The sequence below is a fragment of the Vigna unguiculata genome, chromosome 8, assembly GCF_037176805.1.
Source record: "Vigna unguiculata cultivar grain cowpea cultivar isolate G323 ecotype 2 chromosome 8, ASM3717680v1, whole genome shotgun sequence".
NCBI lineage: Eukaryota > Viridiplantae > Streptophyta > Magnoliopsida > Fabales > Fabaceae > Vigna > Vigna unguiculata.
Window position 1 is genome coordinate 23857364 of NC_140799.1, and position 72089 is coordinate 23929452.

Genomic DNA, 72089 nt, shown 5'->3' on the forward strand with positions numbered 1-72089 from the left:
TACGTTATCAATATTTTATGTAGTTAAAAAATAACAAGCAGGAGGATTAATAAGAATTAACTAATCAATCGAAATCCAAAGGTGTAAAAAATTAATTCTAAATTAGTTAATATAGAAGTGAAAATTAATTTAGAATGCATAACTTAAATTATACATTGGAATATCATAATTCAAAATGTACTGTAAAATAATTTAGAATGCACAATTTAAATTATACTTTAGAATTTCATAATTCAAAATGTACTGTAAATTGTGCAATTAAGACAATCCGAATGAAAAAAATAACAATAGAAAAAGTAATTCTAAATTGTATAATACAAAATACAATACCCAAATTTCAACTGTTATGTAATCTAAAAATTTCTAGATCATTAAATCGGTAGTCTTCTCTATGAAACTGCATGAAAGGATATTTTTAATATGTTTCATACTCCGTAGAGGTGCAAAAGGAAATCATGGAATTCAGTGGAGTGCAGTAAGCAATTGCACCTCATGGGTGATTTCTTTATTTTTCCTATCTGTCTTTTGTATCTTTCAACCATCGAAGCCATTAGTGGTTAGTGCAATAATAGCAAAAGAAAGGCAAGTTTATATAACATCTGACATCTCAGAAAATGTTTCGTATACAAATCTACATAAGATTGATAGGGTGCATTTGTACTTGCACTTCATGACTTTGAAATTTAAAACCGTTGTCCTTAGTTTTTCCATCATTGATAACTTTTTGTATTTTATTGACTGAATTCTTTTACATTTGGTTCTGCGATTTACTAATACTTTTTATGCTTTATTCAATTAGACATTTCATTATATCTCACATTCTATTTTCGCATGGTAATACTCTTTTAAGATATATCGTCTCCCACCACTGTTGTTGATGTGCTATTCTCAATCATCATATCTAAATGAAAATATCAGTAAATAAATACAAGAAAGAGCATTCGTTTGGGAGTACAAAGTTTTAGCATGCATACAGGATAAGAAAATGTATAAACACAAGCTCGAGTTCTTCCCAACACGGGGAAGGTTGCAGCATGTAATAATGCAAAAAATAACAACGGAGTGAGATGTTATAGTTTGTGCATGACTCTGGATTGGAATACGTGGTCTCCAAAGCTCCGTGTCCGTGAGAACAAGGCACAACATTTATACTTTCCGTCTTGTTCTTCTAACCTGAAAATAAGCAACAAAAATCTAAAAAGCCAAATAAACATTTGTTAAATAAGGCAGCAAAATATATTTGGGCAAGACTTTACAGCATTTGCATTTGTACTGACAACTTCTGAAGCTGATGTTTCCATGCATTTTCCCCTTGCATTTACGTTTGCTGCACCAAAATTCACATTATCGAGAGAAATTTCTTTAGGGCATGAAAATTCCCAAATATGCATTCAAGTGAATCTTGAGAACCATTACTGACATGTAGCAGAAAACTAAACATCATTAAGTTATCCTAGTGGCAGTGATTGTTGCCCGTACAACATTTCTTTAAAATGTTTTTATGAAGCCTCGATTTTCTAATTGTATTTCCACCCACGGACCATGGAAAACATCATATTCACATGTTATTTTTCTGTGTTTATCTGTACCACGGAATTTTACATGCTTACCAATGTTCAAATATTATGACTGTTTTTAATAGGTAATGCCTGCAATGTATAAAATATCAGCCATAAGATCCATTGCTGGTTGTTGAAACTACTTACTATTTTCCTTATTCAGTGGTGTTTCCTCTCTGACAGCTTGGCGTCTTGTAACTGCAGCCTTTATACCAACAACACCACGAGAAGAATATTCACCAGGTTCACTGCAACAAGAAACAGGAAACCTTGTAATTTATTTAAAAGACAAAAAAACGGCATGTAAAACGTAAGTTATATAGAAAACAAGATGAATAGATGAATATGCAGAAACAATGGCCGCTGTTCTCGTCATAGAGCATTCCTAGGAAGCTGTCAATAAATATGTGTTTGGTTGGAGAGTGACTCTACATTACTTTGTAAGACTTTTTTCTGATGTCACAATTACGCCTTGGCTATAAAAAGATGGAGAAAGTATTTGCAGTTTTTTCGAATATGTGATAAGTAACCACAAAGAAATGGAGAAATGAAAAGAAAATATTGAATGTATTATTGAATTCAAAAAAAACTGTTTGAGGATGACCCTCTTTCTATGGCCCTGCCTTCTCAGTATCTGGTTCTCCCTGCCAAAATCCAACCAGCCCTCCCCCTCTAAACCCTCCCTCTCTCTGCCTCCCAAAACCAAAGATCTCCCTCCTCCTTCTAGAAGCCATATAGGCAATTCTGTTAGTATCAGAATCAACATGCGTGGGCTTGTGGTCACCATGCAATTGGTTTCCACTTCTTTCTTTCATAAACCTTTTGTGTCTTCCTAATATGCCACCCATATCAAAGCCACCTTCTTTAAAATTCATCTTGTCCTCAAGGTGAAGATCAGGAAATGCTTCAATCATCTTGCTCAAAGATTCCCATGAATTCTCACAATTTAGCATGTTCTTCCACTTTACTAATACCTCTAATGACTGTTTGCTATCTCCTCTCATAGCTAAAACATCTTCTAGCTGTAACTCAATTTCCTTGGTCACATATGGTGGTAACGGTTGAACCACAACTTCAACTGTCATAGTGGGTTTCAACAAAGACACATAAAAAACTGGATGCACCTTGCTATCCTCGGGTAATTTCAATCTATACACCACTTTTCCAATCTTCTCAACAATTTCATACGAACCATAATATGTTGGGCTAAGTTTTTGATTAATTCTCTTAGCCAACTTCTTCAATTTGTATGGTTGTATCTTCAAATACACCATCTCCCCAACCTTATACTCCACTCCCCTTCTACTTTTGTCGGCCTGCTGTTTCATTCGATTTTGGTCCTGCACCAGGTGGTCCTTCAATATATCTAACATTTTATTTCTGTCTTGTATCATCCCAGCTACTTCATCTACTGAGATTGTTGCAACATCTCCCCTAATCACCGGAGGAGGATCTCTTCCATACATTGCCTTAAAAGGTGTCATCCTAGTGACTTCATGATAGTTTGTATTAAACCAATATTCAGCCCAACTAACCCACCTATGTGACTGTCTTGGTTTGGCACCAGTCATGCATCTTAAATAAGTTTCCAAACATCTGTTTACCACTTCCGTTTGCCCATCAGTTTGCGGATGATATGCAAAACTGAATTTCAATTTGGTTCCAACCAACTTAAATAATTTTGTCCAGAAGGAGCTCATAAAAACCCGGTCTCTATAGGAAACAATGGTTTCTGAAAAGTCATGAAGTTTTACCATTTCCTTTAAAAACAACTTTGCAACCTCTTTGGCATTATAAGGATGTGCCAAAGCAATAAAGTGGGCATATTTGGTGAGTTGATCCACCACCACTAATATTGTATCCATTCCCCCTGCTTTGGGCAAACCTCCAATGATGTTTAGGAATAGGTAAGGTTTGTAACAAACCTGCTGGACTTAGAGTTTGATACTTGTTTCTTTGACACACATCACATTTCTGCACATACTCTTTAATGTTCTTCCTCATTCCTTCCCAGAAGAACAAGTTTGAAATCCTCTTGTAGGTCTAAAAGTATCCCGAGTGTTCTCCCACAACTGTATCATGAAATTCTTTCAAAATGCTGATGATTTTCTGTGAGTCCTTAGGAATCACCAGTCGGTTATGATAATACAACCTCCCATTGTTCATCTTATACCCTGAGTGTTCTCCCTCCTTGACCAACAGATCTTGTAGAATTTTATTCAGTTCCACATCCTTCTCAATTTCAGCTGCTAATTCTTCCCACTCAAAGAAACGTATCAAACTCAAGGCTGAGTATTGCAATTTTCTGGAAAGGACAAAATCGCCACCCCATCACCTTGAAGGATCGATTAGAAGTCAACCCTTCCTTGCTTTTCAATGATATCTGCAGGACCTTAATAGTGAGAGTATCCACCGTTTCCTGCTCTCCCTCACTATCCTCCGTCTCTTCCTCTTGAGAGTCTTCCAATAATACAAATTGAAAGTGTTTCAATTTGCAAATATGGTTCTTTCCCCATGTTTCACCACATTTAAAGCATAACCCTTCATACTCCTTTCTCTCAATTTAGCTTGAGAGAGTCTTCCTCCACCCACTGTCTTCTTCTCAACCGGCTCACTCTTATTCACTTTATTGCTCATCCCCTCAGTAATCCACCCTTCGCCCATCTAGTGAACCCTTTCGCCTGTTTCATAGGTGGTTTGTCACCCACCTTCTTTGAGCCCATCAACCCAACCTTGCGTAAGGCATTATTCTTTTCTTCTAACAATAAAGCTCGGTCCATCAACTCGTCGAATGTGCCCGTGGCATAGAGTTTCAATTCAGCTTGGATCTCTTCTTTCAACCCATTGATGAAAATTCCCTTCAACATAATCCTTTCCTCCTTCTTCAATGGAGCCGATTCACGTTCAAATTTTTCTCTGTATTTCATTACGGAACTACTTTGCTTAATACTCAACAACAGACCAAACGGGTTTTGGACCAACCCTGGTTGGAAGCGTCGAATCAACGCTCCTTTAAATTCCTCCCAGTTGAGCTCCTTACTTTGTTCTTCCCACCACTGATACCAACTCCGGGCCTTATCCTCCAATGCGATTACCACTGCATCGAGCTTTTCTTCTTCGTGCACCCAGTTCAATTTGAAGTATCGTTCAGCTCGAACGATCCATCCATAAGCGTCATCACCATGGAAGATGGGTATCTTGAGTTTCCGTCCTCCGAAATCCCTCGACGACTCGCCACTACTACTCCGTATCGTCGAACGTGAGTTGTCGTCACGCTCCACATCACCATTATCCTCATCATGCACCTTCCGTCGTCTGTGCGAACGTTGTGTGTGAGGTCGGCCACTGCGAGACCTGTTACAAGCAATGATCAAGTTTCTTAACTCCGCGAGTTGTTGTTCAAGGCCATCAATGCGCTTCTCCATCGCGTTTCGTGTAATGACCCTGCACTCCCAGAAACAACTAGCTTTGATACCAATTGATAAGTAACCACAAAGAAATGGAGAAATAAAAAGAAAATACTGATTGTATTACTGAATTCAAAAACAAATGTTTGAGGATGACCCTCTTTCCATGGCCTTGCCTTCTCACTATCTGGTTCTCCCTGCCCAAAATCCAACAAGCCCTCCCCCTCTTCCTCCCACGGAAAAACCCCCCTCAAACCCTCCCTCTCTCTGCCTCCCAAAACCAAAGATCTCCCTCCTCCTTCTAGAAGCCACGTAGGCAATTCTGTTAGTATCAGAATCAACATGTGTGGGCTTGTGGTCCCCATGCAATTGGTTTCCACTTCTTTCTTTCGTAAACCTTTTGTGTCTTCCTAATATGCCCCCCTAATTCTTTGCTTGTATCAATATGAATTTCAAATATTCACATATTTTTAAGGAAGAGAATAATTGTGCAGATAAATTGGCTTCTTTGGAGGATATAGGAAATAAAATATTCTAAACCAGTGGAACGGGGATGAGAGGGTCAGGCTGCCATTGAGAATGAAGGATGGTAAAGCAGATTGGAGGGTGGACAATATCTTCTTGAACTTGGGGCTTTTTGAGGTTTAAATTACATTTATATCCTTAAAAAAGATAAATAAATAAATAAAATGAAGTGTAAAGTGATTCCAGATGGCAGGTTTTAAAACCCCTTCTAAAGGGGAGAGAAGCATTGGCCAGAACACAATTAGAAGGTGTTAAGAGATTTGAACACCCATGAATCCAAATCGATCCAAATTTTGACTAAATAAAACTCATTGTTCACTTGAGTATTGACTCTTGGTATTGAACCCTTGAAATCAATCTAACCCATCCATTCATATATTATACATTTTCACTTGAATGTATTGTTGTTATACTTTATAAACATAAAGTTTGAGAAAAATCACATGCTAACACCAATTTTCTTATTATAGTCTCGTTCATCCTCTTATTTATGCCTTAATCTCAATAATTTAAATGTTACTTTAGTTTGATTAAATGCACTATTTAATCAAAATACATATATAATATAAATATTTCAAAGGTATATTGAAAAGCATCGATAAAGAAAAAAGATATTTTTTACTTTATAGATAATTTTTATTTTTTTTGGTACTGATCGACTCAACCAAATTCTTAAAAAGTAAATTTTAAACCTAATTCAATTTTACAAAACCAACTTATATGGTAAAGTTTGCACTCGCTTATGAGAAGTAAGTTCACTTTATTTTTAGTTGAATCTCTAACACAATTTCATAGAAAAATTAATAATACCATCCAAACTATTTTAACCTAGCTGAATAACTATTAGATGAAACCCAACCCAACCCCACACATCCCTAAAAATAAGAAATAAATGCATGTAATTTAAACATATCTGAATTGATCCAATTCAAATTTGTAGCTCGAAAAAGGAACTAATGAATTTAGACATATTCTTCTACCAAACTTGAAAATGTTTAAAGAAAACTGAACTTTTCCAATAAAAATGCAGTAAACACTAGAAAGCAAAAAGTTATCATAAAACTCACCGGGGGATGAAATTAATTTTATTTGAAACATCTTCTAGTACATCCTGTTTCTACAAAAAAAAAAAAAAGTGGTCAGGTGATATTCCTAAGAATTGTTTCCACAAGAAACACTTAAGCAGCGTAAAAATGGGACAAAAGACGAGTAAAGACGAAATGAAGCTCAAAACAAGGGATTTATTAAACCTATTTCTCAGATGGCATTAACAAGAAAAGCATAGCGCTATCTTCTTAACTAGTACAAAAGGAAAAGAAAATAAAAAATAGAGGTAAAATGAGTCAAACATATCCCATATGTTAAAACTTAAAATCATCTCATGCTTATCAACTATTCATAAACTTTCTCATATAACTTCTCTATAAGTACTTAAGCATTTACAAACTTAACAAAGGTTTGCACTTGCCAAAGAATATCAACGCTTGAATTTTAGAACTGAAAAGTCCCCATGAGCTAAAAGCTAATCCAAACTACGTCTAACTTTAAAAACCAAGGCTTCTGAAGACAAAATCCTATAGATGAAGTTAAGTCTTGTTTGCTTTCCAATCGCACATTGACCTTATAATGATTAAATTACTTACTGATTCAACATAATTAAAGCTTTAGGATATTCATAAAGCATATGCTACTGATAATAGACTAATACAAAGTTTATACTTTTTTATATAACCTCAGAAGTAGGCTCAAAGCCTGTTAAAAAGAAATGTATGGATAAAATCTCTAGTAAACACTTGCAGTCATAAAATAAAATGAATCAAATAGATCAAATAAATCAAATTTCTTTTATAAATGAAAATCAATTTGAGAACTTTAACTTTTTGATAAGCTCCCTTATCCAACTTCTCCATAAATTGAGGTGCATAGTGTCGGGGTAAGACATCAACTTAAGATCAAATTATAAGACATAGATGGGTACCTAAGCCAATTTTGTGAACTTGCGCTAAGCTAAAAGTCCAATTTATAAGATAGTACCAAAACTTATCCTAGCTAGGTTTGATAGGTCTATCAAGCCACTTGAAGTTGGACCACTCATAAATATCTATTTTCACATTTGAAATGTAGATCCTTGGCATGAGGGGGCATGTTGGAAATTTCACATTTAACAAGAAATATTCCCAAAGTATAGTTAATAAATTAATACAGACCTCACTTTATAGCTAAATTTTGTTTGGTTGAGTTATATTCAAAGTCTACTTTTTAAGATAAAAGTTGACTTAGACTTATGAGAGATGTTTAATTCTTTTTATTATATTGTTCAAGTGTCTATTGGAAATTTATCACTTCAAAAGAGAATTAAGATTAATTATTTTCTGTTCATTACAGCACTAGGTATATAGTTGATGTAGACACAAAAGAGAAATGCTAACCAATATATTTTAGGCTAGAAAACTGTAAACAATAACAGCAATGGGGAAATTGGAAAACACTAATGACAATTTGAAATTATAATGAACAAGGAAATATTTTACATAACATAAAACACTACAACGTTATCCAAAGTCCAAAGTGCTTCAAAGACAATGCCCCTCAAGCCTTATGACGGAAGGTTTTAGAGAGACAAGGTTGCAATGATCAAATTCTTGACCAAATTGTCAAACAAACTTTCACATGTCAAGCAGCCAACTCATCCTAAACGCAAATTGAGAATGCAATAGGGAAATTGGAAAACACTAATGACAATTTGAAATTAAATGACAATTTGAAATTATAATTAAAAAGGAAATATTTTACATAACATAAAACACTGCAGCATTATCCAAAGTCCAAACTGCTTCAAAGCACAATGCCCCTCAATGGTTCATATCTAACAATAACGATCCTCAAGGGTTGAGTAAGCAAGAACATACAGAAAGCTAATATTTTACAGTTTTTGCCACACTATATATTATTTTCATGAGTTTAGCTTTCACGTTTCAAGCACAGTTAACCTAAAATTTTTGACACTGTCAACCAATCAGAAATCATCCTAAGCATGACTTCCAAATATTTACTATAACAGTTACACTTAAAGATGTCAACCTGTAATGAAATGTGCTGGAAGATACCCTGGAATCACCTAGATTCTATAGAAACTTCTAAATTTTGTATAATTATGATTTTAATATTTTTTGGATTTAATGCTATATATTTTAGGTAGGAATCTGTTTTTTATTACTGTCTTCCTTGGGGAGACTATTTCATTTCTTGTTATTAGGGAGATTTATTTCCCTTTTCATTCCATATATTCGGCTCTAAAATGTTGATGTACAGAGAATTATAAGCAATGGGCAATAATTCTTCATATTTGCTTTCTTTAAAATGAGCTTAAAAAACTTTACATTGTTGTTGCATTCTAATTAAATCCATTTTTTCATCCAATTCATGAAATATACTTAAATGAACATGCAAGTACAACAAACAATACTAAACTTATGATATTTCAAAGAAATTCCCACCAACCTTTGAGGCACTTGTATCTTTCCATTTGGTTCTAGGACATTTGAAAGGTTCAACAATATGTTTGCTATTTGGATTTAATGCTATATATTTTAAGGTAGGAATCTGTTTTTTATTACTGTCTTCCCTGGGGAGACTATTTCATTTCTTGTTGTCTTTATTAGGAAGATTTATTTCCCTTTTCATTCCGTATACTCAGCTCTAAAATGTTGATGTACAGAGAATTATAAGCAATGGGCAATAATTCTTCATATTTCCTTCTCCTTTAGAATGAGCTTAAAAAACTTTACATTGTTGTTGCATTCTAATTAAATCCATTTTTTTCATCCAATTCATTAAATATACTTAAATGAACATGCAAGTACAATAAACAATACTAAACTTATGATATTTCAAAGAAATTCCCACCAACCTTTGAGCCACTTGTATCTTTCCGTTTGGTTCTAGGACATTTGAAAGGTTCGACAATATGTTTGCTATTTGTCACAGCATTCTCCAATGAACAAGCAGCAGCTCTTTTTGAATTACGGGTTTGCACATGTGATTCATACAGAGAACCCTTAGAGCAAGCAGAATCACTTGATGAAAGCAGGTTGCTCTCTTTTGTCTTTCCAAAATGTTTTGATGGTATCTTTTGTTGCTTCTCGATCGTAGAGCATTCATGCAAACCAACAGATACAGGCACACATTTTCTCCTTTTCACCGAAGGGATGTCTAGCTTCACAGTTTTAGCATTTGTTATTTCTCTCCTTGACAAATCATTTGGTTTGCAAGATGCCAAGTCCAATACACCACCAATATTAATATTAGACTTTTTAACATCATGTTGACCCTTTTGATGCTCAGGAAATTTTTTTGCAGTCTGTTAGTATCCCCCCCCCCCCCCCCAGAAAAAATCATTGCCATCATCATTAAAAACAAATGAGACACAATTATAGCATTGTATTTGCAAAAAGGTACCTTTTGAGCTTGTGGATGAGCCAACGTAAATTCCTTAAGTGCTTGGAAAATTCTACTTAGAAAATTTTCATCAAAACATGACGTCGGACATTTTGAACTAGTCTGCAATGAAATGTTTCATCCAAAGAAAAAAAAAATGCATAAGAAAAGAACTGTATAAGCTAAAAATAAATAAATTACAAACTAATTAAATGTTCTGTCTACAGCATCCTCAAGAAAGCTTACATCAATCTTAACAGGACTCACTCTATATAATGATGAAGGCAATAAAATTTGTCCAGGTGTTTGCAATTTGGATATTCCTCCGTGGCTTAATTCATTTAATATAAATATCCCAATTTCAGCCAGCATATGCAGCTTCTGCATTCCACAAAAACTCAAATAAAACTTACATACAACAAACACGAGAAATTAATGAAGAACAGGGTAAAAAAATTTACAGTTGTCATCTGTGCATCAACACCATCCTCAACCTTTCTGATTGCTCGAAAAATACTAACTATATGCAGGATAGCATCATCAACAATGTCCAAGTCACCATCAACAATATTGATATCAACTAATGCCTGCAGGATAAAGAAAAGTGGACTACAAAGAAGCAACCAAGATGTGTCACTATCTAAGGGTGTATATTCGTATGCATAATTATTAAAACTAAAATATGAAAAATAATAATTGAAATATATTACCTGCAAATATCAGCATAAATTTTTTCGTCTGGACAGACTTCAAATGGAAATTCATTATTCCGAGAAAGCACATGAATCAAGAAGACCAAAACATATGCTGGGCAATCAATGATGACTCCTTGAACAGAAGAAGTTTCTCGTTTACGGGCTGATATAGTGTAATCCCTTATAAACTCTGCCATATACTTGTAGGTCTAAAAGAAACAGCATCAGTAACCATTAATCAGAATTAGCATAACCCATAATAGGACAGGTTCTAGCATATAATATATGTAATATCAAGAACAAAACAATAATGATAATATTGCAGGCTTTCTTCTAGGGCTGTAATGGGAAATAAAACACTACATTATCTCAAGTATCAAAGTCATTCAAATCTCATCCTAACAAGGTGTTGGGCGTCAAGTCACCTACTATCAGGTTCTCCCTAATCCCATGTTTGATATGTCTACTCCTCGACGTGAGGGGGTCTGTTGAAGAGTCCACATCAACACCTCACCTTACAACTACTACACTGAGTTTGTTTCCATGATTATACTATGCATGAAGAATTGAGGCTAGGGATTGAAATTGATCGCTTTGTTTCTATTTATTAGTGTTGATTTTCATAGATGAAAAGGAGGGGAGGGTGGTTTTATTACCCTCCCACTCATGAGCAAAAAAGATGAAAAAGTGACGTCAATCACTAATTTTCCCTACAATTGGTTGCATTAATCACGCATGTGACAAGAGACTTACCATTTCTAACAAACCAAATTATTAAATTTTGATGTTATAATTCTTAAATTGGTGTACTAAACCAATTGATTTGCAATTTGAATGTTTAAATTGAAACTTGAATTTGAAGAATTTGATTTGATTATTGTGACTAAAAATTAATTGTATTTCATATTGCATGCAAATTAATAGCATTTAATAATTACATATGTTAACACTATAGAAGTAGGTGCATAATATATTATGCCTTCAATTTTTCGAAAACAAAAGATTTCTGATGTAAAGCCTTCGAACATGTTTCATGTGATATAGATGAAATTAAAAGGTAAAATATTTGAGTTTTACAAATGTATTTTAAGAAATAAATTATTTAAATTAAAAATAATAAACAATGTTTTTGCATATTACTCTATATTTACTTTAAATTTAAACAAAAAATTATTCTAAAATTGATATGGAAATTAAATATAATAAAAAGTGTGATATATAAAAACATTTTAGTGCAAAATTTTAATGATTTATATATATATATATATATATATATATATATAATCTTTTTATTCCTGATGATTTAAATTGACCTTTAACTTTTTAATCACTTTAATTTTTTTCTTTTTTATTTGAATTGAAACAAAGTTAAATTTAATTGAAGATTAATTTGATATTAGTGATTTTGATTTTGTTTCCTTGTAAAATAAATATTAAAAAAATATATTAAAATTCTATAAAGTATGAAATTATATTAAAAATATTAGCCCACGACATCCCCTTCTTCCCCAACACTTCACCAACGATCACCTCTTCCTGCTCATGTTGCCATTTCTTATACAACTTTTTTGTCATCTCTACCACGATTATACTCACACTGACCCTCTTTCCCGCCAAAGAGACTTGTATAACTCCCATTAGAAAAACGACACAGAGAAACAAAGAATGAATGAAGAAAAGAATACCGAGGGGTCATCATTACAACATTTCAATCGCATAGATTACAATTAAATATCCATCCGGTAATGCAACTTGACATGAATATAAAATCATAAAATCAACAAAAAATAAAATAGTAAAAATCACAATTTAGAAGCCATAAACACACCTGATATTGCTGATCGCCGGTGCCATTTGTTGCTGCCAAAGCAAAAGCACATGCAAATCTCATTGGTAGTTTATGCTCCTTCAACAACTTTTGGATCTTACGAAGAAATGTGCCCCTAACAAACAAAGAGGAGTCCTAAAATACAGAAAGAGACACAAAACAAAAGTTAAAATAAAAAATATAATACCGAATCAATTGAGAATCAATATGTAATTTATAGTTACGGAAGAGCTATTAGTAAAAGCAGTTTAGGCAAAACATGAATTTAGTATATTTGTCCTTGTGCCAAATTTCAGATCAATTGGCATGTATAAGATCTACATCAATTTAAATTCCACTCACTTTTAAGATGATAGTAAACATTAGCCAATGTTTGGCTTGTTTTACTTAAATAATGAGAGGGAACAAAGAAATAGTTTATTAATTACAATCATACCAATCACATTCTCTTAAAAACAGAAATAAAATCTTCCAGAGTGAATGTGAAGATTTTTCAAACTTACTATGAAGATAATAGGATATTTTAATCATAGTAATCCCCTATTTACAACATTCATTCTCAAGTTGGAAAATGAATATTGATCATTCCCAACTTCCCTACAAAGTCTTAGAATCTGCCTCTTAGAAGTCCCTTAGTGAAGATGTTAGCTAACTAAATTCCTATAGGGACATGGGTTGTATCATTGATGTTTGGTCCCATCATGTAATGGATTAAGAGGTGGTAATGGATGTCAGAGTACAATTGCATAAGGATTTCTACCTTAATTTTAATGTCATCTAAGGTGATCTTCATCTAATGTTTCACACACACCTTGGTGGCAGAAGAAACAGAATCCCCAAGGTTGGGAGCTTTGATACCAACTTGAATAATGAGAGGGAATAAAGAAATACTTCATTCTCAAGTCCCCTACTTTTAGCAATCACATTCTCTTAACAAAGAAAATAAACTTTGTTGGAATGAATGTGTAGATTTTAGCGATGTTTTTTCCAATTACTACAGAGATATTAGGCTATTATTAATCCTAATAATCCCATTTTACAACAGTTTTCTATTTTCAATATCAATTGGTATGTTCTACTTAATAGTTACAATACTACCAGGTTTCAATTTGTTTCCTATTTTAAAATTTTGTGAAGGAACAATTTTGGAGTGTGCTAGGAATCTCACATTGACTTGAGATATGACCAAATTATAGAATATAAGTATGTGCAATGCAATCCTAATCTTATAAACTATTTTGATGAGGTTGAGTTAGGATTAAAGTCAATTTATCAAGAGTAATCAATGACAAAAATGAGTATATAGAGAAGACAAGAGGGTACAATTCAAGAGGAGTGGGATCAACTTTGCATAGATACAAATTTAATTTATCTAAAAAATGAATATAAAAAGGAAGATCATGTGGGCATAAGTCTTGAAACTTACATGAGAAATGTGTCAAACTTCGGTTGAGTTCAAGCATGGAAACAAGTATAAGAAATGAACCACATATTTATACTTGTTAACGATGTGATTGTGTAAATAAGGAAATTTTCTATAGCACGCTTTTGGGATTACGTCTTACATTAGAGTTACTTGTGTCTCACCACGTATTCAAATTTGCTCAAGTTGATCAACTGACCAACATTTTCACTATAAATATTGACAAGGTCCCCAAATTGGATATGTTAGTAACGGGTAGGGACCATAAGATATCTTTTTTAGCTTGAATGAGAGTGTTGAGATTATATAGAGGTTTGAGAAGATAGTATTTTTCCTCTCCTTATTTTCTTGTTTACATTTGGTTTTCTTGTTTCCCTAACTAGTGCACAAACTTTAGCAAGTAATATAGCCCTCGTGTGTATGTACAATTGTTCTAACCATTCAATAATGCACAAGAACAATTATTCTTCCCACCTCAACAATATGATTCAACTTAGACAAGTCCACCTTTTAATAGGCGTTTGACTTTAAACTATTCAGTGCTCATTGGAGCAAGCCCAATTTCATGAAAGAATAAAACAAACTACAATTTCCAACTCTTAAGACAAAGAAGCTATTATTGTAACAATAGATTAATAGAATACCTATATAATTTAGGCCAATGTTATTAACATCTTGAAAGGTATTGTGTGTTTTTTAATAATTTAATGTTACTATATCTTATTTTGGTATTTTAGAAACTACACAATTTTTTAATGATGTTATCATCAACTTTAAAATTTCATCTACTTTCTCTACCAACTGAATTATTTCACATGTAGACAGTTCAATATACATACCTTTGCAATCAATATACAAAACTGAAAAGTCTGAGGAGTAATATGTAAATCCCACTTTCTAGCAAGGCGCAGGATTGCTTTTGCAGCAGCTAATTTAATATGAGCCTTATCATTTTCACTACATGTAGTAAATACAACAAAATTTATAAGCAAGCTTAAAACATAAATTGAACACTTCAATGTAGAGAGAGACAGAGAGAGAGAGAGAGTAATGATAAAAATAATCAAAAACATAACTTAATTAATCACTATTCACTACAACAATAATCAACTACTAATTGATTTAGCATACAATTTCGAAGTTGATTATTATGAAGTCCTTAGCATGTGAATCTCATTCTACATGAACCAGCTGAACTGCACTAGGTTTTAGGAATCTAAAAGATATAATATTGATGTTTATTAAACAAGAGAGGAACAAAATATGACGTTGGATAAACACAAAAAGCAAGTCAAGAATAATACCTAAATTTATTTGGTACAACAGCATAAAAGTTCAAGCCTATGACTTTCTCAAGCTACACAAAGCTCTGACCGTTATGACTTTCTATATTTGTAAGTAAACAAATTGAAAACAAGAAAGTCTCAGTGATGCATAGCATTAGTGTACCCAAACAAAAAAGTCTCAGTGATGCATAGCATCAGTGAAAACAAACAAAAAAGAATTGGCCTTCAGAAAATGAAGAAAAAAGCATTAGTGTACCCAAAGGTAATGCATACAAAAAATTGGCCTACAGAAATATAGAAGCTATACCAGGAGCTAGCAGTTGTATTGACGAAATAATCACTTTCTCGTAGCATTCTTGACAAAATTTCCATCAATCCATTAATACTACGCTCAACATGACTCCCTTCATAATGCAAAGAAATCTTCACAAGAGCTTTCAGCCAATAAATCTGCAAAATCAAGGTCGAAACTAACATCATGGAATGTGTCAAAAATCATATCTATGTAAATAGTGATTCTTTGAAACATTGTATAACTATTTTCTTGGAATTCAAAGTGATAGTATCCTTATTTAATTATTCTCTCATCATAAATAAATATGGATATGAGATTATATCCACAATTCAGTAAACTATTTATGATATTAGAACTAAGTATCCAAGATCCAAGAGAACCATAAAGTGTTGATTGAGCGAAAAGGTGCAACAACTATTCATGTTACAAGTAGAAACAAAAAGAGTCAAGAGTATTTGATTGAGTTTTCAGCAATGGAAAGTTATCCATCTGGGGATCAAGCTTATCAAGATAGTTCTACAAACCCATATTCTCTAGATTTGTGGACATCACAACAATAACCAAACTATAAACATGATGGACATCATTGGAACAGATTTTTCTTGACCTTGGTCCAAACCTCAGCATTTGAGAACACGATATTAAAATTGAAGGCTACGGGATATAGAAAACCAAAGAATAAGATGTGTCAAATCGTTACAAACAAACTCAATCCTTGTTGTCAATATCTGAAACAAGGGTGATAAGGTGATCGACAAGCTTTGATTGTGGAAATACATTAAGACAACAACTTCCCAAGTACGGTAAGAGATTCCACACCGACTAAAGATACTATCAAATTATTGTATATAAGTGAATGCAAACCTCACTTTAAAACCTAGTTTTGTAAAATTAAGTTAGGCTTAAAGTTTAATTTCTAAGATGGTATCAAACTCTGCACTAGTAATATTTATTAGACTTATCATGTTACCAGCCATCTCACCACCTGCAAATATATAGTGTCACGTTGGAGATGTTGAGTCATGGACACAAGGGGGTATATAGAGATCCCACATAAACTAGAGTTGTGGACAAATTATACTATAATGGAGTGCAAACCTCACCTCACAGACCGATTTCGTAAGGTTAAGTTAAGCCTAAACCAACACGTAATAAGATGGTAACCGAATCTATCCTAACAAGATTTGTTGGATCTATTGTGTCTTCTATTATCGAGTTGTTAACCCACAAACACTGTCAAAAAAAAATCGACGATGGTGAAAATTGGTGGAGTTTTACCTTGCCACCACAACGTGGTAGTGGGGATGTGAGTTTTTCATGATTGCCCATCCAATGACTTTGGGTCTCAAAATGGCATCACAGAACAGACATGGCAAAAGCTGCAAAGTGGCAGCACAGCACCCATTTGAAATGAAGGAGTTGCAGCAGGCACTCATGGAAAACAAAGGAGAAGAAGCCTCAGGTCCACATGACCCAAGGCAGTGAAACCCTAATCTTCTCTCTTATTTTCCCAGCAGAAGTCAACCCAAGTGTTTTTTTCTTTTAAAGAAAATGAGTAGGCCCATACAAACAAACATTACACCAAAATATTGACCAAGGTCACCCTACCCACAATGAACCAACAACCTCCTCCGTTATTGTGCAATTCTGCTGACTGCAAGTCCATCCACCCTACCATTGAACCAACAACCCCATTCGTTATGTTTTGTTGTTTCAAGTTTTGAACTTGAAATTTCTATTTTCGAATTTGACTTTGTTGTTATTTGAATTTATGGAAATGATATTATTATTAATTACTTTTGTCTTTCATTAACTTTTCATTACAATTATATTTTCGAATTTGACTTTTGTCTTTATATTATCTATATGTATATGTTGTATTTTTTATATATGTTTTAGAGATATCGCGTTAATTATGTTTGGTTACCATATATACTTGTATAACTCTATTAAAAATACATTCACCCTATGTGTATTTTAGACACAAGGAAGATTAACCCTATACAGTTCTTTCACAATATTCAACATTATGTATATGTACAAGTTGTATTTTTTTTCATATTATGTATATGTATATATTTATAAAAGAAACATGGCATACGACAGATTAGAAAAAATATTTATATATTCAGATGAGAACTTTGTAATCAAATGAAGTACTGATTCCTCATACTAACCTTTAACTGACAAAAATCACTACATTGAGCAGTATCATGAAAGGATGTCGCACAATGACCATCATCCAAATGCTCCATCTAATCAAAATATGCAACTTATTCCATAAACAATTCAAACAGATAATATATTCTTCCACGATATCAACAGTGCTCTGGCAGAATAAATAAATTAAACAAGCAAGACAATTTATTATTAAATTCAAGTACTTGAATGATCTTCTGGAATATATATGACGTGATCTCTTCAACTTGAGTTTCAAAATTGGAAACATATTGTGTAATGCATCCCAAAGATTGCAAAATAGTAGGGACATTCCGCTCACTATATAAGGAATCAATTAGCTCCTGGGCACATACAGAAAAAAACAGAAAAGGGATAATGTTAATTATCAGTGCTAAGAAGCAAATCACCTACTAGTAACAAATAGCTTGAAGTTATTATTGTCAATAGACAAATTCAAATATGCTCATGGAGCAGTCTGAGCTTTCACAAATCAACCAACATGCAAATAGGTTTGTATGGTAACAGGTGTAGCTTCAATTCGCTAGTAGCCACTACTAGCCATAAGAAGGAAACAAAGCTTTTACTCAACTCCGAACCTAAAGCTTTTACAACAATCAAATCAAAGTTGAAGCATAGGTGACTATAGACAAGGGCTTTTAGACAAAAACTAGGTCAATTTTGCTCATTTTAAAGTGGCGACCGTACAATTCTGAACGCCCCGGCCAGGCGACCTCAACGCCGCTAGAATCGTCACCATCGAAGCATCAACGCTCCCTGACGCGCCCTTTGAAGCCGCGCCTCTTCCAGTTCCTCCATGGCGTCTTTTGCTGCCTCTTCCAGTTCTGAAATCTCTTCTAGTGTGTCTAACCCGTCCATCTACACTAACTATGTTAATGTACACTTATCCATTGACAAGTTAATTGGCCCTAATTATGCCAAATGGTCATCAGACGTCCGATTTAGCTTAAGAGTCAGAGGTATCTTGATTATCTTGCCCCGAAAGCACCTACTCTCACTCTTGCTGAGGAGGACTGTTAGGAAACCATTGATGCTCAATTACGTGTGGTTCTCAAGGGTACTCTTGATCCTTCGTTAAAGCAACTTTTTGGTTCCTACGAAACATGTGCTCAAATCTGGGAGCATGCCAAGTTATTATACACCAATGATACTCAACGTCTCTATGGTGTCTGTTCTAAATTTGCAGATCTTATTTTCTCTAAACATCAAGACTCTGACTGATTATATGGGTAAAATTCATTTTGTTGTTTTTCATGAGTTCAATGAGTTATTGCCTCCTTCCCCTGATCCTGCTACGGAGATCGAGCAATGCTCAAAGTTCTTCATCCTTGGAGCATTACACGGGCTTGTTGATAAATATTCACATATTCGTGATCAAATTTTGGGTTCCCCGGTTGTCTCCACCTTGGCTTCAACCTGCTCTACTCTTTTGCAGTGTACCACAACAACCCAACACTGATACACCTGCTTCTGTTGATGATTCTTCTGCTTGGCATCTCACCGTGATGACCGGACTCGCCTTTGTAAATAGGGAAAAGGGCATCCTAAGTGTGAACATTGTGGTAAGCTCGGTCACAAGATTGACAAGTGTTATGCATTACATGAGTGTGAAGATTGTGGCAAGCCAGGTCAAAAGATTGACAAGTGTTATGCATTGCATGGTCGTCCTGCTTGCTCTGCTGCAGCTGTTCAAACCAACCTTTCCCCACCTTCGTCTACTTGAGATCCTCCTTCTTCTGTTTCATCCGATACACCTGCTATGTTCAACAAATTTCTCAAAAGGTATAAGGATCAACAGTCTTCTAGTTCCACTGCATTTGTCGCTCACACAGGTACATATTTTGTTGGTCTGACTCGATCTTCTTCTTCTGGTCCTTGGGTTTTTGATTCAGGAACCACTGATCATATTACTGGTAACAAATCTTTGTTATCTTCTTTATCCTCTCCTAATCCTTTACCTTCTGTTACACTTGTTGATGGTTCTAGAGTCTCATCTCATGGTGTTGACACTGTTAAACTTTTTCCTTCTTTAACCATGGATAATGTTCTTTATGTTCCTGGGTCTCCTTTTAACTTGTTGTCCATCAGTCGTCTAACTCGTTCTCTTGATTGTGTTGTTTCTTTTACCAACAATTTTGTGTGTTTACAGGACCGGAGTTCAAAACAGTCTCATGGTCTTTATCATCTATGTCCCTCTACACGCGTTGGTGCAGTTATTGAGTCTCCCTCTCTTCTTCATGTTCAGTTAGGTCATCCAAGCCTTGCCCAGTTATAACAGCTTGTCTTTGCCTTGTCCAAGTTATCTCGTTTGGTGTGAGTCGTGTCAATTAGGCAAGCATAGTCGTACTCCTTTCCTCGTAGTGTCACATGTGATGCTTCGTCCCCTTTTGCCTTGGTTCACTCAAACATTTGGGGTCCTAGCCGCGCTAAGTCTACTTTAGGTTTTCAATATTTTTTTATTTTCATTGATGATTATTCCAGATGTACTTGGTTATTTTTAATGAAACATCGTTCGAAATTATTTCATATCTTTCAATCTTTTTTTAATGAAATTAAAACTCAGTTAGGTATTTCTATTAGAGTTTTGCACAATGATAATGGTCGTGAATATCTTTCTCATTCTTTTAAACAATTTATGGCTTCTCACGATATTCTGCATCAAACTTCTTGTGGTTATACCCCTCAATAAAATGGTGTAGCTGAACGTAAAAATAGACATCTTATTGAAACAACTCGCACTCTTTTAATTCATGGAGAGGTTCCTGAACATTTTTGGGGTGATGCTATTCTTACTGCCTGTTATCTCATTAATCTCATGTCTTCTTCGGTTTTAAAGAATAGCATATCTCATTCCATTTTATTCCCTCATGAACCTCTTCATTCCTTACCTCTAAGAGTTTTCGGGTCTACATGTTTTGTTCATAATTTCAGTCCTGGTCTTGAGAAGCTTTCTCCTAGATCACATAAGTGTGTTTCCCTGGGGTTTACAAGATAACAAAAAGGATACAAATGTTTTTCTCCTTTTCTTAACCGTTATTTTGTTTTTGCAGATGTCACCTTTGATGAGTTCTCCCTTTATTTTAAGAGTCAATCTTCACCTCTGACTCCATCCAATCGTGACAACTCTCCTAGTACCTTTAATGTTCCTATTATTTGTGACCTTGTTATTGTGTCATCTTCACCATCGACTTCTGCTCCACAGTCAGCTTCTCCTCCACCACTTCTTCAGATATATAGTCGCCGAAAACGATCACAACCACCACCACGTGACTCCACTCAACTGCCAACTACTCTGTCTCCTCCGGCTCTGACACCTAAGTTTGACCTTCCCATTGTCCTCCGAAAAGGTATGCGTTCTACCCGTAATTCCTCTCCTTATTATATTGCTTTGAGTTATCAACGATTGTCATTACCTTTTTATACATGTCTTTCCTCTCTTTCTTCTGTGACCATTCCAAAAACTGTCTGTGAAGCTTTTAGCCCATCCTAGTTGGCGTCAGGCCATGACAGATGAACTAAGTGCTCTTCATAACAGTGGAACTTGGGAACTGGTCCCGTTACCGTCTGAGAAAATCTGTTGTTGGTTGCAGGTGGGTGTTTGCTATCAAAGTTGGACCTGATGGTACTATTGATCACCTCAAAGCTCGTCTTGTGGCTAAAGGTTATACTCAAACTTTTGGGTTGGATTATGGAGATACCTTTTCCCCTTTGACAAAGATGGCTTTCGTTGTTTATTTATCGCCACGACTGCTCTTCAACAATGGCCTCTTTATCAACTGGATGTTAAAAATGCTTTCCTCAATGGTGATTTGCAAGAAGAAATCTATATAGAGCAACCTCCTGGGTTTGTTGCTCAAGGGGAGTCTTCTGGGATGATATGTCGTCTTCGCAAATCCCAATATGGCCTAAAACAATCTCCTAGGGCCTGGTTTGGAAAGTTTAACAATGTTGTTCAGCAATTTGGTATGACTCGGTGTGAAGCAGGTCATTCTGTCTTTTATCAACACTCGAGTGCTGGATGTGTTTACTTGATAGTATATGTTGATCACATCATTCTTACAGGGAGTAACAACCATGGCATCTGTCAGTTGACACAACATCTCTCTCATCATTTTCAGACCAAGATCTTGGCAAACTAAAATATTTCTTGGGTATTGTGGTGGCACAGTCCAATGATGGTATTGTTATCTCAGAGAAAGTATGTCATGGATATTCTAGAGGAAACTAGGTTGGTGAGTTCAAAGTCTGTGGATACACCCATGGATCCCAATACTAAACTTCTACCAAATTAGGGGGAGCTTATATCTGATCCTAAGCAGTATAGAAGATTGGTTGGGAAATTGAATTATCTTACTGTTACTCGTCCTAACATTTCTTTTGCAGTCAGTGTGGTAAGCCAATTTCTTAATTCCCCATGTGAAGATCATTAGAATGCATTCATTCGTATCTTGAAGTATATTAAAAGATCCCCTGGAAAAGGATTGTTATATAGTTCTAATAACCATACAACAGTGTTTGCTATTTAGATGCTGATTGGGCAGGATCTCCTTCTGATAAAGGATCTACATCTGGGTATTGTGTCTCCATTGGTGGTAACTTGATCTCTTGGAAAAGCAAGAAACAAAGTGTTGTAGCAAGATCTAGTGCAGAAGCAGAATATAGAGTCATGGCTTCAGCCACTTGTGAGCTTGTTTAGCTTAAGCAGTTGCTCAAAGAGTTACAGTTTGGAGACGTTAATCAAATGACACTTATTTGTGACAATCAAGTTGCTCTTCATATCAGTTCTAATCCTGTCTTTCATGAGAGGACTAAACATATTAAGATTGATTGTCATTTCATTCGAGAAAAGATTATGTCTGGAGACATCAAAACTGAGTTTGTTAACTCAAGTGATCAGTTAGCAGATATTTTCACTAAATCTTTACGAGGACCAAGAATTAGTTATATTTGTAACAAACTTGGTACATACGATTTGTATGCACCAGCTTGAGTGGGAGTGTTAAGATATCTTTAATATCTTATTTTCTGTTTCTATTATTATTATTTTTCATATGTATTTTGGGCTTTAGCCCATATGTTCTTTATTATAAATACAGTCCCTATGTGTATTTTCTACACAAGGAAGATTAATCTCAATCCCTATTTTCTCTATATTCAATAATAACAAATATATAATTGGAAGTGGCATTCAAAATAAAACTTATACCTCAAACAACTTTCTAAAAAGTGACTGTTCGGAGCATAAAGCAACAATTGCAGACCCCGCAAATTTAGCCTGTCCGCGTGTTCCTTCCAAGCAAATTCCCCTTAAAAATGGATAAATATCACTGCATATAGAAAACACGGGGAAACTAAATTAGGAAGGCAGTCAAATATTAGTCTACTTTTACTCAGAAGGGTTAGTTCAAAGCTGACATTTCTCCAACTAAAAGCAAAATTTCATCTCAACTCTAAAAATTTACTACCTTAAATCACAAAAATAAATTCATAAACCATTTAGTCAACTTTACATTTAGAACATTTAGAACAACCGACAACATGAATGCGAAGTATCTACAAATTAATGTCTCCAAATGTCAAAACTGTGTTGCTCATTATGTATTTAAGGAAGTTTTTTATTTTATCCTTGTTATATTTTTATTCTTTATTATAGGTGTATCTTGCTATTAAAACTACGATTATGTATTTAAAATAATTCCATAACTACAAGAATTTGTTTCCCAAGATTTAGCTTTCTATATTTACTAAAATAAACAGCAAACTCGTGCATTTATAGGTCCAATGACCTTATTATTGAAATACAGGACAATAATATTATTCTTTCTAAATTGAGACAAAGCCACATGCCATCAGTTGCATCAGAAGTCCGGAAAAATGGCCTTTCTTTTTCACATGAAAAGAAGTTGCAGATAAAACTTTTAAACGTCCAAAAATGACTCTTTCATAAAAAATCTTTCAAATTAAAACAAAACACATATAGATGCTATACAAGTATTCATTGAAATAGTAGCAACAATGGTAGTTTTTGTTAAAGCAGACTTTCTAGTGTGTAATTCTGTTGGGAACATTCAGCATACATAGTTTACCTATGATTGAAAGACATATGACAGCCTGCCTTTGCCATAACTTCAATCAGCTTGTCATTAACAGGACTTTTCTGTTCCAACAACAATAAGAACTGCTTTTCCGAGCCTTTCAGCATAGAAGGGAAATATCGAACAATAGCCTGATTCAAATAAAACAGTGGCAAGATTTATCAAGTAATTCAAATTAAAGACTACTGCTTGAATCCTACAAACAAATAGGTTTGCTTCAATTTGACTTTAATAGTAAAAATATTCTAAAATTCCTAGGGTCATAAATCACTTCGTATTCAAAAAGCTGCTGTACTTTTGAATTAATTACTTTGACATAGAGACAACATTGATAAAGAAAACACTCAAAAACCATTCCTGAAACCTGATGGCTTAAGCTTTTGCACTATATACATTCATTCATGAGGTATCTAAATTCCTTTGATCACATTTTCATTCATCATCACTATAAATTTACAATGAACATATAAGCAGACACATCAAATCCTAAAAACAAATAAAAAATCCAAACCCTATCATCTATGATTACTTATTCTTCAAGCTTGAAAATATTTCATGTGAAGGGGTGAAACAAACATATCATGATTTAAACCTCCTTCCTATTGCATAAGCTTCTAGGACAAGTAAAAGCTAGAGAGTCTCATCAGAACTGGGCACGTGGGTTAAATGCACCTATACTGACAGCAATGAGCGTTGGTGCATGGCAGATCTTTTGACGAGATGCTAGCATGGGGCCCACCATTGTCCCCAGAAACAGTGGTGGCTTGCAAACAGCAACAGCTCATCCTTGCTTCGCTGTGCAGAAATAAGCTCCTTAGATCAGGAGCTTTGATTATCTTAAACTACTCAAAGGCACAAGAAATAATTGTATAATTTTATTGATAACAATCACACAAATTACATTCTCAACTCCTCACTTTGTAACTACCAATATCTCTAAAATAAGCAAACAAAATGTGCTTAAATAAACAAGATTCTAAAGATATTTTATCTTAATCAATACAGAGATCATTAAGAAATTTTTATCTAAGTAAACCACTATTTACAACAATTCCTCTCCAACTCCCTGCCTTCTCTGATGCAGATTGGGTCTCTGACCTCTATGACAAACAATCAACCTCTACGTCCTACAACTTTTTCATACCAAACCTCATCTCTTGGTGGTCTTGAAAACAAACCATTGTTGACCATTGTTGTCAGACTCAACAATGAAGTTGAGTGCCACAGCCTTGCAAGCCATTGTTACGGAAATATCATAAAGTCATCGTTGCAATAAACTCATAATCCCATTCTTCATGCTAAAACAAAGAACATGGAGCTAGAACTCTTCTTTCTCAAATAAAAGGTTGTTAAAAACAGTTAGAAGGTTCTACATTCTTAGAAAGTGGACTTTAAGTTTAATTCAACATTACAAAACTAGCTTGTAAAATAAGATTTGTACTCACTTATATATTATAATTTGAGCATGTTAGATATATTACATATCTTTATCTTCTATCTTTTGTTATTATTCTTTATTTTGTATATTGGGCTTAGTCCATGTCTCCTTTATTATAGATACATTACCCTATGTGTATTTTTACACATGAGGGAGATTAATCTCAAACTTATTTTCACTATATTCAATAGAGCATATCTATAGTCAATGAGGGATCTCCAACAAACCCCTCAAGTCAAGGACATTGAGCGTAGTATAGAGGAAGGCTCAATAGGAAGTGGCATATAGGTCTAACAAATCTCACTAGGGTAGGTATCAATAAGCTCTAATAATATCTTATACTATGTAAGAAACTAAAGAATTATTTTATTGACAATAAACAAGCCAATTACATTTTCATTATCTCTATTTGAAATAATCAAATTCTTTAAAGCAAGGAAACAAAAATATGTTGAAATATATAGAAAGATTATAAAGATAGTTTTTCTTAATTATTAAAGAAATATTGAGAATATTTTTATCCTAATAATCTATTTACAACATATGCATTCCCTCTCTAAAAGAGTGTGTTAATATTCTCACAAATGTTTTCGCAACTTGTTTTAATATCTTAGAGATAAGTTGCAATCATCTCCTAGTCCTGCTTAGCCACCTACAGCTTGAGGACGGGTGTTAGATTATGATAGGATGTGGTCAAGTTGGGTGTCCAAGTGCTTATTCTAAGTCTGCCGTATTGTATCTTTTTCCTTCCTGGCAATTAATCTATTCAGTTAGTCTGTTAGGTTTTGCTATAGTTCAACTGTAACATAACCCTTTGTACATGTCATTATGTACTCCTATAACACTACATCATACAATATATTAATTCAACTTCTCTTCTTTTCTATATTTCCTTCTTTTGTCTAGCATCTAACAATAAATTCTTACCATTGGAAAGTGATTCCAAATGTTCACTCAAATGCATAATTCAAATAACATACTTCCAAAAGCCTTTTTTGTATAATTTCAAGCAAAATACAACCAAAGCATTCCAACCTCAAAGTAACCAAGGTAAATTCCCGTGACCCTAAAAATATAAGGCATACATGTTAAAACATTCATCTTTAACATTCACTCTTGCACCCATACACAATTCTTTCGTTCTATTATTTTCACAACCCAAAATGCATGGATGTGGTTAATCTAAGTTCACAAGCGCTTATTCTGAACCAGCTATATTGTATCTTTTCATTATTGTCAATTAGTCTATTCAGCAAGCCTATTAGGTTTCTGTTACAGTTCAGTTGCAACTGAACCCTTGGTATGCCTTTATGTACTCTTATAACACTGTACCATAAAATACAATAATACAATTTTTCTGATCTTCAATCCTTCCTCCTTTTCTCTAAAATCTAGGACAAAGTAAATTCCTCAATGAAAAGATACTAATGTAGCATCAAAAGTTCAGTCATATGCATAGTTCAAATAAAATACTTCCAAAAGCCTTTTTGCACAATAAAATACAACAAAAAACAAAAGCATTTGAACCCCAAATAACCAAGGCATTCATGTTAAATGATTCATGCTTTGGCATTCATTCTTGAACCAATTGACCATATATTCTCTTCTATTATTGTCATCACTAAAAATAAATAAAAGTTAAGTACTCAAAATAAATGTAGAAGCTACCTTGCTGCTATTTAAAACTTTGCCTGTTAGAATTATGACTTAACTGTAAATACCACGTCATGAACATCATGTCAACTATTCTGTAGCAGGGTCTATTTTGTACCATTGTTTACGTAAAAACTTCTTCTAGAATGCCTCACTAGTCATTATCACAATCTTTTGATTTGAACACTCTAGTGCCAAATTCCATTTTCATGCAGGAGGATCGAATGATTTATCCCTTTTGTCTTCACCAGCAGAAAAAGAAAAAATAGAACTAACTATATAAAGGAAAGTGTATGAAAATCCACAAAGAAGCGTTTTGTTACCAGCAGAAAATTTGCAGAAGAATCCTCCAAAGTCCTATTTTCATTTTCATTATTGGTAAGATAATCTAAGATGCATCTGACATGCTCTGAGCTGAAAATGTTGGATGAACATTTGGAGAATAGTGGACGTAAAAACTCGTAAGTTGGATTGCTGTCTCCAATCATTGCCAGATGTTTATCCTGCAAGCAAAAATATACAAAAAGGAGACATAAAATGGGGAATATGGATGGTTATACAAAAACAAAAATAACTACATACAGAATACTAAGAATAAACATGTACATAGAGAACATGGCACAAGATGTATAGAAAAGTTAGAGAAACTTGACACATGAAAACTATCCTTACATATTCTAGAATACAGAGTGATTAAACATATATTATAATGTCTCCAAATGCAATTCAACAAGAGCACTCACAAATCATAGTCATGCAAAACTCCAAAAGCTTAATCATTACATAAGTCACTTACTATTAGAGAGAAAAATGAGGTTACTGGGGGCAGAGCAATAAAAATAAATTATGGGAATCTCAACTCTTAATCCAACAAAACTAATTCACTTGCAATCACAAGAGAACCGTGTAGGGTATGACTACTTGTACAGAAGTGTTAACACTTCCCTATTCACAAGGCCATAAAAGGCACGACATTGAACTAAAAAACTCATTCAAACTACTGATACAGAATATTGTGTGCTTAAGTGGAACTAAACACCATACTTTCATAGTTTGCCCAATCGTGGTGAAGGCTTGTTCCTCCAACAATTTTTCAAGTAACTGAAACACACTATTATCTTTAATTTGGTTTAACTTATGCAGACACTCTTCAGCTTTGTGAGAATCCGGGAAGAATGCTGCCATTTTTGTAAACATGCTATCAATCTTCTTCTGCATTTCTTCAAGACAAATATCCTGAAAAAAGTTACCAAGCTCCATTGTTATCAAGCTAGCAAATCACAGGTGGAACACATAAAATGACCGTATGTTATGCTGATTCCATCATACAATTTTCTTAACTATTAATTACCAATTGGGGAAAAGATAGTGATGTACTTTCGGTAAAAAAATTAGATTAAAATTCAATGAATAAATTTAACACACAAGATGAGCAATTTGTCATTGTTGAAATTCAATCATATGCACATGTTGAACCTTTATTATACCTCGAGAGTTGTGACTCTCCCACTATAAAGAGAACCATCGCAAAATAGTTCCATGTTGGCTAAAAATATGATCAGAATATTCTTTATATGGTTAGGGAAATCCACCTCCCTTAGGCTAGTTGTAAAAAGTAAATATGGCTCTATTTGGTCGTAATATCATAATAAAGTCTTTCCGATAGATAGGTAATCATATAGTTACTGTTAGATAACTTGTTTCAGATAATATTTTAAACAGGGAAGACAACTTGCAAACAAACGAGTACTCCAATCGATCTAAACATAAAGTTGGGAAGTGTAGAAGAGGATATTGTAGTAGACAAAGAAATGTATAAAAGACTTGTTGGTAGACTTATTTACTTATATCAAACTAGGCTAGACATCGCTTTTGTTATGAATCTAGTAAGCCAATTTATGCACCAACCAAAGGAGGCTCATTTACAAGAAGCTCTTAAAATGTTTAGTATTTAAAAGGAACTCCAGAAAGAGGAATTTTATTTAACCAAACAAGAGTGCAAGTCTTGAAGCATATATAGATGCAGACTATGCAAGGTCAGTTGTGGATAGGAGATCAACTATTGGATATTGCACCTTCCTTGGTGGAAACCTAGTGACATAGAGAAGCAAAAAACATGTAGTAGCCAAATCAAGTGCTAAAGCAAAATTTTGAGCAATGGTCTAAGGAATATGTGAACTTTAGTGGTTGAAGATTATATTGGAAGCCCTGAAGATAAAGTGGGATGAACTTATGAGGTTTTATTGTAATAAAAAAATTGCGACTAGTATAGCCCATAACCTAGTGCAGCATGACAAAACTGAACATCTTGAGATGGACAGACATTTTATGAAGGAAAAGCTAGACGGTGCTTGATTTGCATCCCATATATGTCAACTCAAAATCAACTTAAAGACATACTCACCAAAGTGTTGAAATGCATTAACTTGGAAAGAATTATATCCAAGCTGGGAATGGGGAACACTTACTCACCAACTTGAGGGAAGTGTCAAAACCATGTTACTCATTATGTATTTTAGGAAGTTTCTTATATTATCCTGGTTATAAGTTTATTCTTGATTACAGGCCTATCTTGTTATTAATACTAGGATTATGTACTTAAAAACAATCCCATAATTACAGGAATTTATTTTCTCAGAATTAGCTCTCTATATTTCCTAAAATAACTAGCAGGTTCATATATTTATAATTCCAACGGTCTTATTATTGAAATATAGAAGAAATATATTATTCTATCTAAATTTGAGAGTTACCGCCAAATCAATCACTCTAAAATTACAAGTGGCCTGCCTCTACTCAATTTCAAAAATTATTATAGTAACAAACCCTCTGTTTTCTACTCCCCAATCTATCACTCTTAGATTACAAGAAGCAAGCCTTGGTCTCTACCCACTCCTCATTAATAATTAGCTTGATTTTATGTATTCCATATTATCAGCAATATATTAACAACTTAATCAAGAATTTCACTTATTTCTATCCAACAAAAAACACACTATAAAAGGTGACCTTGTTATGAAATAATGCACCGACTTTTATTTTTACCTTCATTTTCTTCTTCGTAGCCAAATAGTTTTTCATTTCATTTTGGAACCTGAAAAGAATGGCGCAATTTGTAAACAATACTCTGTTTTGATCCTGTTCATAGCGTGTTGATATTGGTACCTTCTCTTTTGAGCCAAAATAGTATTGAACGCCTTTTCATGAGGAAAATTGAAAAGAGAAAACATGTGTATCCAATGGTTTGTCCTTTCTTCAATAGGAAGATCTTCTGGGAATAGATCATCAGCAAGAACAAATTCCAAGTTCTGGAACCTGAAATTTAATGAAAAATAACCCTTACTTCTAACAAGAAAACTCTAATTTTGAATCAACTAGCAATCTTGAATTCCTAAACTTACCTGAACTCCTTACAATCTTTATCATAGCACAGCAACATAATTTTACAAGGAATCTCTTCAAAGTGATTACTAATTTTCATGCTACCTTCGTAACATTTCTTGCAGTAATCACGATATACCCTTACCAACTTTTGCAAGGCACTCTTTCTAACAGTTATCTGTAAAAGCATTATAATCAAATGTTTGGAATTCTGTATTGTCACTATTTTTTCCTTCAGCAAGCAAACAAAATTCAACAACACATGCCTTTATATCCCGGAGTCTTTCAGAAACATGAGATAGTAATTTGGATGAAACAAGTTTCAGGTTTGAACTAAAAATATCACAGGCAACAAACACTGCTTGCTTTCTCACTTGTTCATCAGAGTCTAATAATCTATCTTCAACAGAAGCTGTTCAGTTGGACGAAATTATCAGGACATTGAATATTGAATACGAAACCATCAATGAAGAACATTTATCAAAGAGCTTACTCATAATTTCACGTGATTCTGTGCCATCATAGGGATTTGCTAAATAGAAAACTTTAGCACATTGTAGAGCACTAATCCTAACATCCACAGATTTATCAGAAAATCTTTTCAAAAACTCCACAAAAAGATCAGGATACTTCTGAGCAACACGATGTTGAAGTGCAAAAAGCTTCCCCACCAAATTCACAGCTTTTATCCGAACATCAACCTCATCAGCCTATAAAGTAAAATGCAAATACAGTCAAAGAAAGCAATACATTTAAAAAAGAAAAACAGAATGCGCATTTAGAAAATAAAGGAACCAATTTCAAACAACTAGTTTCATCTTATGCAAAATTCAAAATATTAATTAAAGGTGTGTACCGATAATTCTTTAATTAAACTTGGGATGACAGACAGAAGCATCTCAGGCGCACACTCGAAAACTTTTGAGAAAATTTCATAGTAATATTGTTTAAGCCCACTGCCCATAGCATCTCTGTCGTGTATACAAGAAACTAGAAACCCACAAGCTAGGAGGTTTAGCTCATCCTCTTGCGCACAAGTTTTGATGACTGATGCAGCAAGGTTTTCAGCAGCAAAATTTCCATCCTGCCATTCAGCTGCTGGAGTTAGATTTTGAAACAGTTTGGCTTCATTTCAGATAGAGAAGTGCTTTTCAAACCCAAAACATCTGAATAGACAAAACAAAAACTCAAAATATCTAAACGTGACTATTACTACATAATTATGAATGATGATACTCTCAGCAATTAAAGAGAAAATCAAATTGCTCAAATAATTTGCATCAGACCTTACAAACAAAAGCAAACCAAATTAGAAGCTTTAAACATAAAATACACTAGGTAAGTTGACTAAACAAAACAATGAAGCACAGTGTTTTCTGGAAAATAGTCATATTTTAGTGGAAAAAAAAGGGAATAAATGAAATTGCATCACACTCAGTATTTGATTTTTAATTACAAAGCTCATTTATTTATTTCCATGAAAAAAGATTAGAAAATACATATATTAACTAAGAATAAAAGAATTAAAAAAATCATACCCCTTTTTGCTTAACAAGATTTAGTAAAACCACTCCTAATAGTTGCTGAAAAGCCTCTTCACTCTCATACAAAATGTTTATCATTATAGAAGTCATGGCACTAATGAGAAGCTGTTCATCTCTGCAAAAAGGGTGAAGTGGGTTAGGTGTCATTAATTCTACCAATAAATCAACAATCAAATCGGATAGCATATTTCTGCAATTATTAAGGAATTGTTGCTCAAGAAATTACAAACTACAACCACCAAAGTCCCACCAACTGTTGTATTACATAACTTAAACATTTAGGACAAATGGATGATATAAATAATCCTTTATAAGCTAAAAACTTAACAGTGTCCTTTATAATCTAAAATAAGCTAATACAATTTTTCCCCAATTAGATAATAAGCCCAGAAAAGTAAAGTGACCAAACACAAAGAGGGAGGAGATTGATCTCAAGTTCAACCTCACAACTGAGAAGAAAATATTGAACATCTCAAGAACTAGGTCAAGGCAGTTAATCTCCAGCATTATCACACAACACTTTAGTTGAGCCATTATCTCCAATACTTTAACCCTTTTTGAAAAGAATGGACTTGCAGTATCAGCCAGATCCTCAAACAAATTAATGATGAGTTTAAATACATCCTGAAATAAAAATACATCTGTAGTCAGCGTAATAATTAAACTAAAGTACTACATAATTCAAGCACTCAAGAAGCAAAAACGAATAAAATAACAACTACACATATTTCAACTATGCAACACACATAATGGATACCCTCAAATGCTCGTCTTCAAAAGGCGGTTCAGGTGCCATAAGTCTAAAGAGCTCGGTGACACACATGGCAACCAGAAGTCTAACTTCCTTATCTGCATGTTGAAGCAGACCACCACAAACCACAGCATTTGACAGGGGCTTCAAAGCATCTTCTTGTTTCTTTGCAGCTTGTAATTCCTTGGCCGTCCGCGGTTGAGGAGACTGTTTTATCTGAGACAAAGCATTTGCAGCTTTCTGCACAGCATAATAATAATAATAATAATAATTTGTTTAGCTTACCAGCGTGTAAGGTAACCAATACTCACACAGGAAAACATTTTAGAGAGGAAACTGAAATCGATAACAATGGAACCACACAAAGAGACTTGTATACTCATAAAAGTAAATAATTATCCCAACTAATAGCAACCATCTAACTAATCGCATAGAAACTGAGTTAAATATGTTACAGTAGTTCTAGAGACTGATAATTTAAAGTACGGGATACGGGATACAATTCACACGCATTCAAAAATCTAATTCAATTACAACCTAGTTCAATGCACTGAAAATTCATCTGTAAACGCCAAAAATCACAGACATATATATAATTGGTACAAGTAACCAAAAAGTTGAAACGCCTTACTCTGAGGGATTTGACGATGAAGTCCTTGCTGGGACGAGTTCGTTGAGCAAGGTGTCTTCCTATTTCGGAGACGAATTGCAACGAGGATTCGTCCATAGTGGAATTGAGGAACGAACGAACAAGGCAGAGAGTAGTTGGGGAAGAAGAGAGAAGTTTGAGCGGGAGTGTGTGAAGTTCAGTGAGGTAGGATGGCAAAACGGGCCGACGTAACCCGTTTGAGTCCGACCCGATATTGGCCCGTGAACAATGGGTCGGACCGGGTTGGCCCGCCAATTGGAAATGGACTACAAGTTACAATCCGGCCCGCAAGACGGTTGGTCCGCCAATTTTCCAAATTTGAGGGTTGTTTTTCTGCTTTAGATGCAAGCCCAATTTTATCTGTATGTGCACCTGTCTCTGATCATATTCAAAACAATTACAGAACTTCCTCCAACAGAGAACTTCCTCCAACAGAATACATCAAAATACCAAAATCGAACACAACCATCAGAATACAACTTTCTCAAAATTTCAGAATTAAACTCCACTGATCCAATTAATAGAACAATCAATTCTTCCATTCCACTGATCCAATCCACTCACGCTCAATCAAACACGAAATAGAAAACAGACCAGTCAATTCTTACATTCCACTTACCCAATCCAACCATTACGAAAATTGTGATAAACATAAATGAATTTTTAATTTGGAAAATGATATTTTAACTCATCTTTTGACTCATTTTTAACTCATTGTTTCAATTTCTATTAAATTATTTTTTTTATTTTTTTAATGATGTGATTTAATGATCTAATGATAATTGTAGTACTAATTAAAAGTGGGTAAAAAGTCAAAAAGAATATTAAAGTATCATTCTCCTTTCAATTTATCCACAAGAATACCAAATTACCGATCGAGGTTAGAATGGGAATGAAACCAGTTATTGCAGCTCTGATTTGACTCAGGGGAACTACAGAGAGTGAAACCCTAGCCAGAAACATTGGGGATTATTATTAAATTCACTAAATATATGTACGTACGCAATACACGTATAATTTTTATGATTTTATAATGCTATCAATAATACAAAAATAAAAATCAAACTATTTCACAAATGTTTCATTCTCTAGAATTTCTGTACTTTATTTATCTTAATCTAACAATTAAAGTTAATCCTTTACTGTAATTAAAGATGCCTACAAAATTTTTACCACCAATATCTAGAGATAAAATTATCATGGACATATAACATTTATTTGAAGATATATGGAAATAGTTTAAAGTTTGGATTTGGTAATGTATTAGAGGAATCGTAAGAGTGGATTTCTGAGGATGACTATACGGAAAGCAATTGCTTCTTTCACCCCGTTGATTTTTAAAAATGATCATTTCATTTTTGCAAAATTAACTTCTGGATTATTAATTCCGAAATAAACTTTCTCAAATAGTATTTTCAAAATTTTTAGATTAACAATTTTGAAATAATTTTTTTTGGAATAAAATTTTTGAAACATATGAAATATATTTTGACATGTGTTCTACGTAACAAATTTGTTCTGCTATACCCAATAAGTCTCACATCGCATAGGAGTCGAGGTCAAAGGCAGTTGATGTATTCCTGCCTTCCTCCCTTCACCCTCCGAAACCCCTTTTAAAAACAAAACCGTGACAAAACTCCATGTTTCAAAGCAGATAATATCTCGGGACGCATTATTACCAACTTAGGTAGCATAGTATTACTACTCACTAAGGTGTAAAAAGTTTTGATTGCATCCTAACTTTTAAAAAAATGTCTCAATTAAGTCTCTTTTAGAAAAAAAAAATTATTAACGGTGTTAATGACATGTCATGAGTCAATATGTGTTTTTTTTTATTTTAAAAAAATATTTTTTAAATTTTTATTGCAAAAAAATTTGTTGTCACATGTCAGGTCTTTAGTATGATATGTGGTACTTGTGGTACTGTCAATGTCATGTTACCACATTATAAGACAATGTTACATGTAAGTGTCATTGTCTTAATTTTAATTTAATTTATATATATGTTTTTGTTGATTCTGCTTAGTCTCTAAATATGTCTCTTTAATTCAATTTTGTTCCAATTTTTTTAATAAATAAAATATGTTTTTTTTAGTCCATGCTTTTTTATAAGATTAAAACTAGTTAAGTATAAGTATTTTTACAAAATTAAGTACTGATATTTATATTAAAATTTAGTGTTAAAAGAATTGATTAACAAAACATGGGTTAGTAATATACAATAATATGATATGTTAAAAAGTCATTTTTTAATAAAAAATATCAGTATAATATTCATACAAATAATAAATTTAGGGTCTCAAATTGGAGAAAGATAATATTGCTCTATTTTAAAAAAATAGTAATGCTTAACAAAATATAAGTTAATAATATATAGTAATGTAATATATTAAAAAGTCATTTTTAATAAAACAATATCAGTATAACATTTATACAAATAATAAATTTGATTTTAAATTGGAGAAAGACAATATTGCTTTATTTTGAAAAAAAAAATAATGATTAACAAAATATGAGTTAATAATATACAATAATGTAATATGTTAAAAATTCATTTTTAATACAAAAAATACCAAAATAACATATATACAAATAATAAATTTGGTAGAGAAACAATAATGTTTTATTTTGAAAACAAATTGCGACAAAATTGAATAAAAAAGACATAAGTGTAGACTAAATTGAATCAAAGAGATATATAGGAACTAAATTGAAATTAAGATAATGATCTTTGGTAATGACATTGACAAGTGTATTGCCTCCGCCACGTGGCATTGTCAGTAACATGTATCACACTAAGACCTAACCTAACACGTGACAACAAAATTTTGTTGGAAAAAAATAAATAAAAAATTATAAAAAAAATTACATATTGATGAGTGACATGTCATAGGAGGCATTAGTAATTTTTTTAGAGAGACCTAATTGAAACATTTTTTCAAAAATTTGAACACAATTGAAAGTTTTTTAAAAGGAACAAGTTAACACACTCTCATCAAAATGAGACCATCCGAATAATTCAACATAAATACATTTTGAGCATAATCTACCAAGAATCTCATATTTGCGCATTTCAAAATAATAAATCAAATACTGAATATTTTGTTAACTAAACCCTAAACCCTAATCAATTATCACCTTTTGTATTTTTTGTCCACCTTTCCTTATAAATACAACATTCTTATAGGGAATACTCACTTAATTTTTATCATAGTATCATAATATCTTTTGCATGTCCTTTTTTGTTGTTTGATCCATGATCAACCTTTTCCGCAGCATCTCGAAGAACCTTTTTTTTTTTAAGAACAACATTATTCACGAACCTTAGTGAGGTTGAGTCTTTCCAATTATGTGAGTAATATCATACTTGCATGAGAACACTTTGTGGGCCAAATCTAATGATTGTCTTTGCAGTCATGGTAGTGATGGTATAAAGACCTTTTGAGTTTATAAATATTTTATCGTCATATATGCAACAACAAAAAATGGTCTTTTGTTATTGACTCCTACGTTGGTCTTTATTAAAAATAGCATCACACCAATTGTCACACAATTGACTTTTAATAAGTAGATTGTATTTTAATCCGTTCACTAAAAGAATTTTTTAAATATAATGTAAAGATTTTTTACCTATCTAACCAACGCCAATGATTCTTCTCTGTTGGTTGCCTTCAAATATGACCTTTCACATTTCTTGCTCTTGAGGGCTTGGAACATAAACCTTTCTCCAGTCATATAACATGACTCCACTATCCAAGTACCAAGATTGGAGTCTTCTTGCTGACATTGAAAATATATGCAAGAAAATTTGTTTTTGTTTTAGATAACCACCCTTAATTGGGTCTTTGTACTTATAATTGTTTTCCATGGTTCCTTCTTAGGAATCCAACTAAACAACGCACCATTAGACAATTTAGTTGGAAAATAATGTATGAGCCTCCAGAAAGAAATGCTTTTACTCTTTTACGTGTCTCTCTCTCTTCAATAATCCACACAATAATATATTTTTAAAAATAGTTTCGGAAGCATTGAATATTCATTAATTTAATTCTTTAAGTTGATATACTTTTTTAGCCTTTGTATATCCACTAAAGCTTATTTTTCAATATAGATATTATTACTTAGAATGATTTCTAATATTTAAAAGATCACTTATATACATTTTATATAATAAATTATTTAAATGAAAAACTAATACTTAAAAAAACGCAGATTTATTTAATACAAAAATTGTTATAAACGAAATTCTCTATTTGTATTTTGTACTAATCTTCCTGCTTATTTTAGGTGATATAACCATTAAATTTTTTATATTTTAAAATATTAAATATATTTATTCATCTGGTAAAATTGTTATAAAGAATTATAAAAATACGTACGTTCATAAATATTGTTCTATATTAAACAAAAAAACTAAGTATATTTAGTACTTTGAAAATATGAAATAATTTATTTATTTTTACTCAAAAGTAAGAAAAATAATAAAGAAAATCTATAACTAATACCTATTAATAGCTATGGTGAAATAAGATTTAACCGAACCCAAAATTTCCCAAACCTTTGAGGAATAGAGACTAGCGTGCGTCGGTGTGTATTGGAAAAAGAATGAGATGCAACATTTGAAGCATGATTTTCACAACGTGATTGGAATGCAAGAAATATATGGGCGAGACAAATGAGAAAGAAGCATTTTGATTTACAATCACCACATTAGATAAAATAGTTATTATTCTCTGAAATCACCTACCGTATTCAGAGCGGAAGAAAGAAGATTAATTTTTCTTCTTCTTCTCCTTTTGTTTTTCTTTCTCTGTGAAAATTCTGAGTTTTCGATACTCTAAAGTCATCTGGGTTAGGTTGGGTTGTGTTGATCTGTGATGGAAGAAGGGATTATTTGCCAGTGGAGCACGTTTAGATCTCTCTTGGCAATCCTTCAATGGTGGGCTTTCAATGTCACTGTTATCATCATCAACAAGTGGATCTTTCAGGTTTCTTTCTTTTTCTTCTATTCACCCTCGGTTATTATTTATTTGCATAATGTTCTTTCCTTTTCTAAATCAATTACATGTTGTGTAATTTTATTTCAACACAGTGAGGGATGATATTTACTGTTACTATTATTTTATGTTAATACGTTGTTGTTTTAGGTGCGATAGCTTTATTTGTCATTTTTGTTTGAATACTTCTTTTAATGACATAAATAGTTCTGTTTTTATAATGACATGAACTCTTAATTTGTTTAGTTTAGTATCACACTATGTGTGTATGGATTTCTTGGATAAGATGTTTTTTTTCTTATAAAAACAGTTAAGTATGCTCTTACAATAAATTGAAATCATGGATGTTCATGTGAGAGTGATTAATATGTTTTTAATCCCTTGATATCTGTTGTTTTTCAATTTGTATAAACTGTAATATATTCTTTATCTTAATTTTTATATTTGTTTTGTGCAGAAATTGGATTTCAAGTTTCCATTATCGGTATCTTGCATCCATTTTATTTGTTCAGCCATTGGAGGGTATGTGGTGATTAAGGTGTTGAAGCTGAAGCCATTGATATCAGTTGACCCTGAAGATCTTTGGAGAAGAATATTTCCTATGTCATTTGTGTTCTGTATTAACATTGTATTGGGGAATGTTAGCTTACGGTACATACCAGTTTCTTTTATGCAGACAATTAAATCATTCACCCCTGCAACAACAGGTAAGAATCAATTGTTGTTTATGCTTCAGTGATGTTATGATTTTAAGAACATTTACATTTGAGCTTGGTGAACTTGTTGTGTAGTTGCTTTGCAGTGGCTGGTGTGGAGAAAATATTTTGATTGGCGAATTTGGACTTCTCTTATACCAATTGTTGGAGGGATTCTTCTCACATCTATCACAGAGCTTAGTTTCAATATATATGGGTTTTGTGCTGCTTTATTTGGTTGTTTGGCTACATCCACAAAAACTATCTTTGCTGAGTCTTTGTTGCATGGATACAAATTTGATAGGTGCAAACTCTAATCTCCCTTTTCTTTTATTTATTTATATTTTGTGTCTTTTATTTTTATGTAAACTTCTTTGTTATTTGAGTTTGTAATTTTATCATTTAGTTTCTAATCCACACTATCAATCCTAGTTGAAGAACAAGAACTAGGAAATGTTTTGTATTGGAGCTAATAAGATGTTTAGCTTTTAAATATGAATAGGACACCTGCTAAAGATCATCCATTAAACATGAAACTTAATTCATATAAATTAGCCATATTGTTCAAAGTGTTTAAATAAATGAACTGGATATTTTACCTTATTTAATAAGGTACAACCTAAACTCATCCATTAACCATTTCAATGGATGGACAATCGAATTCGGCCATTCAAAGGAGATTACCCTCTTAGTCCTTTTTATAAGGTCTATTTTGGAATCTGGGTTTAGTTCCTTTACAAGAATCAATCTAAAATGTCCTTGAATTAATTACTTCTTTAAAACAATTATCTTCATTAAAGTTATCTCTCCTAGTTAAGTACTTTGTGGAATATATTAATGGTAGGTAAAGTTCCTAGTTTTGGTGGAAAATATGCTTTACATATTTAATGTTGTGAATTAAATTAAATTAAAGTTCCTTTAATATTAATAAATTAATTTTTATATTTAAATGTTGTTGAATTTAGTTAATTGGGCAGCGGTAGAGTATATTTAAAAAATATATAATCCATCAAAACTTGTATTGCATCCCCTAAAGATTAGGGATGACAACGGGGCGGGATGGGCACGATGTCCCATACCCATCCCGTAGAAAAAAATTTATCCTCATTCTTATATCCAAACTTAACGGTTATCAAACTTTTGTCTCATTCTTATCTCCACTAGATAAGGTAAAATCTTGTACCCATATTCGTACCCATTTTTTTACTACTTCAATATTAATTTTAATTAATTTTTATAAAATAATAAAATATTACGGTAAAAGAAACATAATATTATCAAATATTAAATATTATGAGGATAATTGTTTCTTCGATATCAAATACTTTACAATAAAGTATAATTGTTTATATTTTAGATTAAAATATAAAATAAAATTTCATGAGAATCAAAATATTTATTAAATTTGCAAATATTTATGAAACTTAGTTGATAAAATTTAAAAATATTTTTAAAAAAATATAAAAGGAAAACAAATATTTAAATTAAAATATATTTTAAATATTTGTTTACTTTAATTTTTTAAATTCTAATGAATCTATTTTTTATACACTAATAAAAGTTATAATACATCACTTGATCAAAATGATGCAAAAAACAAATAGTAAACATAATAATAAAATTTTAACATAGATATTATATCTTTTGAACTCCAATATACGTTGGATGGTGATAAAAAAATATTCATGACTATTACATTAAATTGATCAAAATGATGCAAAAAACAAATAGTAAACATAATAATAAAATTTTAACATAGATATTATATCTTTTGAACTCCAATATATGTTGGATGGTGATCAAAACATATTCATGACAATTAAATTAAATTTTTATATTGTAGTAAATAAAAGTTATTTATACAATTATAGAGAAAAAAAATTAAAGTATGATTGATAATGAGTTAGAAAATAAAAAATAATTAGATAAAATATATCGAAATAATATTCTACACGATGAAAATAAACAACAAATAAAATATTAAAAAATTAATAAATGTTTAGAAACAATTTGAGAGACTATTGAAAGAAATTGTACAAAGAAAAACAAATGTATAATTAAAAAATTGATAAGATAAAAAATACCTTAGAGCTCTAAGAAAACTCTTCAAATATTAACATATATACTCAATGGTTGAGAAATAACAAAAAATATTTTAGCGAAACAAAAGAGTTCTTCAAATAAAACAAAAAATAATAAGTATTTTTTTTTATATTACCTAGTAAATGAAATGTTTGTGTTATTAAATACTTAAATTTAGAATATTAAACATTCTCATGTGAAATGAAAATATACAATAAATAAAAATATTAAAAAATAATAGGAAATATTCAAATATGAGACATAGAATTTTTAATTGACATATATCATTTTAACATAATTACATAAAGGTTATGATAAGATGAAAGATATAATGGAGATACGAATGAGTTTTAAACCAAATAATTAAAAGAAATAAAAAATAAAAAGTATATATATATATATATATATATATATATATGGTTACTTAATTAATTGTGAATATTTTAATAATTTAAACAGGGACGAGTATTATGGTGGGGATATAGACATCCCACACCCAATTAAAAAAGTTGGAAATTTCCCATATCCATACCAAATCAATGCAAGGATTGCCCGTCAAAACGGAAATATGTTTGGACAATATCTACGGAAACAAGTTTATTTCTCATATTCCACACCCAATTGAAAAAGTTGGAAATTTTCCATATCCATACCAAATCAATACAAGGATTGCCCGTCAAAACGGAGATATGTTTGGACAATATCCACGGAAACAAATTTATTTGTCATCTCTACTAAAGACCTATACTAATCCATGATATTTTTTAGGCGATTACTTCCTGCATCCCATCACTTTTTTTTTTTTTTTCTGTACTCTATCATTTTTAGAATTTATTTTCTGGAACACAATAAATAATTCTGAATTGTTTTTTGGAAGCTAAACATTTCCTCATTTTACGAAAAGCATTTTTAGGAAGTTTTTGATGGGGTGGGAGAAGAAATTTGATGAGGTAAGGAAGGATCTGCCTTTTCTTTATTACTTGAGCTAATGGATTACAAAGTATGTTGGGGAATTCATTCTCTGTCTAACAACAAAATGTGGACCTTTACTTCCTGCACCCCCAAAACTTCTATGTGCACCCCTTAAGTTTTCAAAATAACATTTTGTCCTCTGTGTAACATGACTTCCATAATACATATTCTGCAAACTTTCCAAAACAAGCTTTCTGAAATTTTTGGAACAAGATTTCCAAGAAATTTTTGCAATAGAATTTTTGGATCGTAACTTTTGGAATAAAATTTTCAGAATTCATGAAATGTATTCTGAAATAGTTTTTTGGAATAGAATTTTTAGAATCCACGAAACGTATTCTGAAATTAGTTTTTCGAAATGGAATTTTCGGAATAAATTTTCTAGAACACATATATCTTTTGGAATGAATTTTCCAAAATATTTTTACATGAAATATTGTTTGGAAAGAACTTTTCAAAACACATAAAATATGTTTTCAGAAAGAGTATTTTTTTTTTTTTGGTTTTTCTGCATTTTTTCTCTTCTTCCTACATTCTTCCTCTACTGCAGTGGTGATGATGAAAGCGATGACGATGATAACAGTGACATTAATGATCATAGTGGTGATGGTGAAAGGTGTTTGAGTCTTTTTCTCTTATTATGGTATGTAATCAGTAATTGTGAGTTTGTAGGAAGCAATAGCCCAAACTGTGATCTACCCAAACAAAGTAATTACATAATGGACCAATACTAGGAACATTCTTAATTCATTGATTAAAAAACCGAGATTTATGCTAAATGGTTGGTCTTAGCCCTACTTATTTTTCCAATTAGCTTCCAGCTCCAATCAATCAAATACTCAAAAAGAGCATACAAATCTTGCCCATTGTAGTGTTAATTAGGTAATATTTGTTGTAACATCCCAAGGTCACATTTGTGATCAAAATCCCTCAGACAAAGTTTTTAACATTTTTCTCTTCGCACCTTATTTTATCAATTAATTTTAGAAAAAGAAAAAAAAAAGTTATTGGGCAAGTTATGTTATTTTACCATTCCCTTTATTACCTCGTATTGCCTAAGTTATGTTATGCCTTCTTGTATATATTCTCTAAATTTCTTTGGCATCTGTCTTGAACAATGCACAACTTAATTTTTTTTTTTTTTTTTTGTATACTTTTAGCATAAACACAGTTTATTACATGGCCCCTTTTGCAACAATGATCTTGGCAATACCTGCTTTGCTAATTGAAGGCTATGGAGTTTTTGAGTGGCTAAGTACTCATTCATATCCTTGGTCAGCACTCGTCATTATTTTCAGCTCCGGAGTTTTGGCATTCTGTCTTAACTTCTCCATTTTTTATGTGATTCATTCAACCACTGCCGTAACATTTAATGTTGCTGGAAACCTTAAGGTAAGATCCATCAAGCATATTTTATTACTTCAGCCTATTATACTATTTTCTTTCTTATTTGGATTTATGGATTTGTATTCCGTTAGTTCTTTCGTATATTTCTTAAGAATTTATTTACATGAAATAATTAAAAAAAGTGTTATCATTGTTTCTTAAAAATGCAGTTTTCTTTTTTGTTTCTTTAATGCTTTTTAGTCCTTTGTTCCATAATTTCTTATAATATGTTGTGTTTTTACACTTCAACGTTGCATGTAAATCACCAATCCTTTATTGCTTCCAAAAAGGAAGAGGAAGGGTTCCTTGTTTGGGTTGCAACACAAACAAAACAACACGTAGTGATGTGTAGTCATACATCCACTAAGTATAAGTATTCGTGTGTATATATATAATACATAATGAGAAAAAAAACACATTACACCAAATTATTGAAATGATAATTTAAGTATTATTTTGGTCAAGAGTTGGGGTTCTAAAGAGGAGAACACAAAAGAATGAATAATTTGATTAAAAGCTAATATATTTTAAGTCAAAAAAATTCAGTCCCTAAGTCTTGGAGTTGTCTTCTTATTTATAGCCTCCAAGGTTTTACATCATATACCACTAACAACAATATAATAACTATTTAAAAATATAATGACGATAAGATACAATATCTTCTAAATTTATTAATAAAATAGAAACCTCCTAAGAGTCTTGGACTCAATTTCTAGAACCACCAACTTTGTTGTATATTCAAAACTCGTCAACAAGCACAAAGTAGGTTCATATGTGTTTGGGTTGGTGTATTGGCAATTTACCCAATCAGATTCAGGTTCAGGCAATGGCAGAACTTGGATAAAATAAGTTTTCATTTCGTTACTCAAACCAAGCATATATAATGATAGAATAAAAAAAAAATATGATTATCATTCACTATCATTTAAGATAAGCCATTTTTACCTCATCAATTTGATTTGGTGGGTATTGTTAAAGTTGAGGATGCTTTCCCATATTACGTTCTAAAGAATTTCCAAATTCATTATACGTAACTTTAGGAACTTTTGAGAGTTATTTTTCATTTTCTTTAATTCTTGGATTCTTATAAAATTTCTCTTTAGTTGTCGTAGATGCATTTTTTTTCATGTCATCACAAGTTCTTCTCTTGAAAAAAGAATAAATTCTTTTACTCTTTATTATAATATTTTTAATATAAATTTATCATCTCTCATCTATTTAGAAAATAATAAATTTATCACCACCTAGTGGTACACAGTAGGCAAATGTACCACATGCAAGAGAAAAACAAATTGCTTTAAGAAAACAAAAGGTAGAAAATAAACTTACTTAAGAGAAAAAATTGATTAGTTGCTTAACTCCTGAATTTCATCGTGGTGTAATATGGTTTTGAAAGAGATGAGAGATTGAGAGTGAAAATTGATATAGAAATTGGGAGATGAGAAAAAGATTGGGGTACGAGAGAGAGAAACAAAAGAAAGAATAAAAAGAGTGGGGATAGGGGCAGAGTTTTAATGATTTTAGGTTTTAAGAAATGTTTTCTAAAATTAATATAAATAATATAATAATATATAAATATAATTTTAAAATTAAATATAATTTCAAAATATATATAAAAAATTAAATAAGAAAACTTTAGGGGACTCGTGGCTCCCTTCTATCATATAGAAGTTTTGTCCTGGGTTCAGGCTTTGGGTTCGACCCCGTACAATCGAAGTGGTACACAATTTCCAAGCTTTGAGCCAAAGTGTTTAAGGCATAAAGGATGAAGAAATTTGCTAAGCTCGTTAGCAAACTTCCTTGCCAAGCATTAATATGTTGACATCTTTCAAAAAAATACTTTTCCACTTGTTTTGATTTAACCAATTCTCTTGTCTTGTCAGTTTTCAATTTGGTGTCGTCTCCTAGCACGCTTTGCTTTTTATCACCTCATCTTTAGGTATAAATCTCCCATTTTGTTAAATTCGATGCGTGTCTTTAGTTGTATAATAATTTATTGTCCAATTTATTTTACCTCCAAAAGAAACAACTTGGGTTTGTTTTACCTAACCAATGAACAACCTCTAGTCGTTTTGGGCTTGGTTTTGGTTTCGCTGACCATTGAACAATTTGTTGGTTTTGTTTTGGCTGACCAATAAAAATTTTGATGGTTTATTTTTGGCCGACCAATGAATAGCTTGTTGGTTTAAATTGGCTTCTTCAACCCCTAGCTAAGTTGGATTATCAATTTAAATTGGATTCTTAATCCCCCAATCGAGCTGCATTGTTGATTTTAATTGACTTCTTCAGCCCCCAATCGAGTTGGGTGTCCATTTAAACTCCTTGTTAGACTAACCCTGAGTCGAGCTAAGGTGTCGATTTAAACTGGCATGTTAGACCAGCCATCAGTCGAGCTCATGTGTTGATTTAAACTTGCTTGATCAACCCTCAGTTGTGTTGAGGTGTCGATTTAAACTAGCGGGTTAGATCATCCCCCAACTAAGTTGATGCGTCAATTTAAACTTGTTAGACCAACCCTCAGTTGAGTTGAGGTGTTGATTTAAATTGACAGGTTAGACCAGCCCTCAACGATGTCGATTTAATCTAGCAGGTTAGACCAGCCATTGACCGAGTTGAGGTGTTGATTTAAATTGGCAGGTTAGACCAGCCCTCAATTGTGTCGATTTAAATTGTCATGTTAGACCAACCTTCAACGATGTCGGTTTAATTTAGCAAGTTAAACCAACCCTCAACCGAGCCGAGGTCTCGATTTAAATTAGTAGGTTAGACCAGTTCTCAACCGTGCTAAGATGTTGATTTAAATTAGCGAGTTAGACCAATCTTCAATCAAACTAGAATGTCAATTTATGTTGGACTTGACAGATAGAATTTCCATATAGCTACAAAATTAAAATTAATGATCCATATAACATATGCCTATAACATAACATAAAATATTTTAGATTATTTTTATAAAAATATTATTTAACCTAAAGGTCATATATTATTTTTATTAGATAATTTAAAGTTATACATCGTTAAATAAATATACACTTTAGTTTCAACAAAATTTTCGTACAAAAAAGTTAACTAAAAATTTAACGATGAATATTTAAAAGTATTATATTTCAATGTTATATTTTTAAAAGGAAAAGGAGTTTTTTAGTTACACAGAATAATAATAATAATAATAATAATAATAATAATAATAATAATAATAATAATAATAATAATAATGATAATAATAATAATAATAATAATAATAATAATAATAATTATTATTATTATTATTATTATTTTATTTTATATAACTGATGTTATTATTTAGTAAGAATATATGCAACATTATCTTTTAGTATAATAATGAAAAAAAAAATCTTATTTAGTTAAACATAATTAATGATATTTATTATTTTTTTATTGATGATATTATTAAAACAAACAATTTTGAAAATAATAACTAACAATATTTAACAATATTTATCTCTAGTAAAAATTCATATATATTTAGAATAACATTTTAGTATAATAATGAAATATATTTTATACAATAATTATTATTATTAAATCAATTATTATCTTGTTAACTTTTTTCTTTTTAAATAATTTTTTTACTCAAGAAATTATTTTATTTAGTTTGTAAATTTATTAAATTTGTAAAGTAATAATTTTAATATCAATAGGCAAAAAAGAGAATAAGTGAATACAAATCTCTTTATGGTTGTGAAATTATAAAATTATCTTTGGTTTGACATAATCAAGTAGAGACAGGATGGTGATGTTTTAATCTACTTTTTTTGATCCATTTTTAACCCACTATTTCAATCACCATTAGATCATCACATCACTAAAAAGAACCAAAATAGATGATTTAATGATGATTGAAATGAAAGATTAAAAGTTGGTCAAAAAAAGTGGGTTAAAATATCATTATCTATAAAAACACTTGAAACTTTGATTCTTTAGGAGATCGGAAACCAATGTCGCACATCTCTCAAGATGGAGAGAAAGAGTCTCACAGCCAAGATTCAATCTCGAGCACCGAACTAAAACACAAAATAAAATGAATAATTTTGTTCAAAGTTAAAAGTACTTTAAGCTAAAAAATCTCAATCCATAAGTCTTGTTTATTTATAGTCTCCAAAATTTTATATCATATATCCCTAAGTTAAAAAATATAATAACTACCCAAAAATATAATAATTAAAAGATGAAATATTTTCTATATCATAATTGTTGGTTATAAAATAAAAATCTTTTAAAAGCCTTAGACTGCATTCCTAGGCCTAACATTTTTTTGCATCTTCAAAAATCTTAAATAACTCAAAGTAGGTATCACGTATGACCATGACCCGAACAATCGAGATAATCTAAGTATACTACCTAGATCCGGGAGTACGAACAAAATTGCATGAAAATGCACATAGCGGAGCAAAGTCTGGAGTCTCTAATAATCACAAACAATTGTTTTATGACCTTTCTCAACCAAATCAGTATATGTTATTCTTGTATGAGGTCTTCATTATCTCTTCAAATGAGGAGATGAGATAACTATTTCTTTGATTTGGTGTGTAAGGGACCTCAACCATGCCTTTTATGTTTTAGTCTATTGCTTAATTAAGTCTGGTTAAATTCATTACTTTTTAAGTTCATTTAACTTCTTTGATGGTAATATAATAGATTCATTAGATTATATTATTTATATAAAGTGTATCTAAGTTTAAATAACTAACATAAATATTAATATAACGTGGAACGTCACATATTTTATTTTTAGTACGATAAAAGAAAACAAGTCTTAACAAATATTTTAATTTTTATTAATTTGTTTGAACTCTTTTAGCAACTAACATAATTAAATACATGTTTGATCTTTAGTAATTATCACATATTTTTATTTAAGCAAAAAATAACATTAATTATAATTAACTAGAAACCATTACTGATTTTAAATTTACAAAGCAAAGTTCCTTGAAATTTAATTGCATATTAATATTATTATTTTCTTAATAAACACACGTAATAATTATTAAACATCAATGGAGTTCAAACAAAATTATTAAAATTAAAACTTTTGTAGTGAGATTGTAATTTTTATATTGTACCAAATATGTCAAATTCTGTTATATTGAATCAATTATTTATTTCATAATATGAAGTCTACGTTAATAAATTATTGAGGATTATAAAATTCCTAATAGTAATTCCATATTAACCATAAAGATTTACATAAATAAATGATTAGGATTGTAACTTTATTTTATCAACTATACATAAACATGACAAATTTTATACCCCTTTCAAACATGACAAAGCCACGATAATCATCATTGCCATTCGTAATTGCCATCATAAATCAAATATGGATTAGTAACATGGAAATAACGTGAAATATGATCTCAATCATGCATATTTTCATTTAGTTGAAACTTTGCTTTTTATAGAGATTAATCCAAATACAATATAAATATTGCACAAAAATAAATTCATAATAGAATGAAAAATCAACTTTATTTCTATAAAAAAAATTTGAATAATACAAATGTATGAAAAATAAAAACAGCACAAGAAATATCAAATCTTTATTAAATCAACTGGTATTTCCAAATAAGTTCATGCTAGATATTATTGTCATTACATGAAGATTTTATTAAAAAAGAAGAAAAGAAAAGAAAGAGGAAAGAAAAACATGGGGCATAATAAACTTATAACTAAAAAGATATCTATTATGAAAAAAATTTATGATTTTCTTTTCGAAAATCATTCCATACTTTGAACTCCATGTATTAGGAAAAGGAAATTTCCTCAGCATATTAAAAAAATCTGTCATTAATCAATCTTCTTACATTCCAAAAAGGTCCTTTAATGTTTAATGTTTAGAAGTTTTGCTTTGGAGGATTTGGTATTAATTTTTTTAGCCTACCCCTACCAGGTTTTCTTGTAGTTTGAACCAACTCATCATTTTCTTCTAATATTATAATATTTTCTCTCATCAAGCATATTTGCCCATTTAGAAACTATTTTCAATTCCTCTGCAAAATGAGTTTTCTTAGATCTCAAAGGATTAGGAACTGCCATTGAACTACTGTGAGTTGAATATAATTGTTGCATATCCTGCAAACTATTCAGAATGAGAGTGACATCCTTCAAAGAAGAATGTTAACTAGTATTCAGTCCATATATGTGTATGAAAATATGCATATTTTGAACTCTTTCATTGACAACCAAATACTTGGTGTTAATGAACTTTAATTTGATTGTACTACTATTATTTTTGGTGTAAAGAACTATTGATTGATGATCACAATAGAATTTTGATGGTCTTTCTATGTCATTAATCACACATCAACAAAGTGACAAAGTTTTGGAACCATATTCATATTTCGTGATTGGATATTTCAAAAAAAAGCAAGAAACTTCACAACAATGGTTGAATGAGCTAAAACAACACATTTAGTAGACTTGTAAGAGATATGTACTCGAGCCAATATATATATATATATATATATATATATATATATATATATATATATATATATATATATATATATATATATATATGAATCTAAATTTGGAGTGCTTGTTGTCTTGACATCCAACAAAATCAAATTTAAGTATCCTATAATCTCCTAATTTAAGTACCCATTTGTTCTCTTCAAGTAACACATCACATGTTTTGCTTTCTTCCAATGTTGCATTTCAGGATTATTAAAGCATCTACCAAGAACTCCCACAACAAATGTTATGTCTAGATCTTTACAAACTTTAGGGTATATCAGACTTCCACAATCAATAAATATAGAATCTTTTTTGCATTTTAGTTCTCTCAAGGTCATTGTTGGGGTATTGTTTAAGACTAGATTAATTTCCTTTAATTAACGGTATATCTTCTTATTTTCTATCTTACATGCCAAATTTCCCTAGTACTTTATCAATATAACTCTTTTTGTGAACAACCTTAAAATACCTTGAGAGAAATCTTTTAGTATCTTGATACCTAACATAAAAAGAGGCTTTCCAAGATCTTTCATCTTGAAAAAAAGTCGTTAGAAATTTCTTAGCCTCATACAGCAAGCCTATGTAACTACTAACAAGCAATATATCATATAAATACTATACCTAAAATATGTATTTACTCCCACCAAACTCATGATATACACAACCATCAACTAAATTTTCCTCAAAACCATAGGAGGTAATGAATTGAGGGAACTTGCAATGCCATCGGTGATAAGCTAGTTTGAGATGGATGAATTTTTATGCCTTGCACACTATATATTTTGGTCACCTACCATAGTTTGTTTCTTGTGCCATATAAATTGTTTCTTCAATGTCACCATTTAGAAAAGTGGTATTGGCATTCATTTGACGTAGGTTGAAGTCAGAATGAGATACTAGAGTCATTATATTCCTTTAAAGATTCTCAAGATTTTTTTTATAATTAATGTCTTCCCTCTTTAGAAGAGCCATTAACAACTAGACGAATATTATACCTCTCAATTTTACCTTTTAAATCTTTGATTTTAAATATGCATTTGCAACTAATATGTCTCACACAATTAAGAAATTCAACAAGATCCCAAATGTCATTGTCTTGTATAGACTTTATCTATTCTTTCATTATCTTAGTCCATTTTTATAACTATACACAACTTTTAAAAAATTAATTGAATCCACATTAAACTAATTTCATCCTCATATACTTACTCTTAGAGAAATATACTTACTCTTAGAGAAAGAGAGTATAATAATTTAGTATTGCTTTGCACTTTTACTCTTTGTAATATGGATCTCCTTAATCCTTCTCGAGGTTATTCTCTCGATAAGAGAGAGAAAACCTCATTATTGTTTTGTTCTTGGATAATGTCCTCAACAATAGTTTAAAAGTTATTTTTTATTAGTAAAATTGTGTCTTGAATGATAATAGGTATGAGAACCTATCACCTTTAATGATAGGTTTTTCCTTAAAGAAAACCTTCCTTATGATCCTTTAGTCCAATACAATTAGAAATTTTTCTCCCCTCTTGACATAACCAAGTTACCTTTAGAGATCTTCCATATATCGAGACCAAAATGATTACCATTATCATCAAGAAAATGCACGAAGACCCTTAAAACACACATTTGAAGCATGTTTGACTCCTTTGAGTAATAACTGCACTCCTATGTTGATTTGCAAGCAAACATTACCAATATCAACAACCTTTGACACATCATCATTATCCACCTTCAACACTCCAAAATTACCAGAAGTGTAAGATGTGAAGAACTCCTTCTTGGTATAACGTGTAATGTAACACCATTATCAATTATCCACATGATCTCACTAGATACAAGATTAACAAACTACATAAACTTTCTTTGTTTTTTTTTTCTAAAAACTTTTTGGTTCTTCCTATCATCAACAACACAATTAGTGATAAAGACTCATTTTAGTGTTTCTTAATTTGGTGTTTAGATTAAAAAACCAAAGGAAGATTCCCACCAAAGATTAAGATAATCATATGGTTATCTAGATGTGAAAATGCACTCTCAATGATTCAAAAGGGAGAAAAGAGCTCAATTAAGCCATAAAGGAAAACATAAATGGATTAGCATTGGATATGAGCGTGAAACATAAAGAACAAAATGAAACAAAAATGGAATAAAATATAGAAGACAAGATAGGGAAAGGGATGAGATGGGTCATACCACTTGGGATACTAAGCCACTCAAGAATAGTATTGATGCTGCCACTTGAGTCTAGACTTAAGATACGACTAGTAGAAGAAGACACTCAAGAAGAAAACCTTATCACATATGGTCAAATATAGGTAGTCTATACTCAAAATATTCAACCCTTTTATAAAGGAAGAGGTCTCCTTATATAGGTAATGAGAGGGACCTCTTAGCAAATAGATAAATATGGGTTTCTAGAAGTTAGATCATCCTAAGAGTGAGAGCTTAGGTGGTCACACCCTTGCTCTCCAAGCAATCCTTGCAACATTGATCTTCTAGAGGGTCAACCATGCCTCTCCAATCTCCAAGGTCGTCCCTCCTCCTTTGGGCCAAGCCCATTCTTCATCTCCTTCTCCAAAAGGGCATACACTCCTAAGTAAGGTGCCAAGAGCATAACTTACAAAACAACAACCAAGTAAAAGTCAACATAACTAAACACAAGGTGAAAATACTAAATAAAGTCAAAGAAATAAGTAAAGTAGATGCCTCTCTTCTAGTCATTCTCCTAGTGATCCTCCTAGAAAAGACCTCTATGTTGTCATGAGGAGTCATGGACTCGTCAATTAGTTTCTAACAAAGAACATTTATTTGTGGTCTCTTGACAAGCGGTTAGAATTAACTATTGTACAACTGAAAAAAAGATGCTGAATTCTCAAGGACTAAGTATATTGTATATTGATAGTTATAAATTCTCTTCACACATAATTGTGTAGACATGAGAATATCAAATGTTCAGAGAATAAGCTAAAGATTGCCCGAGTATTGATTGAATAGTTATCAAGTGTTGGAACTGAATGGTGTTTACAAACTAATATGCACTTCTTGTTCATGCACACATCCATATCACAGTTTCTCCTGTTTTATTAGGCCAAACCAAGTTAATTATTATCTAATAATATAATAACTCTTAATCAATTCCTTGATCAAATTTAATCCATGCATTAAGATTAGAACAATGATAGACAAAGGTACAACTCTGGTTCTAGCGGTTGTCCTCTTTGGTTGATTTGGTTTGATTCAGGAAAATAAAGTATTTTTTCAATATCTTCGGATTCTATAATCAAGCATAATGATTCCTCTTCTGTCAAGCATTGACCACAAAACCAAATCAAAATAAAAAAACAAAATATAATTACATATAGACCAAGAAGTATATAGAAATTACAGTATCATTCATTTCCAATACAATAGAGTTTAGTTGAGTAGGATATTTCAATGAGCAGAACGTTAAAGTACAACAACAATGGATAGTACAATCATACTTCAAATTTTAACTTCTTTTGATTTTCATTTTTACTTCATAAACCAAACTAAATTATACTCATTAAACTCAAATCACAATCTTGTTAACAGTCTAAAAAGCTCAGAAAATTTAATCACTTACATTAAATTTATCAAAATATACATAATTAATATAAACATTAATATAATATCTAACTCACCTCAATAAATAGTTAGGAATTGGAGGTTTTCTTCTTCTCTTCATACCAATTTGATAGGTGGTGAAAATGGAACGAAAGTACCATTTGGGGGGTCTTTCATTTTCCTTCCGTTTTCTCTTTGTTCTTTATGCTTCTCTCCATCTAAATTTCACACTGGGAATTATGAGTGACGAGGTTGTGCTGTGTGAATGGTTAAACCAGACCACGATGTCTTAACCCCTATTCATCCTGCATTAACAATTGGCAACAATTATTGTTTTGGTGCAGGTTGCTATTGCTGTTCTTGTTTCATGGCTAATTTTTAGGAACCCAATATCATACTTAAATAGTGTTGGATGCGCCGTGACTCTTATGGGATGTACATTCTACGGTTATGTCAGGCATATGCTCTCCCAACAGCAACCACTTCCCGGAACTCCTCGGACACCTCGGACACCTAGGAGTATGATGGAGTTGCTTCCACTTGTAAATCACAAATTAGAAGATAAGGTATAATCATTTTCGTTGAGGCTTTTGCCATTTGGAAAGGTACTCATAACAGAATAGCTTATAATATTAAACTCACTTTAGTTATTTATTCTTAGCAAATCACAGTTTATAGAATTTATTTTGAGGATTAACCAACTTCTTCATTCAATCCCATCAACTATTTATTTTAACAAATTCCTTAACCCTCCCACCTTTTCCCTCCATTTCATTCTACCCTTATCGTCACTCTTTCTTAACATGTTAACTTCTGACTGAAGGCCCAATAAACTGAACAGTGAGTGATCCATAAGTTAGTTCTTTTTTGAAGCCATTTCTGGCTTTTGTTGGCTCCATTTCAATGTAATTTTTATAACCAGTTTTCTATTTTTGCCGCCTGAGATATGATGGGATTGTAGTATTTTCATGATAATTAATAGTTGGTTGAAATTACTTTGTTTCGTTAAAATGTAAATTATTTAGGTTTAATAGTATTTTTGATAATTTATTTTTGATGGGAAGAATTAATAGTTGGTTAAAATATTCTGTTTGTCCTCGTTTTGGTTCAGAAATCTCAAACTGGTCCTCGTATTTTTATTGATCTCAATTTCGTCCTCATTTTTGTAAATGTGTATTAAATCAGCCCAATCGTTAACAATGTTAAAATTATTAACGTTAACTTCGTTTTGAATTTGTGACGTGGCTCTGTGTATTATTTTCAGTATTCGAAATTGTGTGCATGGACTGAGAATTAAAAAGGGATTGTGATTGAAACCCTAAATTAACTAATTAGGGATTGCAATTGGTGAAGGGAAATAGAAACTAATGCCGTGAGCGTGATTGCCTTCTCACCGCAATAGCAAATAGGTGTTAAATCGAACCTTCTCACCACACCCCATGAGAAGAAACGCTAGAATTTTTCATTCCCCAACCATTGCAAGTGTAAGACGAGCAAGAATGTGAGGGAGACATTCAAAACAGAGGAGACAACTTCAACACCCTCTTTCAAACCCTTACCTTCAAATGTTAAGGGAACATAATCTCTTCTTAAGAATACACATTACAACCACATCATCATGTATACACACCGTTTGCCAACTGTTAACAAAAAGGGTTGATTTAATACACATTTACAATAATGAGGACGAAATTGAGATCAATAAAAATAAGAGGACTAATTTGAGATTTCTGAACCAAAACTAGGATCAACGGAGTATTTTAACCTAATTAATAGTTGGTTGAAATTACTTTGTTTCGTTAAAATGTAAATTATTTAGGTTTAATAGTATTTTTGATAATTTATTTTTGATGGGAAGAATTTTATCCTTACTAATTTAATTTTTCTATTTTAATTAATTTATGATTTAATTATACCTTTTGTTTCCGAAATCTGAAATAAATATTTTAGTACTTCAAATTAAAAGAGTTTATTTTATATTTTCAAATTGAATGTTTATGAATTACAGTCATTTGTTTTCAATATTGAGAGGCTAACTTAAACATTTTTAGATTTAAGAGATAAAAATTGGAATTATTCTAAATATCAAGACTAAAATTATAATAAACACTAATTTATTAACTCGACCTTTCAATATCTATCAGATTGTTGTTGAGCATGTAACACCCCATTTAATTAATAAACATAATAAAAATAAAGTGTCACGCAAAAGATATAACTGCGTAGTCCTGGAGTTTAAACTTAACTCCTTACAGTTATCCAAGGCACACCATAATGTCAAAACTAAACTGATACAAAGTTCAACCGAAACAAAATAGTAAAGTAAGAGTTAAATTGGTACATGGGCCACAGCCCAACAAGAAAGCCCAGAGTAGAAAGATCCAGAGAACTAAGCAGCGGAACCATCACCTCCCTGATGACCACGGGTGTTCCTTGCATTTGCTCACATCAACAAGTTGATGATCATCGCAAAAGAGAGAAACACACATATAAAACACACAACAACAACAAAAGGGTAAGTTAGAGCCCAAAAGTGATTTTATCATGAAGTCAGACATACTTTCACAATCAACAACACATACATCATCCAAGCATGTTATGAACATTCCATCAATACACTACGACTCGACTCGACTTATCTGGATACATATAATCTGGTCGGATTCAACGGATGCTTGCACTTGTGGTGGATACATCTGCTCACCCTCGAGTTGCTCACCCCCGAGCTATGTGTTACAAGTGTTACAATGAATCAATTCCCCCACGCACAAGGTTAGTCCTTGATGGGTTTTGAGCCTCCAGTTACTCTCACCACAAGAGTCAGTCCGCTCTAGGTGAGACTAACTAACTCTTTAGAGTGTCAGGATGCAATCCTTACCTTGAATCCTTACCAGATTATATAGATGGGGCACCACCATGGACACCCACTAACAGGGGCCATGGAATTACGTCCCAACCACTGAAGCACGACCCTGAAGTCTCACCTAGAAACTCCAAGGAATTACGCACTGACACATACCAAATATATTCATACAACCAAGTAACAATAATCATGCATTCGAACCTCGTGCCAACATTCGTAACCAATTTCCATTCGTATTCCATGTTGTACCATGCCACCTCATTCACCGATTTCATGAGTATAGAGTCTCATCTCATACCAATACCATTGCCATTTCAATAACATCCATCTCATTCACTTTACATGCTAAGGTCACATCAATATATCAATTCAATCCATACCACATATATTCCATGTCATTTCTCATACTTCATAGTTAAAACACATCAATCAATCAACCAAACAATTTATAGCACTTAAGTGAAGAAAACAGCGAGGCCCATAATGCATCTCGCTCAAGCGAGAAGAGTTCCCTCACTTAAGCGACAGGCCCTCGCTTAGGCGAGATCGCGACAGAGGCCCTAGGAGGTTTTCGCGCACTCGCTTAGGCGAGCCCTCCCTTGCTTGAGCGAGCCCACTCCTCGCCCAAAGGTGAGGTCCCTCACTTAGGCTGCACTATAGCGACACTCCTCAAGCTCCCACGCGTTCTCGCTTAGGCGAGCGTCTCTCGCTTGAGCGAGATAGTACCTCGCTCAAACTAAAACCCTCCGCCTGAGCGAGAGCTCGAGCGCAAGCTAGGGTTTGTCCTCTACAAGTCTCGCCTAGGCGAGATAGGGTCGCTTGGGCGAGAATAACTGGTCTCGCCCACTGTTCATCCTGTAACAACTATATTTTCATACCCAAACAATAGAATCAACTAGCACATGCATCCACAGTAGCATACAAGCTCATAAATCACGGAACAAAGACAAAATGAACATCAATCACATCAATAGAAGGTTTCTAGCTTCCCTTACTTGGAAATAAGCTAGCAAACTATCCCGACACTACCTGGTCACTGAACGTAAGAGCGCAGCAGCTCTAGGAACAAAATAAGTGGTTGGAAAGGGAACAAAGAGACAAACCAAAACGAGTTATTGAGATGAGCCTGAAGGGAATGCCAAAATAAAGCTAGAGGAAGACTACTACGAGTTCAGAAGTAACTTACATGGAGTGGAAGAGTTGGAGCTCGCTTGGAGAGAGTTGACGGCTAACCCTAGCAGAGCTTTGAAAGGAAGAAAGGCAACATTTAGGATCTGTTTGCAAGAGTGAGGCTGAAAGGGAAACCCTAGCAACTTTAGGGCCTTAGCACCTTATGGGCCAGCCTTTAGGCCCAACAGATTAAGGCCAGCCCTTAAACATTAGGGCAGAGAAATAAAACTGGGCATTACATTCTCTCCAACAAGAAAAATTTTTGACCTCGAAAATGAAACTTACCAGGTAAAAAGATGCGGGTGTGGCTTCCTCATATCATCTTCCAACTCCCACGTGGAGTCGCATGTCCTCCGATCCCATATGACTTTGATCAGGTTGACTGCTTTTCCTCGGCGTTCCTCAACTTTGCCATCCTCTAAAGCGATGGGTGGTACTTCTATAGTAAGGTCTTCTCTGATCTGTATATCCTCGGCTTCCAACACATGAGCCGGGTCAAACACATACTTCCTCAACTATGAGACGTGGAACACCGGGTGGAGGTTTGCCAACTAAGGGGGTAAAGCTATCTCATAAGCCATTGGTCCAATCCTTATCGTGATCTGATAGGGACCAAGGAATTTAGGAGAGAGCTTCTTTGAGCGGAGAGCCCTTCCCACACCAGTGGTTCGGGTCACCCTTAAGAACACATGATCAATAGCTGTGAACTCCAAGGGCCTCCTCTTACGGTCCGCATAAGCCTTCTGCCTACTTTGAGAGGCATGCATCCTATCCCTCACCATCCTCACCTTCTCAGTAGTCTGTTCCAACAACTCCGGCCCAACAACCACTACTTCCCCATCCTGATACCAACATAGGGGAGTCCTACACTTCCTGCCATAAAGAGCCTCATATGGCACCATGCCAATGCTCGCGTGAAAGATATTGTTGTAGGTGAACTTTATCAAAGGCAGTACTTTATCCCAAGCACCCAGGTGGTCCAAAATGCATGTCCGTAATAAGTCCTCAAGTGACTGGATCGTCCTCTTGGACTGACCATCTATCTGAGGGTGGTAGGCTGAACTCATGGTCAACTTGGTTCCCAAAGCATCCTGTAAGGTTTGCCAAAATCGTGACGTAAACCGGGGATCCTTGTCTGATACAATGCTCGAAGGTACTCCATGCAGTCTTACAATTTCCTTGATGTATAATTGGGCCAACTTGACCATGGACATCCTCAAGTTCATCGCCAAGAAGTGAGCACTCTTGGTCAGTCGATCCACTATAACCCAGATGGTGTCATGCCCCCTAAAGGTTAGTGGCAAATGGGTCACAAAATCCATGGAGATGCTATCCCATTTCCACACCGGTATCTCTAGAGGCTGTAGAATTCCACCGGGTCTCTGGTGCTCCACCTTTGCCTTCTGACATGTTAGACAGGCGAATACAAACTGGGCCACATCTTTCTTCATCCCCTGCCACCAGAAGGATTCCTTGAGATCTTGGTACATCTTAGTCATGCCAGGATGCAAGCTAAGACGACTCTTATGCCCTTCCTCAAGGATTAACCATTTTACCTCAGCATCATCAGGTACACACACCCTGCCTTGGAACCGTAGTATGCCATCATTACCCAAAGTAAAATCCTTTGCCTCATCTGTCCTAAGCTGTTCTCGCACCCGGTTCAAGCTGACATCCAACAGTTGCCTCTCCCTAACTGAATCCAAGAAATCACTAGATATAGTTAAGGTACTACACCTAATGTACTCGGACCCCAACTCCACCTGCAGCTTCATATCCCTGAACTACTCTAGTACTTTTACTTCCTTGATCATAAGGTGTGCAGCATGTACAATCTTCCTACTCAATGCATCAGCCACTACATTCGCCTTCCCCGGATGATATAGCAGTTCAAAATCATAGTCCTTCAGGAACTCCATCCACTTCCTCTGCCTCATGTTCAACTCCTTCTGATCAAACAGATACTTAAGGCTTTTGTGGTCACTGAACACCCGAAACTGTGCACCATAAAGATAATGCCTCCAGATCTTCAAGGCAAATACTATGGCCGCCAACTCCAAGTCATGAGTGGGGTAGTTTCTCTCATGCACCTTGAGTTGTCTCGAAGCATATGCCACAACCTTCTTCTCCTGCATCAACACACAACCAAGTCCGAGATGGGAGGCGTCACAGTAGACCTCGAAAGGCTTCCCGACATCCGGGATCACTAGTATCGAAGCGTTGGTCAATCTTCTCTTCAGCTCCTAGAAACTTTCCTCACACTTATCTGTCCAGGTGAAAGGTTGATCTTTCCGAGTGAGTTGTGTTAGAGGCGTCACTATCTTGGAGAATCCCTCTATGAATCTCCTATAGTAGCCAACTAGCCCCACAAAGCTCCTAATCTCAGTTGCAGATTTGGGACTCTCCCACTTAACCACCACATCAACTTTCGCTAGATCCACCGCTATCCCCTGAGCGGATATCACGTACCCCAAGAACTGTACCTCATCTATCCAGAATTCACACTTGGACAACTTAGCGTACAACTATTTCTCCCTCAGCACACCAAGCACCAACCTTAGGTGTTCTGCATGCTCCTCTTGAGTCTTAGAATAGATGAGAATGTCATTTATGAAGACTACAACAAACTTATCTAGGAAGGGCCTGAAAATCCGGTTCATGTAGTCCATGAACACAACCGGAGCATTGGTCACACCGAAGGGCATAACCACATACTCGTAGTGTCCATACCGGGACCTGAAGGCTGATGGCCGTCTTCTGTACATCATCAGCCTTCACCAAGATTTGGTGGTATCCCGACCGTAGGTCAATCTTCGAGAACACCGATGACCCATGCAACTGATCCATCAAATTGTCAATTCTCGGGAGAGGGTACTTATTCTTGATCGTCATCTTGTTCAACTGCTTGTAGTCCACACATAGACGTGAACTCCCATCCTTCTTCTTCAATCACATCAATAGAAGGTTTCTAGCTTCCCTTACCTGGAAATAAGCTGGCAAACTATCCCGACGCAACCTCAACACTGAACGTAAGAGCGCAGCAGCTCCAGGAACAAAATAAGTGGGTGGAAAGGGAACAAAGAGACAGAGCAGAACGAGTTATTGAGATGAGCCTCAAGGGAACGCCAAAATAGAGCTGAAGGAAGACTATTACGAGTTCAGAAGCAACTTACATGGAGTGGAAGAGTCGGAGTTCGCTTGGAGAGAGTTGACGGCTAACCCTAGCAGAGCTTTAAAAGGAAGAAAGGCAGCGTTTAGGATCTGTTTGCAAGAGTGAGGCTGAAAGGGAAACCCTAGTAGCTTTAGGGCCTTAGCACCCTATGGGCCAGTCTTTAGGCCCAAGAGATTAAGGCCAACCCTTAAACATTAGGGCAGAGAAATAAAACTGGGCCTTACAGAGCAATCCAATATCAAATCATTTTGAGTATGCTTGTGTCATAATTAAATATTCAAATGTCAAATTAATGAAAAGTCTAGGATCATACCACGAAATTTAATTATGTTTTAAATTCTAATAAATTTGAAAAGGTTTAATTATTCATATAGTATCCACTTTGGTAGAGGTGTATCAATCTGGTACTCGGTTTTAAAAAAGTGTCAATTGCATCCCAACTTTTGAAAAAATGCTTCAATTAGGTCCCTTTCAGATGGAGTTGACTAACGTCGTTAACGACGTGCCACATGTCAGTCTGTGATTTTTTTGATTTTTTTTAAATATTTTGGAAAAAAAATGCCACGTGTTAGGTCCTTGTGTGTGACACGTGGCATTGCCAATGCCACGTGGCATTGCCAATGCCACGTGTTAGTGCCATTATCAGATGTCATTGTGTTGATTACGATTTAGTCCCCATATATGTCTCAATGATTCAATTTAGTCCCTACTTTTGTATCTCTGATTCAATTTTGACCCAATTTTTTTTAATAATTAAAATCTATTTTTTTATAAAATTAAAAGTAATTAAGTATAAAATTTTTACAAAAATTAAGTATTTAATATTTATATTAAAATTTAATGGTAAAAGTCATTTTACTAAGTCATTTTTAATAAAAAAAAATTAGTATAACATTCATACAAATAAAAATTTTGGTTTAAAATTAGTAAGAGAAATTATTGTTCTATTTTGGAAAAAAATAATAATTAAGAAAACATGAGTACTTAATAAAAAAGTAATTAATAAAGTAATATGTTAAAAGTCGTTTTTAATAAAAAATATTAGTATAGCATTTATACAAATAATAAATTTGGTCTGAAATTGAGAGAAACAAAATAAATATTAATACTTAATTTTTTAAAAGTATTTATACTTAATTAGTTTTAATCTTATAAAAAATGGATTACACAAATATTTTAATTATTAAAAAAAATTGGGACAAAATTGAATCAGATACATGTAAGTAGGTACTAAATTGAATCAAAAAGATATATACGGGGACTAAATCGAAGTCAACACAATGACATCTGATAATGACACTAACACGTGGCACATACAGGGACCTGACACGTGGCATTTTTTTTTCAAAAAATTAAAAAATTAAAAAATTAAAAAGCCACATATTGACACGTGGCACGTCGTTAACGGTGTTAGTCAACCTCATCTGGAAGGGACCTAATTGAAGCATTTTTTCAAAAGTTAGGATGCAATTGACATTTTTTAAAAATCGGGTACCAAATTAACACACCTCTACCAAAGTGGGTATCATACGATTCATTAAACCATTTAAAAACTTGTAATTGAGTTCCTGATAAATTTTTATGGTCTACTCATAAATTTTGGACTATTAATGTTTTTTATTAACATAATGATACGTTTGTTAGTTACTAATGTGATTATTATTTTACTATGTCATCTTGTTAAGTTGTTGCCAGATATTCTATTGTTTTCTTATTTTAAAATTATTAATTATAAAATTATAAAAATTATAAAATTATAAAATTATAAAATTAATATTTTATAAAATAAAAAATAAAATATTTTAAAATTTTAAAATAACAAAACATGTGGTGACAACTCAACAAAGTGACATGTCAAAATGACAACCACATCAGTCACTTAACAACCTAACATGTCAAAATGACAATCATGTCAATCTCTTAACGATCACATCATTATGTTAATAGAAATATTTAATAGAAACTCAATTAAAAAATTTAGATATAAAAGAATCGAGATGAAAATATATAAATTTATTGAATACTTGATAAAATACTAATTTATTAGAAAATTAATTGAAAATTCCTAAATTTACCAAGGATTTATAATATTATTAAGTCAAAAAAGAATAAATTTGCCAAACGAAAAAAAAAAATAAGGGGACTAAAACTGAATTAAGTCTGTAAGACCTACTTACTTCTGCCCTAAAAGTTTAAGGGCCTAGCCTTATCAGTTGGGCCTAAGGCTAGCCCATAGGGTGCCCAAAATCCCTAAACCAGCCCTAACACTCTTATTCTGCCACTTTTCAGAAAATAGTTTCCCTTCTCTCTCTCACAGCTGAAACACAGAGCTCTGCCAGGGTTTGGTCCCATTCCTTGTCAAGTTACCTCAACCCCATCTTCCATTTCACGTAAGTTGGTTCTCAACCCAAACCCTCTCTTTTATAGCTCTATTGTCGTGGTTCTGACTAGGGTTTATCTTAGTGACCTCGTTTTGCTTCTGATGTCAGTGTTTTTAGCTCGCCAATCTGTTCCTAGAGCTGTGATGCCCTTTGTAGAGTGCTTGTGTTGTTAGCTATCCCCTGTCTAGGTAAAGGAAGCTAGGGTTTTGCTGTTTTCAAGTTATTCTGCATGTTTGGTTGGTTTTATGCTTTGGGTACTTGGTATATGATGTTGGTTGCGGGAAAATATGTTGCTTGTACTACTATGATGATTGAAAGCTGGTTTTGCACGAGTAAGAGGAGTGAGTTCTACTAAACTCACCTAGGCGAGCTGGGTGGTCGCCCAAAACGAAAGCTCTCACTTAAGCGAGGAGCTCTCGCCTGAGCGAGAACAACATCAGCTCACCCCCTATCTATTTTCGAGGGCTCGCCTAAGCGAAGGCCACTCCCCTGAGCGAGAGTAGTCTCGCTTGAGCGAGATGAGCTAGCTTGATCGAGACCTCGACGTGTCCTCTGTTTGTAGTCTTTCCCAAGCGAGGACTGGTGGCTTGAGCGAGGGGTTCCTCTCGCCTGAGTGAGAGCCCTTTTGCTTGAGCGAGAACTGGGAAGGGATGTTCTTTAGTGTTGTTTCTTCTCTATTTTTTGTTGATGGTCACATGTTTGATTGAATTACTCTGTTAAAGCATGAATTGGGGTGAATATGCATGAATTAAATGGTTGATGGGTTGGAATTGATGAGTTGGTATGATTTTGCATATGGAACATGATTGGATGGTTGGTTGAATATTGACATGAGATTTGGTATGCATGATAAATCTATGTTTGGTTGGTGAGACATGACTATGGTATGGATTAGGACGTAATTTCATGAATCTCTTGGTGAGATCTCATGGTGGTGCCTCATGTAAAGGACGTAATTCCATGAATCTCTTGGTGAGATCTCATGGTGGTGCCTCATGTAAAGGACGTAATTCCACGAATCTCTTGGTGAGATCTCATGGTGGTGCCTCATTTAATGGACGTAATTCCATGACCCTCTTGGTTAGAGCTCATGGTGGTGCCTCAGATGGACGTAATTCCACGAACTCTTAGTAAGGTTTTGTGGTGGTGCCTTAGTATATTATCAAGTCAGGATTCAAGTAAGGATTGCATCCCGAAACTCTAAAGAGTCAGTTAGTCTCATGTAGAGCGTACTGACTCAAGTGGTGAGAGTAGCAAAAGACCCTAGTCTTTGGCAGGATAATGGCCTTAGATGTTTCAAGGCTAACCTTGTGTGTGGTAGGGTGAAACCCATTGGCAATGGCTTTGCTGAGCAGTAGAGGCCCCCACAAGTGCAAGCATCCAGTGAATCCGACTGATTATATGTATCCGGATAATTGAGTCTTAGAGTCTTGCTTGGTTACTATCACGTGCTTGGTTGATTCATGTATTCTTGACTTTTAAATTGCATGCTCAATTGTATGATAAATCCTTTTTACTTTAGCTTACCCTTTCTGTTTGCTTGTGTGTTCTGTGTGTGGTTTTCTCCTTTTGCGATGATCATCAATTTATTGATGTGAGCAGATGTGGAAACCCCTAGTGGTCATCAGGGTGATGGAAACTCCGCTACGTAGCTATTCTTGGGTTGAATTCCCTACTCCGAGTACTCTTTAAGGCTGTGGCCTATATACTGTCCTTGCTCTATGAGCATATATTTTGGATAGCTGTCAAAACGTTTATTCTTATTCTTCTTTTGTTAATGGCATCGTGGTGTGCCTTAGTTTTATCTCCATGTATTTTGAGAAATTGTTAGGAATGACACTTATACTCCACGACAATGATCTTTACGTTATATCATATATAATGTTTTATTTAGTTAATCGTATTTATTAAATGAAAAATTACAAAGTCAACTATTTATTATGTTAGAATATAACTATTATACTTTTTAATTCAAATAGTTAAAAATATTTTTTAATTCCTTAACCAAGATTCTATATAGATAGATCCCTGATAAAATTTTTATTAGAGGTTAACATAATTTTGATTATTTTTGCAAGTTCTAATGAATTGATTGAGGAGAGAGGAAGGGTAGAAATGAATGGAAAAAACGAACAATGTCATTGTTTCCTTATGATTAGAGTTACTTGATTTTTTTACCGCTGTAGCACGCTTTTGCTTTTTAATTTCCCAGACAACACATTGTTCCTAATATATGCCTCAATAGCATGGTTTTATTTGTAGGTGAGAATTCGGTCCCTTGGGACACGAATTCTACCTTACAAAATGTAATTTTTTTTTGTATCTCAGTCAGAATTCGGTCTCTAGGGACCTGAATTCTGAACTGGTTTCTTTTTTTCATTTTTTTTAAATAAATAAGAATTAACATTTTTGATTTTTTTTGAATAAAATATTTTTATGAGTTAATTTTTCTTTTTGTGAAAAATGTTACATTAGAGGTTAAAATTATTTTTTTAAAAAATAGATTTAATAATGTGGTTTTAGTTATTTTAGGTATTATTTGAAACAATGAAAAAATAAATATTTTTTTTTGTCTTTTTGAAATTTGTTGATTTTAAAATAGCTATTGTATTGTGTAGTAAGTTATTTTATGTGCAATTTAAAAATATAAAAGTCAATTTATTTTTTTTTACTTTGTTGATTAATTATCTTTTTATAATAGTGATTTTGGAAAAAAAATTATGAATTATAATAGAAGTAAAAATAATTAATATATAATGTTTAATGTGGTGTTATATTATTTATTTTTTAATGTTTATTAAATATTTTAAATTAAAAAATTTGTTTGAACTACGAATTATTTTTCATTTATATATTTATATTTTGATTTGTTTATAAGAATTTTATTGATAAAATATTTATTTTTACACAAAAATAAATAATGTAAAATTTATTGTTAGAATTTATAGTAGGTATTAAGTTTAAGGAAAATGATATATTAACATCCATTTATTGAGAACTTCACTCACAACTTGACATTTTATTGTCACTTTCTATTTTTTTTAAACTTTTTTCAATTTTCACGTTGGTTTTCTTTGGAAGCAAGCGAAAAGAGAAAAAAACAAAGGTGGAAATGCAAATTGGAAGAGAAAAAGCAGAAAGTGTGAAAGGATGTGTGAAACCACTGTGCAGTATTTTTGCTTACCCATGACTACATAAGTGCTAACCTATGGTATACATTTTGAACATGTGTGAAAGGATGTACAAAACTTATTTCAATCTTCACTCTCTTCATTATCAATGAGGAGTATATGTTGGTGAGTCAAGGAATAAAATTTTTGTAATTTAATTAACAACATATGAATTTATTTCCTATGTTCCAACCCGTGACTTAATAAATGGCAACCCAGGTGCAATGTTTTGCACATGAATTTTTTCTTTCTTTAATAACTTCAATAGTGGCACTTTCATGCTTTGAGTTCATATAATAAAGTTAAATCTTCATACTCATATTCCTTCAAGTGAGTCTAGTTTGCCCCTATTTGTTGTTTGGAAAAGGAAAATAAAGGTGTATATATTTTTTCTTCACTACCAGTGTGCAATATTTTTGGTTACCCATTGCTACATAAGTGTTAACCTATGGTATACATTTTGAACATGTGTGAAAAGATGTACAAAACTTATTTCAATTTTCACTCTCGTCATTACCAGTGGGGAGTATATGTTGGTGAGTCAAGGAATAGAATTTTTGTAATTTAATTAACAACATATGAATTCATTCCCTATGTGCCAACCCGTGACTTAATAAATGGTAACCCAGGTGCAATGTTTTGCACATGAACTTCAATAGTGGCACTTTCATGCCTTGAGTTTATATGATAAAGTTAAATCTTCATACTCATATTCCTTCAAGTGAGTCTAGTTTGCCCCTATTTGTTGTTTGGAAAAGGAAAATAAAGGTGTATATATTTCTTCTTCACTACCAGTGTGCAGTATTTTTGGTTACCCATTGCTACATAAGTGTTAACCTATGGTATACATTTTGAACATGTGTGAAAGGATGTACAAGATAGGAATTTGAATAGTTCTCTTGGGTGTTGATGCCAAAGTGTTCCATGTCGAAGAATTGACAAGTGTTGTCCAAATTGTAGGGTGAGAGTAAATTTATGAATTAAACATCTTCCTTGGAACATTATGACAAGGGTAATATAATAAATCAGCATTGGCACCTCCTAATAAAGTTGACAAGTGTTGTCATAATTAGAAGATGAAGTGAGACCATTTATTTCAAATATGCGTTAGCTTTTACAGTGGTTAAACTAAATTTCTTAATTGACACGTTATCTCAATTGAAGTATCTGTCACGTTTTACAAAAGTAATATAATAAATCAGCTTTGGCATCTCCCAATAAAGTTGACAAGTGTTGTCATAATTAGAATGTGCAAGTGAGGCCGTTTATTTCAAATATGTGCCATACACAACCACTCAGATCCAAGATGACGACGACTTGGATGGCGCTTTCGACATGATACATGCCACCCCAACTGTTACATCCATTGAACTCTGCACCACCTACAACTCATGTACGAGACCTTCTGAAAATATTTCTTTAACACATTTTGATGCGTATCATCCACATCCAAACACTGAACCACAACAACTATTTGACCTTAACACTACCTACCTAGGGGATTGGGGAAATGATATACAATCATATACCGAACTATTAACCGGTCCGTCTATCTCAAATATTTTTCAAACTCCCGCACATCACAACACCCAAAGGTTCTCTCCTCCAGTTATCGTAGAAGTTGAAAACCTAGGTCTACCTCCAACATCCTTAGACGCATTTAGTGAAGATGAAGACAATATACTTTTTTATGAACATGATGACCATGACCAAACACTAGATGTCTACCCCATACAACAAGACCCTCACCCTCAGACACATGTCCCCTATAACCCACCACAACACTTCCAATTATATGAGGAATACAACCAAAGCCCACACCAAGAATTCCCAAACGCATATGACCACCACACAACGTTGAATGACAACATTGACCACGATGTTGGTACACTGACCCAAGGAATGAGGTTCCAAACAAAGGAACAACTTCTAGATGCTTTAAATAGGTACCACATAACAAACCATTGCACCTACAAAATGACACACTCAAACACCACAAGGTTGAAGGTGCAATGTGTACAACAGTTGTGTCCTTGGAAATGTCAGGCAATATTACGTACAAGGGACCAAGTGTGGAAAATTAGAAAAGTTGAAGGTGTGCACACATGTGCCACACAACTCATAACGCAAGACCACAAACACCTGGGCTCAAGAATAATTTCTCAACACGTAAGACAAATGGTGGAGTCAGACCCATCCACACCAATTGCAACAATAATTTCTTCCATCCAGACCTCTATGGGATATAACACAACCTACAGAAAGGCATGGTTGGTGAAACAACAAGCAATTGAAGATGTGTACGGAAACTGGGAACAGTCATACAACCGATTTCCGTGCCTACTACAAGCCATGCAAACTTATTTGACTGGGTTTGTATACAAGTTGAAAACCAGTCCAATTACAGATGGGGACGACGTCCTACAAAACCAACAACACTTTCGAAGAGTGTTCTGAACATTCAAACCATGCATTGATGGCTTCTCATTTTGCAAACCAATAGTTCAAGTCGATGAGACCTTCCTTTACGGAAGGTATAAGGGCACCCTTCTAGTAGCTGTTGCACAAGATGGGAGAAATAACATTTTCCCCATCGCATTTGCTATAGTAGAGGGTGAAACCGCTGAAGCTTGGTTTTTTTTCCTTAAAAACCTAAGGACACACGTTACGCCTCAACAAAATTTATGCTTAATGTCAGACCGCCACAATTCCATTAGTGTAGCATTCAACAGACCCAGTAGTGGCTGGACTCAAGGCAACCGTGTGCAAGTGTTTTGTATTCGACACATTGCACAAAATTTTACAAAAAGATTCAAGAATACAACTCTGAAAAAGGACCTCATCAACATGGGTAAGTTATTACATGTAAATCTATCTTTTTCATTTTTTTGGCTGTCAATTATCCACACCCAATATTAACTCATAAATTATTCTTAAAATTATATTTGCAGTGTACACATTGACGGAGCCACGCTGTAACTACTACTACAACATCATTAGAGAAGACAACTCAGAAGCAACAGCTTGGGTTGACCAAATTCCAAGGGAACAATGGTGTCTTGCATATGATCAAGGAAGAAGGTGGGGTTACGTAACAACAAATTTGGTTGAAGCAATAAATTCTGTCTTGAAGAAGACAAGAAATTTGCCAATTTCATCCATAGTATTGGCCACATACACCAAGTGCAACACATACTTTACCAAAAGAGGTAGACAAATAACTGCAATGCTTAGTGCTGGTCATGTGTATTCTGAATATGCGACGAACTTCCTACAAGATGTGGACTCCAAGTCCAACACGCACCACGTCGTTGAATTTGATAGAAATACCACAAGATTTAGAGTGGAGGAGATGGTCAATCCCAAAGGGGTTCGTCCAGCAAGAAAATTTGTAGTCAGGTTAGATGAAAGGTGGTGCGATTGTGGAAAGTTTCAAAAACTACATCTACCATGTTCACATGTTATTGCAGCTTGCAAGCATGCACATCACGACTTTAGCATGTACATAAGTCCACATTACAGGCTGGATGTCATTGTCAAAGTATATGACAATTTATTTCGAGTTAAGACATGAAGAATATTGGCCACCATACCAAGGGCCACAGGTTTGGCCTCATCCTGCCACAAAAAGGACCGAGAGAGGTCGTCCTAAATCAAGTAGAATTAGGACTGAGATGGACATTAGGGAAGGAAGACAATCAAGAAAGTGTTCCTATTGTAGAACTGAAGGACACATAAGAAATCATTGTCCTAATAACCCTGCACTTTCATGATCTGCATCAAACCACTTAGTTTATGTTGTACTTTGATTTGTCTTCAATAAATATAAACTTCATTCAATTCAATGACACATCTTTTCTTATTATCTTTTATTCTTACTTATTTTACATAAACCAAAAACATATAAAAAATTAGTTTCATATACAATAATGAAATCGTTTTAAATTATTTTAATTATTTCCTTCATTTCTAAATTAATTTAGACAAATTTACAATGTTTAAAATATGAAATTTTTAACAATTATCCAAAATTAAAAGAAACTTATAATTCCAATTTTTGTTAACACATATTACAAAAAAAAAAAAAAATTCATACTTCACAAATTATGAAACAAAATTTAAAATTAAATTGAATTTTATATTTTGAAATTACACATAAAATCACTTACTATACAATACAAATTCATTTTTTTAATTTACAAATTCATAAACACAAAAAATTATTCTTTATTTTACTATTTTTTCAAATAACACCTCAAATAACTAATAATACATTACTAATTCTATTTTTTAATTTTTTTTACTCTTATCTATTTAAAAAAAATTAATTATATCAATTTTAAAATTAACAAATTCAGAAACAAATAAAATTATTTTTTATTTCTAATAACTAATAACACATTTATAATTCTATTATTTAAAATAATTTATTTAATTATTTCTATTTTATTGATAAAAAAAATAAAAATTAATTATATTTATTTTAAAAAAACTTTATCTTTCCATCATTTAAAAAATAAATAAATAAAAAACCAGTATAGAATTCGGGTCTCTAGGGACCGAATTCAGACCGGTATAAGAAAAAAAAATTGCAAAATTGAGTTCAGAATTTGGTTGCCCGGAAACCGAATTCTCAACGTAAAATAAAAGTGTACTATGCATGTAAATATTGTGCACAGTATGGTATCCGGAGAATATTTTGGGAAAAGTGTGCTAGATGGAAAAAAAAAAATCAGAGTTACTTGGTTTAACACTAATAATGCGTTTAAGTGTTTGATACATACGGTTCATACAACATAAAAAAAACACATGTACTAGCATTGATTTATGTTGGTGTAAAGGTAACAGTGAAGATTAAATTTCAATATCCCTAACCACTTAATCACAGTATCTTTCATTAATTAAACCCCAACAACTTCATTGGCAATAGGTTGGGTTTTTTAAATAAAGGTCATAACTTGTAATAAATAAAATGTTGGTTTTTTTCTTAAACATTCAATTACAGAATTCCAAATTGCTTATAAATAATGTAAATTCTTTTACAAAACAAGCCCGTTATACTCTAAAAAAGAAAACTAAGTTTACGCTTTTCGTGTTACACTTACCAAAATTTTGAAGAAAAAAGTTGCTGAAATTTAATGTAATGTAAATGATTTCTTCTACCTCCTGCCATGTGGTCCTTCTTCATCTATAGGTCGCGCTGTTGTTCCGTGACAGATATGATTTCACCCAAATGTTATTTCTTCAACCACATTCTGAATCATTCATTTAAATTCCAATTTTTCAATTTAAATATTATCCAAATAATAACACAGATTTTCTTTTTCAGGTCCAAATTCAGTTCTTCAATTCTTAAAGAATAAAATTCTGAACTTTATTATCTTTCGAAAAACCTTTCTTTTAAATAAAAGATAATTGAAAGTCCAATTTCAGAAGTTTTTCCAGTCACCTTTCTCTTCGTCACAATTCAGACGTCGATTCCATTAAACTGAATTCTGACTTTAAATAAATCAAACTTTTAAAGTGACTTTTTTTTAAATTTCACATTAAAGAATCAGCTAGACTAAAAGTCATGGGTTATATATTATATAAAAAGATTTACGAGGAAGAGATTATATATATATATATATATATATATATATATATATATATATATATATATATATATATGATTTAATTAGTCGGTTTTGTTTGTATATGTCAATTTGGTAGCTATTCTTAAAAGTGTATTAATTGAGTCTTAATTTTTTAAAAGATATATTAATTAGCTCTTTTTCATAAACAATATTAACACCATTACTATTTTTTTTGAAAGAGACATAATTGAAACACTTCTTTAAAAATTAAGATTCAATTGACACTTTTTTAAAAATAGTATTAAACTGATACATCTAAATAAAAATAAATATTATATAACTAATTATATATATATATATATATATATATATGTATATGACATTGAATCTTAATTCAT

General features: G+C 32.9%; 2 protein-coding genes and 1 pseudogene across 9 annotated transcripts; 2 read left to right on the top strand and 1 right to left on the bottom strand.

The window, feature by feature from the left end:
- Nucleotides 1–900: 900 nt before the first annotated feature.
- LOC114194339 (ARM repeat superfamily protein) lies at nucleotides 901–33400 on the bottom strand. Of its 8 annotated transcripts, none has more exons than XM_085665488.1 (28): nucleotides 33148–33400; nucleotides 32523–32756; nucleotides 32208–32389; nucleotides 31760–31880; nucleotides 31078–31305; nucleotides 30715–30931; nucleotides 30488–30633; nucleotides 30242–30399; nucleotides 30006–30155; nucleotides 29886–29934; nucleotides 27885–28076; nucleotides 27164–27343; nucleotides 23741–23880; nucleotides 22861–22981; nucleotides 17840–17977; nucleotides 17633–17710; nucleotides 15468–15610; nucleotides 14714–14831; nucleotides 12452–12586; nucleotides 10639–10832; nucleotides 10390–10537; nucleotides 10196–10309; nucleotides 9950–10051; nucleotides 9402–9851; nucleotides 6559–6608; nucleotides 1707–1807; nucleotides 1257–1327; nucleotides 901–1173 (listed from the first exon to the last, which is right to left on the bottom strand). In XM_085665488.1, exons 1-28 carry the CDS (start codon nucleotides 33241–33243, stop codon nucleotides 1147–1149), a joined length of 4083 nt encoding a protein of 1360 aa, XP_085521614.1. In that variant the 5' UTR covers nucleotides 33244–33400; the 3' UTR covers nucleotides 901–1146. The 8 variants fall into 8 exon arrangements, 2 of the variants coding, with proteins under 2 accessions (XP_085521614.1, XP_027940299.2); XM_028084498.2 differs by having other exon boundaries at nucleotides 10175–10309; XR_014984094.1 differs by lacking the exon at nucleotides 901–1173 and adding an exon at nucleotides 2183–5003 and having other exon boundaries at nucleotides 1255–1327; nucleotides 9402–9707.
- A 4322-nt stretch (nucleotides 33401–37722) lies between these two features.
- Nucleotides 37723–54212, top strand: LOC114195639 (UDP-galactose transporter 1-like). Its single transcript, XM_028086175.2, has 5 exons — nucleotides 37723–38153; nucleotides 38620–38869; nucleotides 38954–39161; nucleotides 43072–43303; nucleotides 53704–54212. The coding sequence occupies exons 1-5, from the start codon at nucleotides 38043–38045 to the stop codon at nucleotides 53929–53931; spliced, it is 1029 nt and encodes a 342-aa protein (XP_027941976.1). The 5' UTR covers nucleotides 37723–38042; the 3' UTR covers nucleotides 53932–54212.
- Nucleotides 54213–67450: 13238 nt separating this feature from the next.
- Nucleotides 67451–69888, top strand: LOC146884264 (uncharacterized; annotated as a pseudogene).
- The last annotated feature ends 2201 nt before the right edge of the window (nucleotides 69889–72089 follow it).

What these genes read in the sequence shown, in the direction of transcription:
- LOC114194339 (XM_028084498.2), bottom strand. Translation starts at nt 33,243, where the DNA reads ATGGACGAATCCTCGTTGCAATTCGTCTCCGAAATAGGAAGACACCTT. An exon ending in TCATCGTCAAATCCCTCAGA is followed by an intron (nt 32,757 to 33,147) that starts GTAAGGCGTTTC and finishes TATGCTGTGCAG; the next exon opens with AAAGCTGCAAATGCTTTGTC. An exon ending in TATTCCAGAAGATCATTCAA is followed by an intron (nt 17,711 to 17,839) that starts GTACTTGAATTT and finishes TATTTTGATTAG; the next exon opens with ATGGAGCATTTGGATGATGG.
- LOC114195639 (XM_028086175.2), top strand. Translation starts at nt 38,043, where the DNA reads ATGGAAGAAGGGATTATTTGCCAGTGGAGCACGTTTAGATCTCTCTTG. An exon ending in CATGGATACAAATTTGATAG is followed by an intron (nt 39,162 to 43,071) that starts GTGCAAACTCTA and finishes GTATACTTTTAG; the next exon opens with CATAAACACAGTTTATTACA. An exon ending in ATGTTGCTGGAAACCTTAAG is followed by an intron (nt 43,304 to 53,703) that starts GTAAGATCCATC and finishes GTTTTGGTGCAG; the next exon opens with GTTGCTATTGCTGTTCTTGT.